The sequence below is a fragment of the Aotus nancymaae genome, unplaced genomic scaffold, assembly GCF_030222135.1.
Source record: "Aotus nancymaae isolate 86718 unplaced genomic scaffold, 86718_ANA_hifiasm-v0.15.2.pri h1tg000008l, whole genome shotgun sequence".
In the NCBI taxonomy this organism is placed as follows: domain Eukaryota; kingdom Metazoa; phylum Chordata; class Mammalia; order Primates; family Aotidae; genus Aotus; species Aotus nancymaae.
The window spans coordinates 610004-682092 of record NW_026988419.1 but is presented as its reverse complement, the minus strand read 5'-3'; the positions used below and the strand labels follow the sequence as shown (position 1 = coordinate 682092).

Below are 72089 nucleotides of genomic sequence, written 5' to 3'. Positions count from 1 at the left end.
TGCTGGGTTTTCATGGGGACGTGAGTGCTCAGCGTAGTTTTTAGCATATGAAAACCATCCAAGTGGTCGCATCGAAACTGGAAAATACTTTGGAAATTATTTATCTCAATTCTTTTTTGTCTCTTTGAGAACGTGACATCACCCCTAGTTGGCCCAGGACCTCCATCTGCCTAAGGGTGTGAGAATGGAGCAGAGATTAGAAGTATCTCAGAGTCACACAGGGAGGCCAAGGTAATTTTCAGTTTCTAATGTGCAAAATAGGATTAGGCAGCAGGAGGTTGGCCTTGAAATACAGAATGAGGTGAAATTACAAGTTTTTTATTTCCCTATCTTGAGTATTCTCTCACCAACACCTTCATGACAGTCTTCAGAAGAAAGATATAGGCAATTGAGTGCATCTGATGAGAAGAAGCAAGGCAGTCATCATTATTTACATCTAAGTGAGACAAATAAAAAGAGTTTAATGATTTCAGTCACTAAGGACTAGGGGCCTTGGTCAGAAGCCTGCAAGAAGATAGAGGTTTTGGACGCCAAGCCATGCCCCTCTCACCATATTTTTCAATAACACGTGTTTGGAAAATGACTGTTCTAAAAATGTATCTATCTTACCAGGTTGAAAATAACTTCATACTTCTTAGTAATTTTGGAGAGGTACAAAGCAATCCCAAGAATTTGAAATCATCACAGAAGCTTTTAGAGAAGTTTTCAGAGTGCCTTCAATGGCTGAGCCCACAAACATGTTCACTGATTTACATTTTAAAAATGAAAGTGTGTTGTTTTAAAATATTTGGATTCTGGTCACATAGTAATGCGGTTAGCACAGGATTAGACTTGGTTACTGGAAGTACCCAAATTTGCAAATTATCCTTCAAATGAAAGTTACTCAGTTCTTCAGGTTTTCTGCTTTTAAATGGTGCTAATTTGCTGGTTGTGAAACTGGAAACAGACACAGGATTTGCTCTAAGTCTGAGCATCTGGAGTTGATTGGAAGGGAAGCTGATAAGGCAACTCACTGCATTCTTCTCTTTTCTTCCTAGATGGATGACATGTAATATTGTGCATTTAAATCCTTGCTCTACTTCACTCCAAGAGCTGAAGTAAGCACTTAAAAGTCTTTTGCCTGTTTGTTTTTCTTTTCCTATTTCTAAATGATAGTCTTGTACTGCTTTTTTTGATTTTTGAGTATTTGTGACTTCCTATGGTGAAAGAATGAAGACTGAGTCATTTCATGCCCTGTTCCCAACCCCACCTTCATCCTCCTAAGAGAGTCATATTATGGTTATTGTTATTGTTCAGTGTTTGTATTATCATGACTGTAAGTATCATTCATAGCAACACCATATTTCCTTTTGTGGTTTTCATTAGTGGGCTGTGACAAGTATTTTGGTCTCAGCCTTTAAGGTACATAGCAGGACTTGCTTTCCTGATCTCTTTGAATTAGGTAAAGTCATATGACTAGGTCTAGCCAATGAGCTCCAGGCCAGAGCATTTAATTACTGCTGTGAAACTTTCCAGAGCTCTCTTTCCATCTGGCATTGCTAACTACCAATATTCAAGAAGAAGTTTATGAGTGATGCTAGCATAATAGTGGATTTGAAGATGCAGACGGCCCCTTTTACCCATGTACACACTGATTAAATAATAATGCGTGGGTAATTTCCTTTCTGAGAAATCCAGAAACAGATAAGAAGAAGTTCCTGCATCCAAGATGAGCATAAGACCAGCTGCATAAAAGTCAGCAGGAAAATTCAAGGCACTTTTTTATTTTTTGCCTTGTCCTTCCCTTTGGTACAGCACAAACAAATGAGTAAAAACCCCACAACTCCTGGCTTCTTCCTTAGGAGAGAAAGAAATGAAGCATGTGTCTAATGGTCCAGCTTTCTGAGTGGCTGCCTGAGGGACTGGTTTCTGTCTGTCTGAATATGAGCACTGGCAGGAAGAAGCTCCAGGCTGGTAGGACCACTGAAAACAAAGGCAACAGTTTGAACTAATACATACTCATTTACCATAGCCCCTCCTCCTGACTCAGCACAGAATGAGTGGGTTAAAAACTCTCAAACCATAATTTCTCCCGGGGGAAAGAAATTGTTGGAGCAAGGCATTTGGCAGAGCTGCCTGAAGTATTGATTTCTGTCTCATCCAATGCAGGGTGCTGATGGGACCTAACATATTCTAGACTCCTGGTGACTACTGAAAAAAATTCAAAAGCTGGGGCACATGCTGCTGCTACAGAGGACACACAGTACAGCAGGTAGACACCAGAGGAAGTAAGAGATTATGAATGTATGAAAATAGAAACAAGCAAATTTTTCTTATTAGAAATTTATACACACTTACAAAGAGAAAACACATCCATAGAAAAGGTTTGAGAGGCCCCCAGATTTTCTACCTGTGCTGATTGGCAAAGGTATTTCCCTGTATAAAGCCAGTCTGTGAAGACTGGGAAAGATGCTGTTCCTTCAAATTTGCAGACATCAACTTCAAGCTACAGAAACAGAAAGAAACTGGAAACTACAGCCTAATCAAAGAAACAGAATAAATCTACAGAGACTGACCCTAAATAAGTGAAGGTATACAAAACACCCAACAAAGAATTCTAAATAACCATCATGATAAATTCAGTAAGCTTAAGAAAATAGCGCCTGAATAAAATTTGGATTTCAACAAATAAATAAAAAATATAAAAATCAAAGAGAAATTTTGGAGTTGAAGAATACTAAGTGAACTAAAAAATTCATTAGAGAAGTTCAACAGACTTTATCAGCAGAAGAATCAGCTAACTCAAAGACAGATCATTTGAAATTACCCAATCAGAGGAGCAAGAAGAAAAAAGAATACAAAAGAGTAAAGAAAGTCTAAGGGACTTATGGAACACCATCAAGTAAATCAGGCTATGCATTATGTGAGTCTCAGAAAAGAAGGAAAATGAGCACAAGGCTTATTTAAGAAAATAATGGCAAGAACTTTTCAAAAATTGGGAAGGAAAATGCACATCCAGATTCAAGAAGCCCAATGGTCTCCAAATAGGATGAATCAAAAGAAGTCCATATGGAGGAACACAATAATCCAATGATCAAAAGTCAGAGACAAAGAGGGAATTCTGAAGGTATCAAGAGAAAAGCATAAAAGAAAACTCCAGGAAAGTGGACCCAAGATGGCTGAATAGGAACATCTCTGGAGTGCAGTTCCCAGAGAGAACAATGCAGAGGTTGAGTGATCATGGCTTTTCCAAATGAGTTATTACTGCCCACAAACCAGGAGATTCCAGGGCTGAAAAATACCACAAGTTTCCAGAACAGCTGTTTCAGCTGGCACAGTTGGTCTTTGCACAAAAACTCACACAAATCTGGGCAGCCATTTCAACTGGTGCCTGAAATGCCTGGGAGACAGAGCCACCCATTCAACTGAAAAAAAGGTAACCAGGCGATTTGGCTTGGCAGGTCCCACCCCTACAAAGACCTGCAATTTGAAATGCTCTAGATTGAGAGTTTCACAGCAAGCATAGCTGGACCTGGGACAGTCCAGCTCTGTGGGGGGAAGGGCTTCTGCCATTACCGAAGAAGTCCACCACTACTGAGGCAGTCTGCCATTACCAAGGCAGTTCACCACAATCAAGGCAGTCCACCATTACCGAGGCAGTCCACCATTACCGAGGCAGTCCACCATTACAGAGGTAGTCGCCATTACAATGGCAGACCACCATTACCAAGGCAGTTCTAACTACATGTATAAACTCTATAAACAAAACCATAAGCAAGTTCACACAACAGCTGGGCAGAGCCTCTAGCAGCTCAACAATGCCTCTGCTGGCAGACTGTGATGAGGCTACCTCCTAGCTGGGCAGGGCATCTCTGAAAAAAGGCAGCAGCACATCAGGAACTTATAAATAAAGCACCAACTTCCCAGGACAGAGCACCTGGGAAAAAATGCAGTTATGAGTTCCACTACGACAGACTTAAATGTACCTGCCCAGCAGCTCTGAATGAAACAATGGAGCTCACAGCTCAGCACTTGAGCTCCTATAAGGGTCAGGCTGTCTCCTCAAGTAGCTCCCTGATCCCCATATATCCAAAGAGACATCACATAAAGGAGAGCTCAGGCTGATATCTGGTGGGTATCTGTCTGGGACGAACATAACAGAAGAAGAAACTGGCAGAAACCCTTATTGTTCTGCAACCACCGCAGGTGATTCCCAGGCAAGCAGGGTCTTGAGTGGACCTCCAGCAGCCCTACAGCAGAAGGCCCTGTCAGAAGGAAAACTAAAAAACAGAAAGAAATAACTTCATCATCAACAAAAAGGACATCCACTCAGAGACCCCATCCAAAAGTCACTAACTACAAAGACCACAGGTAGATAAATCCAAAAAGATGGGAAGAAACCAGTGAAAAAAGAATGAAAACACCCAAAACCAGAACACCTCTCCTCCTCCAAGGGATCACAACTCCTCACCAGCAAGGGAACAAAGCTGGATGGAGAATTGGTCTGATGAATTGACAGAAATAGGCTTCAGAAGGTGGGTAATAACAAACTTCTCTGCACTACAAGAACATGTTCTAACCCAATACAAAGAAATTAAGAACCTTGAAAAAAGGTTTGATGATATGCTAATGAGAATAAACAGGTTAGAGAAGGATATAAATGAGCTGATGGAGCTAAAAAACGCAACAGGAGAACTTCGCAAAGCATACACAAGTTTCAGTAGCCAAATCGACCAAGGAGAACAAAGGATATAAGAGATTGAAGATCAACTCAATGAAATAAAACAAGAAGACAAGCTTAGAGAAAAAAGAGTGAAAAGAAATGAACAAAGCCTCCAGGAAATATGGGATAATGTGAAAAGACCTGATCTACATTTGATAGGTGTACCTGAATGTGACGGAGAGAATGAATCCAAGCTGGAAAATGCTCTTCAGGATATTATCCAGAACTTCCCCAACCTAGCAAGGCAGGCCAATATTCAAGTCCAGGAAATACAGAGAACACCACAAAGATATTCCTCAAGAAGAGCAACCCCAAGGTACATAATTTTCAGATTCCCCAGGGTTGAAATGAAGGAAAAAATGCTAAGGGCAGCCAGAGAGAAATGTCAGGTTACCCATAAAGGAAAGCCAATCAGACTCACAGTAGATCTCTTGGCAGAAACCCTACAAGCCAGAAGAGAGTGGGGGCAAATATCCAACATCTTCAAAGAAAAGAACTTTCAACCTAGAATTTCATATCCAGCCAAACTAAGCTTCATCAGTGAAGGAGAAATAAAATCCTTTACAAACAAGCAATTGCTGAGAGATTTTGTCACCACCAGGCCTGCCTTACAAGAGCTCCTGAAAGAAACACTAAACATAGAAAGGAACAACCAGTACCAGCCACTCCAAAAACATACCAAATGGTAAAGAGCATTGACACAATGAAGAAACTGCATCAACTAATGGGCAAAACAACCAGCTAGCATCAAAATGGCAGGATCAAATTCACACATAACATATGAGCCTTAAATGTAAATGAGCTAAATGTCCCAGTCAAAAGATACAGACTGGCAAGTTGGATAAAAAGTCAAACCCCATTGGTGTGCTGTATTCAGGAAACCCATCTCACATGCAAGGACACACACAGGCTCAAAATAAAGGGATGGAGGAAGATTTACCAAGCAAATGGAGAGCAAAAACAAACAGGAGTTGCAATCCTAGTCTCTGATAAAACAGACTTTAAACCAACAAAGATCAAAAGAGACAAAGAAGGGCATTACATGATGGTAAAAGGATCAATGCAACAAGAAGAGCTAACAATCCGAAATATATACATACCCAACACAGGAGCACCCTGATACATAAAGCAAGTTCCTAGTGACCTACAAAGAGACTTAGACTCCCACACAATAATAGTGGAAGACTTTAACACTCCACTGTCAATATTAGACAGATCAACAAGACAGGAAATTAACAAGGACATCCAGGACTTGAACTCTGATCTGGACCAAGCAAACCTAATAGACATCTAAAGAACTCTCCTCCTCAAATCCACAGAATATACATTCTTCTCAGCATCACATACTACTACTCTAAAATTGACCACATAATTGGAAGTAAATCACTCCTCAGCAAATGCAAAAGAATGGAAATCATATCAAACAGTCCCTCAGATGACAGTGCAATCAAATTAGAACTCAGGATTAAGAAACTCAGAACTGCACAACTTCATGGAAACTAAACAACTGGCTCTTGAAAGTTGACTGGATAAATAATGAAATGAAGGCAGAAATAAAGATGTTATTCAAAACCAACGAGAATGAAGACACAACATACCAGATTCTCTGGTACACATTTAAAGCAGTGTCTAGAGGAAAATTTATAGCAATAAATGCCCACATAAGAAGCAAGGAAAGATCTAAAATCGACACCCTATCATCAAAATTGAAAGAGCTAGAGGAGCAAGATGAAAAAAAACTCAAAAGCCAGCAGAAGACAAGAAATAACCAAGATCAAAGCATAAACGAAGGAGATAGAGACACAAAATACCCTTCAAAAAATCAATAAATCCAACAGTTGGTTTTTGAAAAGATCAACAAAATAGACAGACCACTAGCCAGATTAAAAAAAGAGAAAAGGAAAGAAACAGATGCACTAAAAAATGATAAAGGGGATATCACCACCGATTCCACAAAAATACAAGCTACAATCAGAGATTACTACAAACAACTCTATGCACATAAACCAGTAAACCTGGAAGAAATAGATAAATTCCTGGACACTTGCACCCTCCCAAGCCTAAACCAGGAAGAAGTTGAAACCCTGAATAGACCAATAACAAGGGCTAAAGTTGAGGCAGCAATTAATATCCTACCCACCAAAAAAAGCCCAGATGCAGATGGGTCACAGCTGAATTCTACCAGACATACAAAGAGGAGCTGGTACCACTCCTTCTGAAACTATTCCAAACAATCCAAAAAGAGGGACTCCTTCCCAAATCATTTTATGAGACCAACGTTATCCTGATACCAAAACCTGGCAGAGACTCAATGAGAAAAGAAAACTTCAGGCCAATATCCATTATGAACATAGAGGCAAAAATCTTCAATAAAATACTGGCAAACTGATTGCAACAGCACATCAAAAAGCTTATCCATCACGATCAAGTAGGCTTCATCCCGGGGATGCAAGACTGGTTCAACGTACACAAGTCTGTAAACATAATCCACCATATAAACAGAACCAAAGACAAAAACCACATGATTATCTCAATAGATGCAAAGAAAGCCTTCGACAAAATTCAACAGCCTTTATGCTAAAAACTCTCAATATTGATTTTTTGAAGGGTTTTTTTTGTGTCTCTATCTCCTTTAGTTCTGCTCTGATCTTAGTTATTTCTTGTCTTCTGCTAGGTTTTGAGTTTTCTTGATCTTGCCCCTCTAGCTCTTTCAATTTTGATGATAGGGTGTCAATTTTAGATCTCTCCTTGCTTCTCTTGTGGGCACTTATTGCTATATATTTTCCTCTAGAGACTGCTTTAAATGTGTCCCAGAGATTCTGGTATGTTGTGTCTTCGTTCTCATTGGTTTTGAAGAACATCTCTATTTCTGTCTTCATTTCATTGTTTATCCAGTCAACATTCAAGAGCCAGTTGTTCAGTTTCCATGAAGCTGTGCAGTTCTGAGTTAGTTTCTGAATTCTGAGTTCTAACTTGATTGCATTGTGGTCTGAGAGACTGTTTGTTATGATTTCCATTCTTTTGCATTTGCTGAGGAGTGATTTACTTCCAATTATGTGGTCAATTTTAGAGTAGGTGTGATGTGGTGCTGAGAAGAATATATATTCTGTGGATTTGGGGTGGAGAGTTCTGTAAATGTCTATTAGGTTTGCTTGTTCCAGGTCTGAGTTCAAGTCCTGGATATCCTTGTTAATTTTCTGTCTGGTTGATCTGTCTAATCTTGACAATGGGGTATACATGAGGCCAATAAACATATGAAAAAATGCTCATCATCACTGGTCATTAGAGAAATGCAAATCAAAACTACATTGAGATACCATCTCACGCCAGTTAGAATGGCGATCATTAAAAAATCTGGAGACAACAGATGCTGGAGAGGATGTGGAGAAATAGGAACATTTTTACACTGCTGGTGGGAGTGTAAATTAATTCAACCATTGTGGAAGACAGTGTGGCAATTCCTCAAGGACCTAGAAATAGAAATTCCATTTGACCCAGCAATCCCATTACTGGGTATATATCCAAAGGATTATAAATCGTTCTACTATAAGGACACATGCACACGAATGTTCATTGCAACACAGTTTACAATAGCAAAGACCTGGAACCAACCTAAAAGCCCATCGATCATAGACTGGACAGGGAAAATGTGGCACATATACACCATGGAATATTATGCAGCCATCAAAAATGATGAGTTCGTGTCCTTTGTAGGGACATGGATGAACCTGGAAACCATCATTCTCAGCAAACTGACACAAGAACAGAAAATCAAACACTGCATGTTCTCACTCATAGGCAGGTGTTGAACAATGAGAACACATGGACACAGGAAGGGGAGCACAACACACTGGGATCTGTTGGGGGGAATAGGGGAGGGGACAGCAGGGGGTGAGGAGTTGGGGAGAGATATCATGGGGAGAAATGCCAGATATAGGTGAAGGGGAGGAAGGCAGCAAATCACACTGCCACGTGTGTACCTATGCAACAATCTTGCATGTTCTTCACATGTACCCCAAAACCTAAAATACAATAAAAAAATAAAATCATTAAAAAAACTCTCAATAAACTATATATCGATGGAATGTATCTCAAAATAATAAAAGCTATTTATGACAAACCCACAGCCAATATCATACTGAATGGGCAAAAACTGGAAGCATTCCCTTTGAAATCTGGCACTAGACAAGGTTGCCCTCTCTCACCACTCCTATTCAATATAGTATTGGGAGTTCTAGCCAGAGCAATCAGGCAAGAAAAAGAAATAAAGCGTATTCAATTAGGAAAGGAGGAAGTCAAATAGTCTCTATTTGCAGACGACATAATTGTATGTTTAGAAGACCCCATTGTCTCAGCCCAAAATCTCCTGAAACTGATAAGCAACTTCAGCAAAGTATCAGGATACAAAATCAATGTGCAGAAATCACAAGCATTCCTATGAACCAATAACAGACTTAAAGAGAGCCAAATCAAGAATGAACTGCCATTCACAATTGCTACAAAGAGAATCAAATACCTGGGAATACAACTAACAAAGGATGTAGGAGAACTACAAATCACTGCTCAAGGAAATAAGAGAGGACACAAACAGATGGAAAAACATTCCATGTTCATGGTTAGGAAGAATAAATATCATGAAAATGGCAATACTGCCCAAAGTAATTTATAGATTCAATGCTATCGCCATCAAGCTACCTATGATCCTCTTCACAGAACTGGAAAAAACCATCTTAAACTTCATATGGAAACAGAAGAGAGCCCACATAGCCAAGACAATTCTAAGTAAAAAGAACAAAGCTGGAGGCATCATGCTACCTGACTTCAAACTGTACTACAAGGCTACAGTAATGAAAACAGCATGGTACAGTTATGAAAACAGAGATGTAGACCAATAGAACAGGACAGAGACCTCAGAGGCAATGCCACACATCTACACCCATCTGATCTTTGAAAACTTGACAAAAACAAGCAATGGGGAAAGGATTCCCTGTTTAATAAATGGTGTTGGGAAAACTGCCTAGCCATGTGCAGAAAGCAGAAACTGGACCCCTTCCTGACACCTTACACTAAAATTAACTCCAGATGGATTAAAGATTTAAACATAAGACCTAACACCATAAAACCCTAGAAGAAAACCTAGGCAAAACCATTCAGGACATAGGCATAGGCAAGGACTTCATGATCAAAATACCAAAAACATTGGCAACAAAAGCCAAAATAGACAAATGGGATCTAATTAAACTCCAGAGCTTCTGCATAGCAAAAGAAACAATCATAAGAGTGAACCGGCAACCAACAGAATGGGAAAAAGTTTTGCAATCCACCCATCTGACAAAGGGCTAATATCCAGAATCTACAAAGAACTAAAACAGATTTACAAGAAAAAACAAACAAACTCATTCAAAAGTGGGCGAAGGATATGAACAGACACTTTTCAAAAGAAGACATTTATGAGGCCAACAAACATATGAGAATATGCTCATCATCACTGGGTCATTGGAGATATGCAAATCAAAACCACATAGAGATACCATCTCATGCCAGTTAGAATAGCGATCATTAAAAAATCTGGAGACAACAGATGCTGGAGAGGATGTGGAGAAATAGGATCACTTTTACACTGTTGATGGGAGTGTAAATTAGTTCAACCATTATAGAAGACAGTGTTGCAATTTCTCAAGGACCTAGAAATAGAAATTCCATTTGACCCAGCAATCCCATTACTGGGTATATTTCCAAAGGATTACAAATCGTTCTGTTATAAAGACACATGCACATGTATGTTCATTGCAGCACTTTTTACAATAGCAAAGACCTGGAACCAACCCAAATGCCCATTGATGATAGACTGGACAAGGATAATGTGGTACATATACACCATGGAATACTATGCAACCATAAAAACCAATGAGTTTGTGTCCTTTGTAGGGACATGGATGAATCTGGAAACCATTATTCTCAGCAAACTGACACAAGAACAGAAAATCAAACACCACATGTTCTTACTCATAGGTGGATGTTGAACAATGAGAACACATGGACACAGGGAGGGGAGCATGACACACTAGGGTCTGTTGAGGGGGAATAGGAGAGGGCAGTAGCGGGTAGGGAGGTTGGGGAGGGATAACATGGGGAGAAATAGCAGATATAGGTGATGGGGGGATGGAGGCAGCAAACCACATTGCCATGTAGGTACCTATGCAACAATCCTGCATGATCTGCACATGTACCCCAGAACCTAAAGTGCAATAATATATATATATATATTTAAAAATAAAAGAAAACTACATAAACTATTGGGGGTTCAGGTGATATATTCAAAGTGCTGAAAGTAAAAACTTGCCAACTAAAAATACTGTATGTGGCTTAATGGTGCTTTGAAAATGAAGGAAAGGTAAGACTTTTCCAGATAAACAAAAGCTGAGGGAGGTCATCACAACTAGACTAGCCTTAGAGGAAATGATAAAGGGGTCCTTCAAATTAAAATAAAAGATTGCTGAATAGCAACACAAAAACATATGAAAGTATGAAGTTTGCTGATAAAATTGTATATACAGATAAATACAGAATAGTATAATACTGTAATGATTGTGCCTACATGATTTTAAATGCTGGTACAGAAGCTAAAACACAAAGTATTAAAAATAACATAAAAATATGTTAATGGATACAAGCTGGATATAAAGAAATGTTACATCATTAACACAGACTGTGAGGAGGACCTTCAAGATGGCCAACTAGTGGCATCAGACATTTGCCTCCTCCATGAAAAATCAAAATCGTAAGTAGATAATCACATTTTGATTAGAGAATCTGAGAGAATAAATAAAACTATATAGATTTGAACAGAAATAAAATAGAGGATAGAAAAGCAATAGAAAAATCAGCCAAACTAAGAGTTTATTTTTGGAAAAGATCAATAAAATTGACAACTTTTTAACTAGACTAAAGAGATTCAAACAAATAAAATAAGAAATAAAGGAGGAGGTATTACAACTAATGCCAAATAAATAAGCAGAATTCTAAGAGACTACTATGAACAATTACATGCCAATAATTTGGAAAATTCAGATTTTTCTGGTAAATAACACATAATGAGAGATCTTCTCTTTAAATTTTAAGTATACACACAACCCACAAAGACTGAATAATGAAGAAATAGAAAATCTGAACAGGTGTATAACTTGTAAGGAGATTAAATAGTAATCAAAAACTTCCCAATAGAGAAAAGCCCAGGACCAGATGGCTTCACTGGTGAATTCTACCAAACATTTAAAGAATTGATGCTAATCCCTAAACTCTTCAAAAATATTGGAAAGACGTGAACATTTTCAAACTCATTATATGAGACCAGAATTACCCAGAAATAGAAACTATAAGGAAAGAAAATCATGGGTTAATATCCCTGATGAATATAGGTGCAAACATCCTTAACAAAATACTAGCCAAATAAATTAAACAGCACATTAACAGAATTATACACCATGACCAAGTGGATTTATTTCTAGGATGCAAGAATGGTTGAACATACAGAAATTCATCAGTGTGATACAGCACATTAACAGAACAAAGTATAAGAATCACACAATTATCTAAATATATGCAGGAAAAGCATTTAAGAAAATTTGTCACCCTTTCATGATAAAAAACACTCAGCAAAGTAGGGAGAGAAGGAAATTACCTCAATATAATACAGTCCATATACATAAAGCCCATAGCTAACATCATACTGTTAGCTATACATCATACATCAATGGTGAAAAACTGAAAGCTTTTCCTCTAAGGTCACGAAGAAGGCAAGGATGTCCACATTCACCACTTCTACTCAGCATTGTACTGAAAGTCCTAGCCAGAGTAGTAGGCCAGTAAAAGAAATGACAGGCATCCAAACTGAGAAAGAAGAAGTAAAATTATCTCCGTTCACAGATGACATAATCTTATATGCAGAAAATCCTAAAGATTTCACAAAATCCTGTTAGAACTAATAAATGAATTCAGCAAAGCTACAGGATGCAAAATCAACACACAAAAGTCAGTTGCATTTCTATACACTAACAACAAACAATCCGAAGAAGAAATTAAGAAAACAATTTATTTACAACAACATCAAGATGAATTAAATACCTAGAAATAAATTTAACCAAAGACACAAAAGACTTGCACATTGAAAACTACAAAACATTAGGGAAAGAAGTCAAAGATGACACAGATAAATAAAAAGACAACCTATATTTTATGAATTGAAAGAAATAATAATGTTAAAATGTTCACCATGCTACCCAAAGAAATCTAAAGATTCAATGCAGTTTCTATAAAAATTCTAAGGGCATTTTAATAGAAATAGAAAAAAAGCAATTCTATAATTCATATGGAACCAAAAACGACCACAAATTAATCTTTAGAAAGAACAAAAATGGAGGTGTTATACTGTTTGATTTCAAAATATAGCTGTAGTAATCAAAACACTGTGCTTCTTACATAAAGACAGATAAACAGACAAGTAGAACAGAATAGAGAGCCCAGAAATTAATCCATGCAAAAAATGATCCATTGCTCTTTGCCAAGGGAGCCCAGAATAAACAGTGAGGAAGCATTAGTGTCTTCAACAAATATGGTATTGGAAAAACTGGATATCCATGTGTAAAAGAGATTGTATCCTAATCTTGCACCACACACAGAAATCAACTCAAAATGGATTAAAAAGTTAAACATAAGACTTAAAACTGTAAAACTCCTAGAAGAAAACATAAGGGAAAAGGTTCATGACATTGGTCTTGGCAATGATTTCTTGGACGTGACACCAAAAGCACAGGCAACTAAAACAAAAATAGACAAATAGAATTAATTAAACTAAAAGACTTCTGCAGAGTGAAATAAACAACCAACATTGTGAAAAGGAAACCTGAAAAATGGGAGAAAATATTTGCAAATTGTACATCTGATAAAAGACTAATGTCTGAAATATATAAGGAATTCCTACAACTCAGTGGCAAAAAACCCACAAGTAACCCAATGAAAACACGGGCAAAAGATGTGAATAGACATTTTTCCAAATAAGACATACAGATAGCCAACCAGGTACATGAAAAGATGCTCAACATTGCTAGTCATCAGAGAAACTCAAATCAAAACCATGAGAAGATGTCACCTTACACTTGTTAGAATGGTCATTATCCAAAAACCAGAAAATAACGAGTGTTGGTGAACATGCGTAGGAGTTGAAACTCTTGAACACTGTTTATGTGAATGTAAAATGGTGCAGCTGCTATAGATAACTGTATGGTGACTCTTCAAAATCTTAAAAATAATTACCTTATGAGTCATAATCCCACTTCTGGGAATTTATCCAAAATAACTGAAATCATGTTTTTGAAGAGATATTTACACTCCCATGTTTATTGTAGCATTGTCCACAAGGGCCCAGAGGTGGAAATACCCTGAATGTTCACTGATGGATGAATGGATAAGGCAAACGTGGTATGTACACAGGAATACTACTTAGCTATAAAAATAAGCCTATCACATGCTGTGACACGGATGAAATTATGCTAGGACATAACATTAAGTTAAATAAGTCAATCACAAAAGGATAAATATTGCATGATTCCGTTTATATGAGGTTTCTAAAGTAACCAAACTCATAGAAACAAAATATAATGCTGGTTGCTGGAGGATAGAGGTTGGGGGAAAGAGGAAAGAGAGTTGTTCAATGGGTGTAGAGTTTCAGTCATGCAAGATGTAAAGATGCAGGGGGTCTGCTGTGTGACCTTGTACATGTAGCTGATAATACTGCATTGTATACCTGAAGTTTGTAAAGACAGCAGATCTACTGCTATGTGTTATTTACAATAATAATAATAATAAAATAGATGGTTGCTTCATTACCTTGCATCCATTTGTGACTATGATGAACAGAAACCCCCTTTCAACCTGTGGTAGATATGTAGCATAAGCAAAAAATGAAACCTTATTATTTTCAGCTACTGCAACTTTGGAAATGTTTGTTACCACACTATAACCAAGACTTTCCCTTTATTTTTCCTGAAAATAACATTTCATTGAAAAAAAGTGCTTTGTTTTCTCAGTACCTACCAGAAATTAAACTCTAAAGCCTTCCATCAGAAATATAAATCTCTTCTGCATATTCTTTATCAACGACTCTATTAATTTTATCTTTTTTTTGAGACTTTCCAAGCAAGGATGGCCCTCTAGCCTCCCGCACAACTGTCTTCCTGGAGATGACCTTCACCTCTATACCACGCAGCATAAATTCCCTGGTTTCTGCAACTCAAGTTGGCAAAGTCTTGCTTGCTATTCCAACATTTATCCTCTCAGTTAGTGGATTACATTTCCTGCCATTCCTCACAGTAGGTTAACTCTGTAACTTATTTCTGGCCAATGAGATGCAGGCAGTAATGCCGTATGTGACCTTTGGGAGGTGTCCTTAAAGAGATGAGGCTCACTCTTCTTTGCCCTTTCCTACACCAGGGTTTTTCAACTATGGCACTACTCACATCTTGGACCAGATAATTCTTTCTTGTGGATATCTGTCCTGTGCATTATATTAATAATGTTCAGTAGTAGCTCCCACCTACTAGATGTCAGTAGAACCCTCTCCTCCAGTTGTGGCAATTGGTAGTGACTTCAGATATTGCCACATACTCCCTAATAGACAAAATCACTCCTGCTGAGAACTATTGCTCTGTACCAGTGAATCTCAGACTTGAGTGTAAGTCAGAATCACAGGGAAACCTGTTCATGCATAGATGGCTGGATCTTCTTCTGCAAGTTCCTGATTAAGCAGGTCTGGGATAGGGCTTGGTAATTTGCAGGTTCCTAGAAGGTGCTGAAGCTGCTGGTCTGGGGACTGCACTGTGAGAACTGCTGATCTATACTACTTTGCTTAAGAGATAAACCTGTGGCTCCTACCAAATAAATGTAACAATAGCATTGAACATGGAAGTGTTGCAAACTATAGACCATCAAGGTAAATCTTGAGAGTGGAGTTCAGAATTTTAGAAATCATGCTATTACATGAAATTGGAAGGCAGAACCAAAAACTGTAGTTTATGCATTAGATGAAGGTTTGGTTTACATTTGCTCTAAATGTGGTGATTTTTCTCAAACAATAGAGATGATCAAGATGAAAAGAATAATCTCAAAAGAAATGATAAAGATTATAGCAATGAATCTTATTAGTCTATAATGTGCATGCCCATCCATCTTTATTTGATAGGGTTCCAATTGCTCTTGTCAAGATTTCTGTGGTAAATTTTATATAAATTTCCAGAGGCTTTGTAAAAAAATAAAAAAAAAAGCTATTATACACAACTCTTTTCACTTAGTGCCACATAATTTTTAATAACTTACTAAATAATTTGTGTTGGAGCAGTAGAAAATTGGGGGGCATTAGTGCTGTACACATTTCTGCAGATGGGAGAAAGATGAGTAAATGAAATTATTATGGCCTGAAACTTAATAGATGGCTTGTATTTAATCTTCTAGGTTTACTAGACATGACAGAAGTCTGCGGAGGCATTTTTAGATCATCACGTTTTAGTACTAATCAGTGCCTGCCCTGCATGTCTGGTGCCAATGTTTAATTGTAGCCAAGAGAATCTGAGAAATGAAAGAATCTCTCCCCACACCAGCAAGCTACAAACAAAATCAATAGCCCTGTGCTGGCAACATTATTTTATTGTTGTCTCCTTAATCTCCTCTACTCTTTTGCAATTACTTTTATTACTACTGCTCATTTAATGAGACCATGGAGTTTGGTGCCAGATGGTGCCATTAGTTAAATCTGGAAGACTCTAATGGAATTGAGTTCAAAGCAGGTTAAAAGTAACAGAATTACAAATTTTAATGGTCATCACCTCATAGCACATTGCTCTGTGTACCTGTTACATACCAGAAATTAGTGCCGTCTTCAAACAGAAAGACTTGGATTAAAGTTCAGAGAGACCAAGTATGCTCATTCACTCACTCACTCATTCAACAAATACTTAATCGTATTCCTATCTGGGTGCTCAGGATACCATAAATAGACAGTCATGGTATCTGCCTCGTGGAGCTTAGAGTCTACCAGAGGAGAATGACAACATCAAGCAAACCAGCAAGATCATTATCCATTTGTGGTAAGTGCTAGGAACGGGGGAAGCAGGGAACTGGCATGGATGCGTAAAGGACAGAGTGGCTTAGGTCAGGGCTTGATCAAGGGAAGCTCTCTGAGGAGGTGCTCTTTAAGCTGAGACCTGAATGGTAGAGAGAAGCTGATTTGGGGACATGCAAGAGGAATGCCATTATTGTTTGATGCAGTGAATAGCATGTGGAAAGGCCTTTGGGTGGAAGTCATTTGGTGTCCCTAAGGAACTCAAGGACAACTAGTGAGGAAGGGAGGATGGCTGGAGAGTGGCCAGAAGCTGCTGGACCCAGAGTTGTGCATGAGTGAGATGAATGAGCATTTAGAACCTGAGATTATCCAGGGATTTTAAATACACCTTTGTGCCAAAGTGCTGATGAGTAAGACTTAAAGCAAGAATGTCTTTTGGGTCAGGGCAGTAAATACTCATGAGGGCATCATGACCTGGTCAGTATGTAAAGTCATCACAAGCACACTTTTGTCCCTTGGTGAAGAGGGCAGGCAAAACTGAGGCAATGCTTTGATTCATAAAGTTGCCTTATGTATTAGTAGCAGTAATTTAAACATTGCATCCCTGCCTTCCTAGAGGGCGCGTCTACTACGTTTAGGTCTCCTCCTCCTCCTGGTTGGTAACATTGCCTGGCCTGCTTTTTTTTTTTTTTTTTTTTTTTTGAGACGGAGTTTCGCTCTTGTTACCCAGGCTGGAGTGCAATGGCGCGATCTCGGCTCACCGCAACCTCCGCCTCCTGGGTTCAGGCAATTCTCCTGCCTCAGCCTCCTGAGTAGCTGGGATTACAGGCACGCGCCACCCTGCCCAGCTAATTTTTTGTATTTTTAGTAGAGATGGGGTTTCACCATGTTGACCAGGATGGTCTCAATCTCTTGACCTCGTGATCCACCCGCCTTGGCCTCCCAAAGTGCTGGGATTACAGGCGTGAGCCACCGTGCCCGGCTGGCCTGCTTTTAAAGAACATCCCTGCTCACTGCTACATCCCTTGGCAAATGACTGTAGTCCCCTTCCCAGTGTTGCCTTTTCTGGTCTTTTGCCCTGGGCTGGGGGTCCTTCTCTCCTGTTGAATGAGTTTTCATCCATCAAGGTCAAAGTCAAAGAGACACATGCTCTCCTGGGCACTGAACTTGAGAGAAGAACGCAAACCACCAATGTTTCCACCATCTCCAGGAAGTCTTTCTTCAGCTTCTCTCTGAATTCCTCCAGGGATTTGTACTTCCTGTGTTGGCACACACATTTGCATTGTTTATGAAGGACAGACTGGATTATCAGTTCATTTCAGATAGTCCCTGGACCTGTTGCCTTACACATAGCAGATACTAAAAGTATCTATTGAATTGAGTTCTTACTAGTGGTTACCATTTGTTGAGCAATTAATTGCCAAGCACTCTTCTGAGAGCTTGTTATTCAACCCGTATATGATGACTAATTTTATGTGTCAACTTGGCTAGGTCACGGTACTCAGACATTTTGTCAAACACCATTCTAGATGTTTCTGAGAAGGTATTTTTTAAAATGAGATAAACATAAAAATGAACAGACTTTGTATAAAGTAGATTACCCTCCAATATGTGGGTGGGCCTCATCCAATCAGTCGAAGCCCTGAATAGAAAAAGATTGACTTCCCTGGAGCAGGAAGACATTCTGCCACTCAATTGCCTTTGGCTGAAACAGCAAATCTTCACAAGGGCTCCAACCTCCCAGCTTACACCACACACTTTGGACTTGCCACCTTCCACAATTGCGTGAGCCAACTCCTCAAAATCTCTTTTTCTCTCTCCCTCTATCTTTTGGTTCTCCTTTCTGGAGAACCCTGACATCTCATCATTTAAGCCCATTTTATAGATGAGAAAAGTGAGGTTCAGAGGTGTTGAGTACCATGCCCAAGGGTATACAGCTGGTACATGGTAGAGCCAAGATCCCAGTCCAGGTCTTTCTGAGCCATAACAGCTTCTTATGCACTTTAATTCACAAGTAAGAACACAATGACCTACATACAACACAAACTGTACTTCTGATAAAGTAGCTCTCCTTTTTAATGATTCAAAAGCTACCTTGGGATCTTACAGTGCATGGGAATCATCAATATGTAAATACCTTATTATCCAGGTGACATGCAAAAGTGCCCAGTAGCACAGAAGGTTGGTTAACAGGATGGTGTGTTCCAACTTTTTACTGCAGATGTACTTGCTTGGAATATTTAGGACCCTATATAAAATTATAGTCTCCAAAGTCATAATTTCCAAGAAGATCTTGAAATACCCACACTATTTTTATAAGCAGTCAACTGCAAGGTCTTTAGAACCATGAGGGGAACTCAATGCACAACAATTAAAGATTAACCATTTTGTTGAATGTAAGATTATATCCCCTCCCCCAAAAGAATGAAATTAAAATAGAGGAAAATAAACAGCACACGTGGAATCCTGAGCCTCTTGATGCCTTTTGCCTTGGGCTAAAGTTCCCTGGTGAGGTGTCAACTTCAAAAGTGTCCTCAAACTGGAACCATTCCATAGGAAAAGTCAGCAGAAAATATTGACCCCAGGATCAATTGTTTCTGTTTAAGTTACAGATTGCTGCAGTCAAAATAAGCAGCCAGTGTTTGATAAAGACAGCTCCTCTTAGGAAGAATTGTCATCCCCAAACACATAGAGAGACATTCTCTCTGTCTCTCAATTAAAATCATTATTTCCAGAATGGAGAAGAAGGTGATGAAGATATTGATTATGTTTGCTCTTGGAATGAACTACTGGTCTTGCTCAGGTAAGGTATTCACCAACCTGGCCACCTGCTCTGGATGATGCAGAGCCACGCTGGCACCTGTGTCTTGTCTCACCTTGCCCCATGTGCTTGTGTGCCCAGGTTTCCCCGTGTACGACTACGATCCATCCTCCTTAAGGGACGCCCTCAGTGCCTCTGTGGCAAAAGTGAATTCCCAGTCACTGAGTCCGTATCTGTTTCGGGCATTCAGAAGCTCATTAAAAAGAGTAAGTGCACAATGAAGTCTTCTCTACTCCTTACAATGCTGTCTGCCTTTTGTCAGTTCATTGGATATACTTCTAGAAATTTTTTCCAGTTTAAAAATGAAAGTAGTTAGTCATCTCTTTCATACTGTCTCTTTTCTTTGACAGAGAAAGGATTTAATTACAATTTTTGTCATGAGGCTTTTCAAGCCACTTTTGATGACTGATTCTTCTGCTGTATTCTCTCTAACTTTGCCTTCTGTTTCCCTGCATCTTGCTTTTGTACTTGAAGTCCTCGTGGTTCTTTCTGAGGGGTTTTATTAAGAACTTCGCATTTACTGAAGTGAATCTCCTTTCAAATTCAGCAGTTCTGCTCCTAATACTTACTGAAAATAATCTGGCTTTTGAGCCAAAGCAATTCACCTTCCTGTATCAATTTGGTAATAGTCTGTTTCCTCTTGGCCTTGGGAGCTAGAGAAAGAGTAATCACTTGGGGTTCCAGTGACTAAGTCTGTGATATGCAAGGAAATAAATGTAAAAATATCCTTCAAAGGAAATGAGAAACATAAGCAGCAAGTCACCTCCCTTCTTCCTGTTCCTCAGGTAATTTCACTGCCTTGTTATCATCTTGATGGGGCTCATTAGGAAGTAGGAATGGATGCGTTTTCAAGCAAATTTAGGTTAAGGTGGGAGGTAGGGAGGTTCTATAAAGTTGCATGTCGTAGGAATGAAAGTTCTGTGCAGCCAGGCAGCATGAGAATGAGAATGAAGATATGACTGAAGGTCCAGGCAGCAGAGACCAGATGGGCATTGCTTTCTTTCTGCCTGCCTGCTCCCTTCTCTCATTCCTGCTGGACTCACTCTTAGCTTGTTCCCTCTGCTACTCTGTAGAGCACTTAGCTCATGGTTTCCTAGTTCTAGTCTCCAAATGCAACATATTCAGCTTGATCTTCTTCAGAACCTGACTCCCAGTTACTCTTTTCCAAATTTCAAGGAAATGAATCAAATGGTCCCAGTTTTCTTTTCTAGTTTGGTTATAGTTCATAAAAACTATGGGCTATGCTTTTGTTAGGTGCCATCCCAGGATCACGGTCAGAGTGAGGTCACTGGATCTGGATGTTGTGGTGTGGAGGCACTGGTCAGCTGCCACACCAAAGATTGAGCTGCTTCTGGATCAGAATGCAGAAGCCCCTTCCTTGTTTTTATTGTTTTTCAAATGCCAGTTTCCATGGGCCTTTAATGAAATCTACTTGTAGTGGTGTGGAATCGAGGTCTTGTTCCCAACCTTGCAGATGAACAGTTTAAATTTACTTTTGATTCAGCTATTGCTCACTACAGAAGAAAGTTAGTAGTCTATTAGATGAATCTGAGCATGAGGACAGATCCCAAGAGAACCAATTACTCATACCATGGAAATCTGGCCTGTGGGGATGAGCTATTGCGAGGCACAGCCACCAGAGCATGATCTGGCTCATGCACCATCTTGGTACAGTCACCCAGACTTAAGCCCAGACACACATGCACCTAAAAATAGATATACTTATACATGATGCATGTGACTCTTGATGGGCACATGAAGAAGGTTGCCTCTCCACCTCAAGTACACTGCTCCTTTACCTGGAGATCTGCCTATTCTTGCCTCTCCCTAGCCTTTTCTGATTATTCAAATTCCCTGGGCAAGCTACAGTCACCACACCCTCCCATTGAGAATTCTATTTCTTCTCCCACTGGAAGGGAGACTCTCTTCCTTTGATCTCTCCTGGTGATATATAGTTTATTGGGAGTGTTTCATATTTTGATTTATGATGTGTGTATTAACTATGTCTTCTACAAACACCCTATAGATGGCTCCAAATATACCAATTCTCTCTACCCTAGCAGACGTGAGGGATACACTAAGAGGGAAAACCCTCAGGAGAGAGTTGAGTGAATGGATTACTAACAGTGGGGTTACAAACAATTCACAAAAGAGGAAATACAAAAGACTAAGAGGGATTTGGAAAAGCATTCAACCTCTCTAATAGAAAGAAAAAATGCGGAATTAAAATAGCCATGTGACAAAGAATAATAACAAGGTAAAAGAATAACAAGGGAAAAAGAAACCACAACTACTGCTTGAGAGTTTGTAATTTTCTAAAGTTGTCCTTGAAAAGCTATTTGGAAATGTGTGTTAAGCATATTTACAAGCACATTAAACATTAAAATTAGTAAATCCTTAAACCTTTCAATTGCATAGTTTCACTTCTAAGAATATGTTCAAAGCAAAATACTCATGATGTGGTTTAGTCATGAGTATTTTGGGGTACAGTTCAATGGTTGTAGGGAAAAGGGTTGGGCCCTTCTACTTTGTCCCCAAGTTTGCTTATTAAGCCCAGTGATTCTCGACTCAGACTGCATATTATCATCACATGAGAGCTTTAAATATTTCTGATGTCCAGGAGGGATGGTCGACTCCTTAAATCCCAGTCTCTGAGGGTGGGGCTCATATTCTTAAATGTTCTCCTGCTCATTCTCGTGTGCAGTTTGGGTGAAGAACCACTGGGTATTACCAACAGAACCGGATCAAATATTCTTGTAATTGATTTCAAGCTGTTCATCTCTTGGGCTCCAAATTTGAAAAAGGATGAGAAAGGAAAAGAACCACATGACTTTAGCACTGATGGTTTTCTTGCCCCAACCTTGACATTAGGCTCACTTGGACTGTTCCCTCAGTGGACACAAGCAGAGAAAGGAAAGGTGGGCACTGGCCCTGTGCTGGGCAGAAGGAAGCAAAGAGAACAAGTCAGGCTGTAGTTTCACAGGGAGCAGTTTCTGTCAGGCAGAGGGAAGGGAGATGGGGAGGGAGAGGAAGGGGAAGATAGGGGAAGAAAAAGAGGACACAGTTAAGTAAACCAAATTCATTTCCGATAGTGGAGAGACCATAGCAGACGGTGAGCAGGTTGACATGATGGACCCAGTCTCGGGCAGCAGTCAGATGGGGCAAAAATCTCTACTGAGGCTGCATCTTTGAGTTAAGACTCACTCGAGTGACAAGAAGTTCCCACCATAGAAAGACCTTTTGAGGAAATATTGGGGTGAGCTGGCAGAGCCAGTGAGAGGGCCCTGAAGGACAAAAGGGCTTGAGAGGGAGGCTGGCTAGAGCCAAGCGAGTCTGGGAGAGAAAGGTGGGAGTGGAGAGGGGTCAAAGAGGTGGGCATGAATGGGACATGCCTGGGTCATGATTTTGAGGAGTTTCAGGTCTGTTTTTTTTGATGTTTTGTTTTGTTTTTGAGATGGAATTTTGCTTTTATTGCTCAGGGTGGAGTGCAATGGCATGATCTCGGCTCACAGCACAGTGCAACCTCTGCCTCCCGGGTTCAAGTGATTCTCCTGCCTCAGCCTCCCAAGTAGCTGAGATTACAGGCATGCACCACCATGCCCAACTAATTTTGTATTTTTAGTAGAGATGGGATTTCTCCATGTTGGTCAGGCTGGTTTTGAATTCCCAACCTCAGGTGATCCACCCACCTCGGCCTTCCAAAGTGCTGTGATTACAGACGTGAGCCATTGCTCCCGGCCTGGGGTCAGTTTTAAGGGCAATGGGTAGCCCCTGGGGACATTTGCATTTGCAAAACATCTCTGCTTAGTTTGGGCCGTGAACACATAACAAAATGGACTAGGTGGCGCATAATTTATTGTTTATGCAATTTATTTCTCAGAGTTCAGGAGGCTGAGATCCAAGATCAGGGTGCCAGCATGCTACTCTGGTCTGGTTCTGGTGAGGCCTCTCTTCTGGGCTGCAGGCTGCTGATTTCCTGTTGTATCCTCACATGGCAGAAAGAGAGCTAGCTAACTCTCCAGCCTCTTCTTATAAGGATGCTAATCCCACTTATGAGAGCTCTACCTTCAAGACCTAATAACCTCCCAAAGGCTCAACCTCCAAATACCACATCAGGGATTAGGGTTTCAGCATAGGGATTGGGGCCGGGGACAAACAGTCCATTGCAATCTCTCTAGCTGCCACGTGGAGTGGGGTGTGGGGTGGGAAGCTGAGCATGGTGAGATGCTGGTGTGGAGTCTTAAGTCAGGGCAGGGAGGATGGGGGGAGTAGATAGATTTGAGGCCCATTTGGAGGCAAAACCATGGAGGTTTGGGGTCCTTGAGGTCTCCATGCCTTTTTTGTATGTGTTCATTTTACCTTTCAACTTCTTTGCATTTTTTGGGTTTTGGTTTTCCAAGTTATTCTCAGCTAGCCATTTCTGATCTTTACTTTTTGTCCATTAGTAAGGGATTCATTTGAAAAACCCAAGTGATCAGTGACACTCTATTAGTAAGAGTTCTCCAGAGAAACAGAACCAATATGACATGTACACATGTATAAATGCATGCATATGAATATGAGAGAGAGAGAGATGAGAGAGAGAGAGAGAGAGAGAGAGAGAGAGAGAGAGAGAAAGAAAGAAAGATTTATTATAAGGAACTGCCTCATGCAATTTCAGAGGGTGACAAGTCCAAAAGGAAAAAAAAGTCTGATGAGGTGGGTCAGCAGGCTGGAGATTCAGGTGCAATTTATAGTTTGAATCCAAAAGCGGTCTGCTGGTAGAATTCCTTTCTGATGGGAAGATTTCTGTCTTTATTCTATTAAGGCCTTCAGCTGATTTGATGCACCCACCACACAAGGGAGGGTCATCTGCTTTACTCAGAGTCCACTGATTTAAATATTAATCTCATTCAAAGAATAGCTTCACAGAAACATTCAGAATAATGTTGACCAAATATCTAGGCACCATGGTTCAGTCAACTTGAGACATAAAATTAACCACTACAATTGTCAAATGGAATTGCTATGGGTCTTTTATTTTTACATATTTTTATTTCTTTTAAAAATAAAAACTAAAATATAGTCATTAGAAAAAGTCAGAAAACACAAGAAAGAGAAAATCAAAGAGAACATTCATTATTTATTTCTCTGAGAAACACTCACCATAAACCCATGAGAGGATATCCTTTTGGAGTTTTTTCTCCATATGAAGGTATAAAATATATTTTTAAAGAAAAATAGGACCATACTGCAGCACTGATCGTAAATTACCATACCATATTTCAGCAGTAATGCTGGGTTTTTAATTTTCTCCAGTCGATTTCTTATTGTTGAGCATTTAGGCTGTCCCACATTTTTTGAATAACACAGCATAGAAATTTACTGGCAGAAAGTGAGTTCAAATGAAATAGCAAAAATGTTAGGTGTTTCTCCCTATTCTTGTAAGAACCCTTAAAGATGCAAAGGAGTTTGCAAAATCACCTCACAGCTCAATAAAATGATCTGTACCCCCCGAAAAAAGCCCACATTTTCATCTTTTCAACGAAGCTTTCGTGTTGCCAGTTTGCTTTCATCAGATTGCATTAAGGTGAATTGCTGAAGCATGCTCTGCAGTGGAGGGTCCCACACAATAGACTTCAGTTGATGGGAGAGGTTTTCATTTTTTAATGAGATTCAGATTTAACATCCAATATATTAAAATTATAAATATATGAGGTAGTAATTGATGGTAAGGTTAAGTCTTTATTTCTACTTGTTTTCAGAAAATTCTACTTTTATCAGCACTCATTATGCATCCTATGTCAGGAGACTTAAAGATTCCCATCCTAAGCTTGGAGTTTGCCACTTTTTTACAAAACAAAGTGTTCTGCATGTGCCTATTATCCCGTACTTGTAAGTAGTTCCTGGTCTCACAGAAAGATTGCTGCCTCCATCTCTCTCCCGCAAGGCAGTAGGTTCAATGTGTTGCTCACTTCAGTTTGCTGCCAGGTGGGTTCAGAAACTAAGAGGGAAGAAGTGACTTGGATCCTGGGGGTGTTAGGTGATCGACATGGCAGGCTCCCCACTGGCTTCCTGCTGCCCCCTTGTTCCGGCCCCAATCTGTTTACCTTGCAGCAGCCACGGTGATTCAGGTGCAGCTCTTAAAACCCTCTGATAGCATCTTGCTGCAGTGAGAATGAAATCTAAACACCTTCCCAAGGGCTCCAAGGCCATACCTTGTCTGATGCTCCCCGTCTCTCCAAAGTTACAGTGTATGGTTCCCGCCTTGGTCAGGTTGCTCCAGCCACAAGAGTTGGACTTCTCCCTGCCCCAGGACATTGGCTCTGCTTTTTCTTCCCATCCTTCAAGGCTCAGTTTAAATTTGCCTTCTTCGGGAGGATTTTTCTGGCATTTTCTCTAAAGCAGCTGCTTCCTTCCCTCACCCCCATTGTCTTGTTTTTCTTGATAGTCCCATAACTATCTGGGATGATGATCTTGTGCAGTTTTCTTTGATGCATCTACTGTGTGGCACCTTCTCTGGAATTTAAGCCACATGGCATCTTCCCCGCTCTGCCTCTGGTGCTGAACTCACAGTGAGCACTCAGCAAGTCACTGGACTTCATGACGTCAGAACTCCCCAGATTTGTCAAGAAGTTCAGGCAACTATTCTTTGTGGAAAGGAGTATAAAATCATTTAAACTTGGCCGGGCGCGGTGGCTCAAGCCTGTAATCCCAGCACTTTGGGAGGTCGAGGCGGGTGGATCACGAGGTCAAGAGATCGAGACCATCCTGGTCAACAAAGGTGAAACCCCGTCTCTACTAATACAAAAAACTAGCTGGGCATGGTGGCGCGTGCCTGTAATCCCAGCTACTCAGGAGGCTGAGGCAGGAGAATTGCCTGAACCCAGGAGGCGGAGGTTGCAGTGAGCCGAGATCGCGCCATTGCACTCCAGCATGGGTAACGAGCGAAACTCCGTCTCAAAAAAAAAAAAAAAAAAAAAAAAAATCATTTAAACTCATTCACAGATTAAAACTGCTCAAGCAGGAAGCTAGGGCTGGAGAATAGTCTGTACTGCATAGATGCATTTGTTGCTTAATTATTTCTTTCAGGAATTATTAAGAAATTATGGAGCAGTCTTTTAGGAAAATGACAGAAATATGTACAGTTGATTCTTGTTATTTGTCGTAGTTATGTTGTATAAAATCATCATGAACACTGAATTAGCAAACATGGAATCATTGCTCCTACAGGAAATAAAAGGTTCAGTTTCTGTGAGCCTTAGGTCACATTTTTGTCAATCCATCAATGGGTTTTTGTGTGTGTGTGTGTGTGTGTGTGTGTGTGTGTGTGAGTTCCTGCTTAAAGATACTTAATTTAATATATGTTGTTGATTCATTAACATTGAACTCATGGTCATCAGCACTGTGACTCCTGCCTGAACAAAGCTTACCTTATTCACATATTTTCCATGTCAGAGGCATCACAGCCTTGTGCTTGGGAACTCTAGTGGGTTCTTCCACACCAGGCTTGGAGGCCATCTTAAACACTGAAGTTACCAACAAAAAGAACAAAAATTCAAAAAAAAAAAGTCACTATAATAGACCATACAAAAGCACACTTGTTTTCAGTGTCAGAGCTGAAACAAGAAGGCAGAATGACTCCTTGGTCCGCTTCTGTTGGTGACGTGCACGCTGGGTGACTCAAGTGTTTTGTCATTCTGCACTTGTCCATAGATGGTTGCCAAAGTAAGTGCTACTAGTATTGATTTTGGGGTTACAAATAAGTTTTAGTGAGTAGGTGAGTTCACCAGTGTGGAATCCACAAATAACGAGGATCGGTTGTCACTGTTAAAGTGTAAGAAGCAATACTGGCCTTGCAGTTAGAGCACCTACATTCTGATTTCATTTTTGTCACTAAACTATGTACAACTTTGGTAAGTCACTTTTCCTCTCTGGTCTGCAGAAGGAAGGCATGGAAGTCAATGATTGCTAAGATAATTTATTGCTTTCATGGTGGACAATTCTGTAATATTTTTCTCATGGGGCAGAAAGAATGGTTTATAGCATCATAAACTTCAGAAATGCATTGATCACACTCTGATACTTTATTTTTGTGAAGGTTGAGGTCCTGGATGGGAACAACTTGGTCATGAGTTTAGAGTTCAGCATCCGGGAGACTACGTGCAGGAGGGATTCTGGAGAAGATCCCTCTACGTGTGCCTTCCAGAGGGACTACTATGTGGTAAGCATGGTGGAAGGAGACCAGACCCAGAAACTAACGAAAGGAAGAGCCTCACTTCTATGACCTGGAGTCACACGAAGAACTTGGCCCCTGCCTGGCTGGCATTTGGCTACACCACTAACTGTGTGGACACGGTATCCCCTAGTGGGGGAAGTGTCACACAGTGGCTGAGCATTGAGCTGTGGAGTCTGAGATCCTGAGAGATCCTGACAAATTACTTAATCCCTGGTGCCTCAGTTTCCTGCTCTTTAGCATGAGGATGAATTTGTATCAGGTAAAGTGAATACAAAGAAGCCAACGGCAAAGACAAACCCCAGACATACTTAAGATTCTCTTACAAAGGAAAATGAAACACTGACTGTGTTCCCGGCACATGTCATGTTCTTTTGCAGTTGACTGTTGAATAGCATCTGTCTTCCCCACTATTTCAGGCTCAGTGAGATCAGGAACATGGCGTGCTTGTTTTTGTGTCTCTCCTGACCGGAACAGGTACTGTTCCACAGTGAGCAGGCCCATACAAACCTAACAGCAAACGCCAAGGGAGCTGAGAGGCTGAAGAAAGAGGCTGCCAAATCCAGTTTCTCAGGAAACAAACAAACCAAACGAACAAACAAGAACAATTCACAGGGACTTACAAACAGAACCCATGTCTTGGGTGGAGGCGAGACCGTGGATCCCCATGCCATTACCTCTCAGACCCAGGGTTTATGTACTGTAGGGGATTTGACCTAAGGCCAGGATTTACTGTATGTATGTGAAAGTAGAACTCTTAGAGGGATTCCCAGAAATGGGTTAATGAGAAGTCAACACGGTGGATTGGCATCCAAGGCGGAATACCTTTGTTCTCCACAGACACTTAATCAACACCCATGAGCATTAATCCCATCTGAACAGGGCAATGCCTGCAGTCCAAAATTTGCTTTCTGAAGTGTTTGCAATCTGAGGTTCAAGCTTGTGGGTTTTGTTATTTAAAAGAGGATTGTTTAATTTGTTATTTGTTTCATGAAACTATTCACTGTGACTCTGTTTTACAAAGAATTCTTACCAAAATGCCACAAGCTTCTATTTCTAATGAAATCTGAAGGCAAAGGAGAAGAGAGTGAAGTCCTGCGGGGTTCTTCATCATTTCTTTTTGTCTGAATAAGAATTGACCTAGGGCAGCCCACCCAGCACCCATGGGGAAATGTTTGCTTTTCCTAGAGACTTGTAAGAAGTCAAACACCAAAGAGATATTTAAGTATTCCATTTGTTTCTGCTTCAGTCTTGAGGAATTTTCATTTTGGAAAAACAAAATGCTTCTGTGAAGTTTTTCTTTCTTCATCATTTCATCAAACCTGACAGTATTGCTTGATTTACTGGATGGAGGCTAACCCTTTCCATGAGCAGCTAAAGAGCGAACTCACCGCTTTGTCTTTTCCAGCCCACAGCTGTTTGCAGAAGCACCGTGAAGGTATCTGGCCAGCAGGCGCAGGGCGTGCGTGCTCGCTGCAGCTGGTCCTCTTCCACGTCCGAGTCTCACAGCAGCGAAGAGGTATGACTGGGGCCCTGTCTCTTCCCAGAACGCATCTCTTAGGTTCTGTGTGGGTTTGTGAAAAGCAGAGTGGTTTGCTGGGTGGCTGGATCATCACCCAGGCTTGGGGACGCAGAACTCTGCTGACTCTGTGGGATTCTCTCTTGGACACCTACAGCCTCCTTGTCCACATCCCCTACTTCTCCCAGACTATTCTTTTGCTCTTACACTTTCTCTCTCTCTGTCTCTGTCTCTCTCTGTCTCTCTCTCTCTCTCTCACACACACACACTCTCTCTCTGTCTCTCTCTCTCACTCTCTCTCTCTCTCTCTCTCTCTCTCTCTGGGAAATGGCCTTAAAGTAACAATGAGCAAACCTTTGAAGTTTCAGATCTAAGTATGTGGCTCCCTGACACTGTGGTTTAGTGCAATCAAGAAGGACATATTTGTAGGACTAGTGTTCAAAACTATCTCTCAGCTCTGCAGTCCAGGTCAGGATACTTGATCCTCATTTAATCCTCATGATCCACAGCTTCTTCATCTGTTAAATGCCAGCAATAATAAAGACCACCTGATAGGTTGTTAAGAGAATTTGGTAAGTTGATGGTCATGAAGGGTCTGGCCTGGCACTGGGAGGCTCAGTGGGTGGCAGGAACCTTATTTTTCCTCAACTGCATTAAAAGTGGTTTGCAATAATACTGTAAGATTAGTAATGTATACATTTTTGCCTTGAAATTTTGGGAATCCAAGGTGGGTGGATCATGAGATCAAGAGATCGAGACCATCCTGGCCAACATGGTGAAACCCTGTCTCTACTAAAAATACAATAATTAGCTGGGCATGGTGGCATGCCTGTAGTCCCAGCTACTCAGGAGGCTGAGGCAGGAGAATGGCTTGAACCCAGGAAGCGGAGGTTGCGGTGAGCCGAGATCAGGCCACTGCACTCCAGCCTGGCGACAGAGTGAGACTCGACTCAAACAAACAAACAAAGAAAAAACATGGGGAGAGAGGCGGAAGGTGGAGCTGTAGGAGCATGAGCAGTCAAGATGGACTTCGAGGGTCTTGTTGAGGATGCCTGGCTTTATCCTAATGACACGGGGGCTATGAAAGGGATTTAAGTGTGTGCATGTTGGGAGTGGAGAATGGTGACAGAATCAGATGATGAATAGATTGGAACTGGGTAAGAAAACATATGGAGTAAATATGAAGTGAATAAGAGGTGAGAGAGAATGCTAACTGGGTCTAGGGCTTAGTAGTGAATGTTGAGAGAAATAGATTCTGGTTCATTTTATGACCTTTAACACAAAATCAATTTACTAAACGATTAGCTAAGTTAACCCCTCTTCCACCTCTGATTTGGAAAATGGGTTCTAATTGTTTGGAAAGCCCACAAATCTGTTGCAACTTTCAAATTGCATAGTGAAGACCACGCTCTTTTCTTCCAATTCCAAGTTTTCTAAGAAGACTCAGATATTAAGTTAGACCTTGGAACAAACTAGATTTTAAAATAAACTTCCAGTTTGCTTATCCTGAAAGATTAGGTGATCATAAAAAATTTTAAGTAAATGTATTTAAAAAATTCTCAAATTAAAAAATTCTACAACTCAAAAGAAAAAGAAGAAAGCAGATAGAGACTTAAGTAATTCTTGGAAATTCCAAAATGAATTTCTTACATGAAACAGAGAAGAAGAGAAGAAAGGAGAGAAGAGCTGGTAATCATTTTAAGTGAAAAAAGTGATAATATTATAAATATGAAGATGATAGACTATGATAAATTTCGTCAGAACAAATAAACTACTGTTGGAAGGAAGAAATAGAAGAAATAAAACTCAAAAAAACCTCCCAGAGCAATACAAATAAAGATCACATGAAAAACATACAGAGAATGTAGAAGAATTTTCAGAGTGAGAAACATAAGGTGAAGAAAAATGGAAGCCATGGCAAATAAGCCCCAAAATCCAAATTATGACTAATAAGGACTTACAGTAAGTCTGGTAAGGACATAATGAGAGACCTGAATATAAAATGTTTGGACTTTCCATGACATAATTTTAACAGGTATAGTAACCATAAAAAATTGAGAAAATAAATTTCTAAATTTGGAAATATTCTCTTGTCCTTAACCAAATAGATATGTGAATTATTGGTAGTTTTTATTATTTCTTTTTCAATCCTGAAAGAGAAATACGTAGAGGAGAAAGCTTTCCATATGGTGCATAAGCCCTCACCCAACCTCATCATGGTGCAGGCGCCGTCAGGAGTACAATGCTGAGATGGTACAGTTCAGTATAATTGCAGGTCGGTGCCCTCTCTTTCCTTCTTCAGTTTCTAATGAGTGAGCTTGACTTGAGACAAATCCTTCTGATTTGGAGTGGATAGGATAAAGTCAGCTAGGGTTTCAGACAAGAGACCCAAAATAGTCCAAGAGAAAGAAACTGAGGAAGAATAATGACAGGAATTCTGAGCTCAAGGGAGGGGTGACAGGCATTTAATTTATTTACTGCCTTTCATTTAAAAAGATAGATATTCAACTAGAAGTAGTCTAAGCCAAAAAGAGATAATTCCCTGGATCACATTCCCAGAAAGGAAGAAGTTGGCCTCATGGACAACTCGACTGAGTGTCCTTCCGTCCTGTATGTGCCGCATTCTTCTCCTTCCTCTTCTCTCCCCGTCTCCCCATCCTCTCTCCCTCCCTCCTCCTCCTCCTCTTCCTCATTCCCGTCTCTCTCCCTCTCTTCTTCCCTTCCCTCTTCTCTCTCCCTCTCCTTCTTCCTTCTCTGCCTCCTCAGTCTTATCCTCCTTCCTCTCTCTCTGTCTCTCTCTCTTTCTTTCTCTCTGTCACTGTGCCTCCCTGACTCCACGCCCACCTTTACTGCAGAGAGGCTTTTTCCTTGCAGTAGGAAGTAGAACCTCAAGCTACTCCAGACTTATGTCCTCTGTACTTAGAGGGAAAAGGAGGCATTTCTCTCTATTGCCAGTGAGGGAAACCTCTTGGCATTCCTCCTATTGGCCTGGCTTCGGTGTCCCCTCTTTTTTTTTTTTATACATTTATAACTTTATTATCAATTTATCTTAAATTTTATATATTTACTGTGTACAATGTGATGTTTTGATATCCCCCTTTTAAAATACATTTTGGTGGAGAGACAATTTACATACCATAGAATTTGCCCTTCTAATGTGTATAGTTCAATTGTTTTTACTATATTCACAAATGCCACCATCATTTAAATCCAGAACACTTTCATCATGCTGAAAAGAGACCCCAATAACAGTCGTTCTCTATTCCTCATTCCTCCCAATGCCTGGAAACCACTAATCCACTTTGTGTGTCTATGGATTTGTCCATTCTGATCATTTCACACAAATGGGATCATACAGCCTGTGTTCTTTTGTGACTGACTTGTTTCACTTAGCATCGTGTTTTGGATATTTATCTGTGTTGTAGCATACATCAGTGCTGTATTCATTCTTATTGTTGCATTCTATGGAGCCACATTGGATTGATCCATTCATTAGTTGATCGATGTTTGGTTTATTTCTCCCTCTTTGGCTATTATAGATAATGATGCTAGAAGCATCCATGTGCAAGTTTTTGTGTACACATGTTAATTCTCTTGGGAACAGAATTCCTGGATCATATAGTAACTCTATGTTTAATAACCATATAGTGACTTTGTGTTTAACTTTTTGAGGAACTGACACACTCTTTTCCATAGTAGCTGTATCATTTTACATTCCTACCAGTAATGTATGAGGATTTCTGTTTCTATACATCCTTGTCAATGCCTGTTGGTGCCTGTCTTTTTTATTTTAGCCATTCTAGTGAGTGTGACATGGTATCTCATTGCAGGGATTTTTTTTTTTTAATACAGTCTCACTTTCTCACTCAGTCTGGAGTGTAGTGGTACAGTGTTGGCTCACTATAACCTCTGTCTCCTGGGTTCAAGTAATTGTAGTGCCTCAGCCTCCCAAGAAGCTGAAACTACACGTGTGTGCCACCACACACAGCTAATTTTTGTATTTTTAGTAGAGACAGTGTTTTGCCATGTTGGCCTGGCTGGTCTCCAACTCCTGGCTTCAGGTGATCTGCCTGCCTCAGCCTCCCAAAGTGTTAGGATTATAGGCGTGAGCCACTGTGCCTGGCTCTCATTGTGGTTTAATTTACATTTTTCTAATGACTAATGATTGGCCATTGTACATCTTCTTTGGAGAAATGTCCATTCAAATCCTTGCTTATGATTTAATTGCACTATTTGTCTTTTTATTGAGTTGTTTTGAAATATTTTTCCCCCTCTCTGGGTTGTCCTTTATTTTCTTGATGATGTCCTTTGAAGAGCAAAATTAAATTTTGATGAAGTCTAATTTACCTATTTTTTATTTTGTTGCTTCTGTAGTCTTACATTGGGTCTATGATCCATGTTGATTTGATTTTTGCATATGATGCGAGGAAGGGGTCTGACTTCATTCTTTTGCATGTGCATATCCAGTTGTATCAGCACTATTTGTTGAAAAGAGTATTATTTCTCTCTTAAATTGCCTTGCTATGTGTTCCTGGTCCAATCACTGTGATGGAGGCCAAGAGACTACGTGTGACTGTTCAGGATGGAGAGGGCAGCCTGCCAAGACTCTTGGTAGGAAGACTGTGAGCCACGCAGGCACTTCACTTTGTGATGATCGCATGGACTTTCAGTGGTTTCATAAAAACTTCTTGTGGACAACTTTTCCTACTGAACATATTATGGTGACTTTGTAGAGAGAAAACTCTAAAATTTGACCTAAACTTAGTCTTTGTGCAAGTCCGTGTAACAGGGTTTTGCCTTTCTGGGGTTTGGCAATGTTTGGGAGATGTAAACTTAGTCTTTGTGCAAGTCCGTGTAACAGGGTTTTGCCTTTCTGGGGGTCGGCAATGTTTGGGAGATGTAAACTTAGTCTTTGTGCAAGTCTGTGTAACAGAGTTTTGCCTTTCTGGGGGTCGGCAATGTTTGGGAGTACATTCTCAGTCTAGGGGAAAGATCGGTGGGCAATTTAAACTTCATGTAGGTTGCTCTTCCCCTTGTGTTTTTTAGACTTATGTGTTTGACACCATATAAAGTTATTTAATATAATGTATTGCCTATTTCATTAAAAATGGATTATATAACCTATATCACAGGCTTCCAGGTGACATTTACATTTTTCAGTGTCTTTCCTTTTTCTTTCTTTCATGTGCTGACACATCCTGATGCCTACATTTCTTTAGATGATTTTTGGGGACGTGTTGGGATCTCATAAATGGAGAAACAATTATCCATTTGGTAAGTTAAGATATATTTTATTTAAGTTTTTTGCTTAAAATAACTTCGTATTGCAGCTTTTTGTTAATGAGTCACTTAAAACTAGAAATATATATGTATATAACCCTTGAACAATTACGGTCATAGAAAATTAACATTTTGTTTTGCTTTTGCTCCTTTCTTATCACTAGGTAATAATGATACAATTATTCATTTATATATTCTGTTGTATGCACAACAGAGCTTTTCCAATCCTATTTCCATTTGATGGCACCAACATCTCTGCCAAGTGAGCAGAGCTGGTGTTGGTTTTCCCCTTAAGAATGTGTAGCTGGGAGGATCAGGACTAAACAGGGTTAATTCTATCATCTTTCAGCCATACAACTAGAGCTGATCATCTCTTTGAATGTCTTGGTTCAGGGAGAAAGGGCTCTCCTTCTTCCTTTACTTGTGTGGCCTTTCATACAAAGTGGGTTGGGTTAATGTTTTATGACTTAGGAGGTGTTTTTCCTATTAGTGCTGATGGCAACAAAATAAAAATTTCTCGCTGCATCTTTGCTTAAGAAGCATATTTGTGGCATTAATAATAAAGTCATAGAACATTCTGGAGTAGTCAGAGGAGTCTTGTCTTATGATTATTACTGTGTTACAGGTCTCGTTCCAGATGAGTCCATAAGTGAACAGTTGTATGATCGATCACTTGGTAAGTTTCCTCTTCCCTGCTGTGCCACCAGATCCTTTGCTGATCAATCTGGACTCCTGAGAAATCCTATTTCATAGCTGTTTCCTGTTCCATAGGAGTTAAATCTCTGAAATACAAAATATTTTAAGTAAAAATGAAAAGAGTATTAATGTATAAACTTGCTTTGCAAATCATTTAAAAGGTAACCTTGAGGCACTAACTGACTTAAAGTTACCAGGAATCAAAATATCAAATCTGGCTCAGGAAATAAGCATTGACTTTTTTTTTTTTTTTCTCCTGACGTGCTCTGGAGCATTAAAAAAAAATAGCATGAACTCTAATAATCTTCTTTTTTTAATTAAAAATATTTTTAGTTTTTATGGGTATATAAGAGGTATATATATATTTATGGGGTATACGAGATATTTTGATACAGGCATACAATGTGCCTAATGATCTTCTTTTTGCCATATTCAACCAAACTTCTAATCAAATGGTTGAAACTAAGTTATTTTGTCCCTCTCCTATACAGGTCAGTTTTCTCATTTGGTCCTTGTGATAGCCCTGTAAACCAGGTGTGTTACCTGCTTATGTAGATGAAGAAAGCAATAAGAACTCATGGTATTAATTGGCATATGCAAATTACCTACCCTGTACTAATTGTAACATAATTTTCTCCTTCTGTGGGGTAGGACTATGTTCGTTCCCATTTGTAGGTGTGCTAATTGAGGCTTAGTGAGTTTCTGCACTTTGCCTGTGGCTACATTGCCAATGTAGGACTTTAATCAGATTTGTCAGAATCTAAAACCTGTACCTATTTCATGCTGCTTCCCAGAAGAGCTGCAAAATCCACCTGGTGTTCAGCATTTCCCATTAAAATGAATAACACAGATATTAACATTTCAATGAGCGCAAAGTCTGACCTTCATTAGGCATACTCCAGTTTATTTGAAGTGGTAAGGCTTATAACTTGATGCTTGATTTTGTTTTAATGCCTGTTTTATACCTCATCCAAGTTGTCACTTTGGGAGAATATACAGTTATTATAATGGCATGACCACTGCTGAAATGTTTTTACGAGCTTTTCTTTAGGAATTGTCTTCAGAATCCATGAGTTTTTTTGTTTTTTGTTTTTAGTTTTTTTTTTTTACTTTGAATCTCGATACTGGTGGCAAACATCTGCCCTTGGATTTGATGTTGGAAATATCTAAAAGACATTTGGAAATAAATCTGATGACTCAGATTAATAATCAACTTGGGCATGTTGGTTATCTATTGCTATATATCAAATTACCCAAAAATTTGACAGCTTAAAACAACACACATTTAGGATCTCACAGTTTCTGAGGGTCAGAGACCCAGGAGAAACTTAGCTGGGTGGTTCTGGCTCAGGGTCTATCAAAAGGTTTCAGACAAGATGTTGATTGGGCTGTGATCTTATCTGAAGCTTGACTGGGACTGAAGGAGCCACTTTCAAGCTCACTCACATGTTGTTGGGAAGCCTCAGTTCTTGACAGGGTAGTAGATAAAGGGCTTCTCACCATATGACCTTTCCATAAGACTTCTGAATATCCTCAAAACATGACAGCTGGATCCCCCAGAGATGATGATTTGAGAGAAAGAGAGAGAGAGGGAGAAAGAGAGAGAGAGGAGAAAGGAGAGAGAGAGAGAGAGAGAGAGAGAGACAGAGAGAGAATGAGCAAGCAAGAGCACCCAAGACAAAATCACAGTGTTTTATAACCTAATTTTGGAAGTGATATATCATCACTTTGCATAGTTTATTATTAAACACACAAGCCAATCCTGCCCCACTGTGGGAAGTGATTGCCCAGGAGTGTGAATACCAGGAAGCCATCTTGGAAACTGATTACTGTATTGGACAAATGCCATTTAAGACTAAAAATATTATATGGATATAAATCAATGTGACCAATTCTTTTATATGTCACAGAAGAGATTTCTAAGTCAAAATCTAAAAACACATTGGGCCTGGGGGAGCATCATTGACACAGAAGTACAGCTGTCTTAGAGACTGCTTTGAACATGATGATTTAATTTAATTCGACAAATGTGTGTGACAAGCACTGGGCAGATCCCATGGAGGAACGAAAGATAAATGTGGCAGTTCCTGCCCTCAAGGGCTTCCGTGGTGGTTGAGACATCACATGTAGTAATACAGAGTGGGGAGAAATGAGTGCTGGACCCAGCTGTAACACAACACAGGGGAGAAGGAGAGAGAGTGGAATAAAGAAGATGAAGTTATTGCGTCCTCAGGTGTTCTCGTGGCAGATGGGTTCGGGTTATGCTTGTCACAATCCTTCTCATTAATTTGTAGTCACATAGTCCCGCCATCTCAGGTCTTCGTGTGACTGACACAGCCTATGCTTCCTTTTTCTATGTTTAGAGATCATGAGAAGGGCTTTTCCTCCCGGAAATAGAAGGTACCCAAATTACCGGCACAGAGCAAGAATAAATACTGACTTTGAGTAACAGCCTTGAGGTAAGAAAACACAGGTGAACACATGTGTATTTAGAAATAGAAGCCACGTGGAGTGAATGCCTTAAAACTGCCGACCTCCAAATATCTGCAATGTGCTATTCAAATCTTCGCCTTTCGGCTTCTCTGACTTCCTCCCCAAGACTTCTCCTCAGTTACCTCTTCAATCTCATGCACCCTCAGTCTTTTTCCCATGACATTTGTCTCTGTTGCCACTGATGTGATTAAGTCTGTCCACTTGAAGAGCAAGCAAACTGCAAGGGCACAGCTCCTTCCTTTGGCCCATCTCATCCATCCAAGCAACTGCCTTCTCTCCATCCTTCCTTCCCTGCTAAGCTTTTTGACACAACTGTGGTCTCTGGCTGCTTCCTCAACCTCCTCACCTCATCTGTGAAATCTGATCTAGCTTCTTTTTATTGATGTGTACTTTATTTATTTGTTTATTTTTCAAGTGGGAGTTTTGCTCTTGTCGCCCTCACTGGAGTGCAATGGCGTGATCTTGGCTTACTGCAACCTCTGCCTCCTGGGTTCAAGAGATTCTCCCACCTCAGCCTTCCTAGTAGTTGGGATTATGGGCACCCACTGCCACGCCCAGCTAATATTTGTATTTTTAGTAGAAACAAGGTTTCGCCATGTAGCCAGGCTGGTCTCAAATTCCTGACCTCAGGTGATCCACCTGCCTTAGCCTCCCAAAGTCCTGGGATGCCCAGCCAATGTATACTTTAACTACTGGTGAGCATTTGTGTGATCTCTTTAGTTTAATCATTTCCCAATTCTGTAGATTACTCTTTTTTTTTTTTTTAATGGAGACAGGGTTTCACCATGTTGGCCAGGCTGGTCTCGAACTCTTGACCTCATGATCTGCCTGCCTTGGTCTCCCAAAGTTCTGGGATTATAGATGTGAGCCCCTGCGTCCAGCTGATTACTCCTTTATCTCTTCCTCTTGCTTGACTTTAACTATCAATGATGCATAATTATTTCCAAACACGTCTCTTACTACACACTATGTCCGGAACCAGGCCTTTATGTCAACTGCCTATTGAATGCAGTTGCCATTGGGTATCCTGAGAGTCCCTGAAACTCAACTAGCTTCCTACCAAGCTCCCTTTCTTAATTGATGGCATCACCATTCACCTAATTTGCTCAAGCTAAAGATCTTGAGGGCATCACTGACTCCCCTTCATCCTTCATCTTCTTGTAACATACACAGGGGTCCAGTCTTATTCGTTTCCCCCACATGTTTTCTCTGGCATTGGCCCATCACTTCACTACCATCACCAGTGAACTGTTGATTATATTCTTGCCTTAGGTTCTGATCCCACACTGTCTACCTTGCTTGCTGTCTTCAGGCTTATCATGAACATGGAGAAGACTCTGATCCTTGCCCCGTGTAAACTCTCTAACGGTTGCTTCAGTTGTGGGACTGAGCAGAGCTGGGCAGCAACCAGACACTGAACAGCCTATCTGCCCCAGTTCTGTAGAAAGCTAGAGATGGAGGCCTGGTTTATCACACTGACACTGAGCTTCATAGAGTCCCACATGTGTATCAATTCCCTGTTACTAGCGATGGGATTGGAGCAAATGTAGTTATCGTGAAGGGCACACGTAAGAAGAATCTCAAGATGGAATGATAGATGTTGATTCCATGCATAGGTATTTTACATGTACACACATGCGGTAATAATGAAGCTGGGGTGTTCACGGGCTTTACAGTCTGCGTAATGCTGCATGCTTGCAGGATAAAGTCCAAACTCCCAGTGTAGCTCACAATGGCCTTCATGACCTGGCTCTGTCCACATGGCCAGGGGCCATGACCTGGCTCCTGGCCCCTCCACTCCTGTAGCACTGAGGTGCTTGCAGCTTCTTCGGCTGCTGCCTCTACCGGGACCATCCACCTGAGTGGTTCTGCCTCAGCGTTCAGGTCCCAGTTCAGTTGTCACTTCCCTTTGGAGGTCCGCGCTGACACCACAAACCACCATCGCTGAATCGGAGACGATGTCCCTGATTGGACCTCTGTAAGGTCCTCATCACAGGACCTGCAATTGGCTGTTTCCTGTCACCCATCTGACTACCAGACTCCCCAAGAGCAGGTCTCAAGAAACTTCAGCTGCCGCTGTCCCCGGAGTCCTTCACGCAGCCCAGCACACCCAATAAATCACACTCAGTACATATTCTTTAAGTGAATGACATCCTTCCTTTTGAGTTCTTGAAATTCTTTTTTCAAATAATCAGTTAAGCATAGTATAATTAATTTTTAACCATGGAATCTGAAAGAAGTCAACTGACATTTTAATAAAATAGAAGGGAAAATTTATCAGTGAGGACTTCTTGGATGAAAGACACAAACGGTAGGTTTTCTTTTTAATCTGTGGTGCAACTCTAAAAATAAAAGCCAGCTCCATGCTGAGATCAAGAAACCACTCATTATGAAGAAACAGACACATCATATTCCCTTTTTATAAATGTAAATGGTATCTTTTTTTCTTACAGAACATCATGGGTCGGGGGCAGGGAGGATAGAGTTCTCGATGGATTGGATTTTTTGTTTATTAGTAATATGATAACGTTGGGTGTGTATACATATGTTTATTGCAATATAAATCCATCATCTGATTTTTATGAAGAGATTAGTCACTCAGAGCATTTATTTTTAAAGACAGCACTGACTAAAGAGCTGTGCTGCAGCCCTGACCTGAACACAGGATTTGACTGAAGTCCCAGTCATGTCTCTGCCCTCCCATCACCTTTAGCAGGGCAGGTTTCTACACTGTGCTGGGTTCCCCGAAATCACAGAGTGAAGCTGGTGAGGCCAGCACAGTGGGTCTAATGAGGAGGCCAATCCGATGGGATCTAGAATCCACGGTCCTGGTTCTGAGCCTGCTCTCCCATCTGCGAATTCCTTAACCTCTCAGGGTGCAATTCCTTCAAGAGTTTATTATTACTTTTTCCTTATTTTTGTCCATACTAGACCATAAACTAACTTACTTACTTTCCTTCCTTCCTTCCTTCCTTCCTTTCTTTCTTTCTTTCTTTCTTTCTTTCTTTCTTTCTTTCTTTCTTTCTTTCTTTCTTTCTTTCTTTCTTTCTTTCTTTCTTTTTCTTTTTTGCAATGGAGTCTTGCTCTGCTGCCTAGGCTAAAGTGCAGTGGCACAGTCTCCGCTCACTGACACCTCCGCCTCCCAGGTTCAAGCAATTCTCCTGCCTCAGCCTCCCGAGCAGCTGGGATTGCAAGCGTGCACCACCACACCCAGCTAATTTTTGTATTTTTAGTAGAGATGGGGTTTCACCATGTTGGTCAGGCTGGTCTCAAACTCCTGACCTCAAGTGATCCACCTGCCGTGGCCTCCCAAAGTGCTGGGATTACAGGCGTGAGCCACCACCACCATAAACTTCTTGAGGATGCATTCTCCTTCTTAATTATTTCAATTTTATAACAAGTAAAAATATTATTAATGATATATCTACATGAAATTATTAAAAATATCCTTTGTCAATTTCATATCGCTAAGAACAGTGTATAGAATATAATCTATCAGGCTGGGAGGAAATAATGAATGAATACATGACCAGAAACAAAATTACTATTTTCAAATTGTGAGTAACATTTTTCCACTGGGGAATTCCTTGAAGGTAGAGACTTTGGCTTATTTCTTATGGAATCCCCAGAGCCCTAAACACTGTTCTAGGATTCTTCAATGTTGCCAGAAAACGATTAATGTATGAGTGGATAGTAAAATGTAATATTTAAATTAAATGCTGCAATTTTTTTTCTTATTTATTACTCTAAGGTAGGCAATGCAGAAAATCAGGTCCCACCTCTCATGTTGAAAAAAATCTATTTGAGAATCTTAGACTTTCTTATCTTTGTGGCTGGAATAGTTCAGTTCTGCCTTTTCAATTATGTAGTAGCCAGAAGACTCTCAGCACCCAAACCACAGCCATGTGAGCGATGCGTTTTTCTTTATGTCACAATCTTGATTAATAGTGTAGAGTTCTTACACTATGCTGAAAAGCAGCAAAGGGGGCAGTTCTTGTTGAGGCCTTTTGTCAATAAGGGCATAGTAAAAAGAATCAGTGTCATGATCCACTTGTTCAACAAATGTTCATTAAATGCCCCTTTGTGCCTGGCCTCTGTGCCCATGAAGATCACAGCGCTCAGGTGTGCCTGGGTCTGTGTTTGGACCCATCTCATACATTGCCTTGCATAAATCTTGCAGCAATCAAGTGAAATTTTATTCGTATTGCTATCTCTGTTTCATAGAGAAGGAAGCAGAAGGAGAGGCATCTAGAGGCCCCTGCTCTCAGAGATAGTGCTGGGATTGGGATTTAACTCTTGATGTCTGTCTGTTTCCAAAGCCTCTTCCCTTTTCCTTCCTGTGATTCTCATATCTCTGTATTTAAAAAATAGCATGAGAGGGAAAAATGTGAAGGCTTGTTTAAGAATCATTTGTCATGTGTTGGGTGAAACTAGAAATGTAGTCACCAACTAGATGGCAAAGACTTTAATTGACTGGAAGTGTTAGGATGATATCTGCTTATCATCAACTATGTGGGAGAACTGGTCCCTAAAACCTACACCACGTCCACTGGCTTTCTGAGTGATTTCCACGTTCAGTTATCAGACTCATTCGTGACAACGTCCTATCATGGTCTCCCATGACAGCCCACCTATTGAAGAGAGCCAGAGACCCCACAGAAGACAGAAAAGACCCAACCGAGACTCCAGAGGCAGAGACATGGCTATGTGCAGTTGTATTCATTTACACTTTGTCTGATTCACATTCACAGGACACTCTATTAATTATTGCACCAAGTAGAGTTGGTTCTTTTTATTTGAGGCAGCTATGGTCCATAAAGTTGCTTTGAACATTGAATTAGTAAATATGAAATCATTGCTGGTATAGGAAATACAGGGTTAGAGTTCTTTGAGCCTCTGTTCCCAACATTTTCCTCAACGGATTGGCATATAACTTTGTTTTATGTGTGTTTCTGTTTAGATGCTGTATTTAATAGATACTGTTGATTCATTAACAGTGAACTCATGGCCAACAGCGCTATCACTCATGCCTGAATGAAGCTTCTCTAACACACATATTTTCTCTGTAAGGCACATCACAGCCTTTTTGCACTTAGAAATACTTGACGGCACTATACTTGGGGGCTATTTTAAACAGTGACATCATCAGTAAAAAGCACAAAAATGCAAAAAGTGGGGCACTAAACAGACTGCGAAAAGGACACTTGACAGCAGGAGAGTTGAGACATGGAGGCAGAGCATTGCCTTGCTTGACCTCAGCTGAGAAGGTGTGGGTAGGATGACTCCAATTGTTTGTTGCTCCGAGACTGTCTGAGAATGAATGAGAAAGCACCACGAGTACTGATTTCGGGGTTTCAAGTAACTGTTAGTGAGCGGTGAGTAGGGGAATTCACAAATACGGCACCTGTGACTAATGAGGACTGGCTGCAGAGTGGATTCCCGACCCCTAGTTTATCCCTAGCTTGTCATTACCCTCCCTTGATCTCTTCTCATCCTGTCATTTTAAAAACGCCATCTAGATTTGTTCCCCAGGGCTTCACGCAGTCTCTCCTCCTGCACCTGACACCGCCCTGCTCCGTAGCCACCTCTTCGCTGCTGTCCTATCCCCACATCCACCCCTTTTCCTCCTGGACCTCACAGCCATTTTGGATGTGGATGAGCACTCCTTCTTTCCTGAAACCCTCTGACCTCTGAGATTTGGTCCCCTCTCAGACCAAGACATCTTATTCTTCACAGACCGGCATCTTCCTGCTGCCCCTGAAACCATGATGTTCCCCAGGGTTCCATCCTTGGTTCTCCTTCTGCTCACAGCCCTCCCTCTGCTGGGTGATGCCAAGCACCCCCAGGGCTTTGACACCTAGCTGTTTAGGGGTTCTTCCCCATCTCCTCCACACTGTCCCTCCAGCCTGGACTCCAGGCATGAGTCAACAGCAGCCTGCCAGACACCTCTGTCTGGGTATTCGACCACGTTCAAAATGCAATTCTTCTCTCAGATTCACTTTTCTCCTGTCTCCAACTCATCTTCCCAGTTCTGCCAGGCCTGAAGCGGATGCATCTCAGACCTCCTTCCCACCTCACCCAGTTGGTCACAGAGGCCTGTTAATCCTCCCTCCGAAATGTTTCCCAGCTCTGTCCTCTCGGTGCTGCTGGCGTCAGTTCAGCTGCATCTGTAGCCTGCTATGTTCAGCATTTTTCTGGTGGCCGTGTCTTGTTCTCCTTGAAGGCACCTGTGCACTGTCACCAGAGCCGTCTTAACATAAGTCTGGGGACTTGCTCTGCTGGAGGATGGGGTATGAGCTCCGTCAGAGTGTGCGCCTCAGCAGTCCTCTCACACCCACTTGGTAGTGTGCTCCCTGCCTGTGTCTCCTGCCTCAACTGCTGCTTCTGCCTCCCGAGTCACGTGGGAGAGCCTTACCCAGATGACTGTTCCCCTGGGGCCCCAGTCTGGGTCTCGCCTCCACTTCCAGGCCCCCTCTGCTGGGATACAGTATCCCCGCCCCATCTTATCCTCCGAGTTCAGCTTGCACGTCCTCTCCAGGAACCCCTTCCCTCCGGGTTTCCCACACATGGGCATCTCTGGAATTGCATTTGCCAAGCTGTACTCTAACTTCTTCCATCCTCTTCACTAGGTTGTGGGAGGTTTTTGAGATCAAAACTTGCCTCGTTGATCCTTGGAACCCCCAGCAAATGCTCAGTGCATACATGCTTACTGAACAGATGAACTGATAAATAGATGAATGGATGGATGGAGTATCCTGATCTCCAGCCCCACTTCTGCACACAATGGCAGCTGTGGTCAGCCCACTCCTTTGCTTTTGCTTGGTTTCTTCCTTCCTGACCTCACACCACAAACACCTTCATAGGCCAGCCTGGGGCCCAACACCTGACAGCAGCCTCTGCTTGGGGTCTCTTTGATTCTTCCCTTTATGAGACTTGAGCTTCTTTTCTGGGGCTGTGTCTGCTCCCCAAACCCAGTTACCTCTTCTTCTTCCTGTAGGTGTCTCTCGCCCCTTTGGTTTGTTCAAGGAGCTGCTGCTTTGCATAGCTGCTCTAGTGTCTGGTACCATCGGATCTGGTTTTGAATAATGCCCAGGACTCTGGGGTCCCAGACCTCCAAAGCAGGAATGTGAATGCATGCCACAGTGGTCTGACCCTCACGCTCCTTTCAAAATGCATTGGAAGGAAGAGAAGTTCCAACAGAGAATGATTTTATGAATTCTGTAATTTTTCTTCTGATCAGTTTCAATCTGTAATAAATGTCTTGTTTTTCCTGTAAGACTTTTTCTTTCATTGCCAGTTTTTTTTTTTTTTTTTTTTTTAAGTAACATTAGCTAGGAAATTTTTTGATGAGAAATTAACGGGCTGAGAAGATTGGTATTAGCTAAGGATTTTAGGAGCTGAGGACTCACGAAGTGATGGTGTTTGGCATGTTTTAGGTCCGTTCACAATGGTTGTAAATTCTTTGTTATTAGAAAGACAAGCAGCTCAGTGTCAGAAGAGCTCTGTCGTTCTCTTTATGTCTGATTTTAATTTTGAAAAATCATTCATGGAGCTCAGGGGACTTTCAGGACAGTGAAACTCTTCTGTATGATACTGAAATGGGAGATGCATGACATTATGCGCTGTGAAAACCCATAGAATGCACAACACTGAGCGCACATCCTAACGTGCCACACTCACGAGAGATGTTAATGGTTGTTGGAAACAGGTTTATAACATCGGGAAAAATCCACACTGAGACAACGGATCACTCAGCAAGGCTAGTTTACTTCCTGCAGGTTCTGAGGGACAGCACTGGGTCTCACTGACAGTCTTGCCACAAGGGCACACCTGAACAAAGGAGACAGGGACATTTATAACTTTCATATCCTGACACAATCACCTTACTGCTGTGTCCAGTTTCCATCAGCTGGAACGGGATCTCACATTCTATGCTTGACCCAGTTGGCTAAAAACTTGGAAATTTCCTGAATATATAAGGAGAAAGAAGATGAGGAAGAAGAGGAAGCCAGTCAGGAGAGTGTCCAAATAAGGAATGGCAGGCACCAGGGTTTGGAGCTTGCCTACTTCTGTTCAGAAATGCCGGAGTGAGTCAAGGTAGCTGATTTAGGATGTAGCTGATTTAGAGAATATATATATATATATATACACACACACACACACACACACACACACACATACATACACACATGGGTATAGGTTTATGCTAATAGTGGATAATGGCCATAAAACAAGAGATTGTAACTCCTTATAATGTAGTCTAAGATATAAACTTTGAAGAACTTTCCCATCTCTCACAATGGTGGAGGAAATTGTGTGGGGTGAGGTTTAGGGTGGGGAATGGGGGGTATCTGAGAACTCACTGTATTTTCTGTTCAACTTCTTAAGAAACCTAACACTGGTCTAAAAAATAAAGTTGATTAATAAAAAAATTATGTGGTCGGTAAGGAGTAAGAGGTATCACATTGTCTCCGTGAAAATACGCTTGTTGCTTCTTTTCCTCCAGGTTTCTCAGTCTAGGGAATCAGCAGCAAAGTGAGCTTTCTGTCAAAGCAGGTGTCACCAGGAAGAGACCCAGAAGACTGGGGCTTTTGTTCTCGAAGCCACTTACTTAGAAATGTGCTCCCAAAGGTTCTGTTCCTGGAGCCAGGCCTGCTTTGGGGCTGACTGAGCAGTGAAAGAATTTGAGGATGTGAGAATCCCCCAAACCAATCACAGTCTCCTGCCAGGACTGAAACACACACGAGTTACCATGGCAGTGGCTGAAGACGTCATGAACCCTTGAACACTATTTTCTGGATGAATGATACACTGAGTCATTATCAGTCATTTGTGCCTGGGTGTAGATGTGACTGTTTAATTCTGCTCCATGGCAAACTACTTTACCTATTACAGCTTTTAAATGTCTGATAAGGCCAGTCCCTATCTCACCCCAACTCTTCTATATTTTTTCCAGAACTTTCCTATTTTCATCTGCTTATTTTATTTCAACTGTAAGATCGGCTTGTCAGGTTATGAAGAAAACTCTGTTAGCATTTCAAATCAAATTGATTATATCAAATTTACAAATTAAGCTAGAAAAACATGACATCCTTAGATTTTTGAGTTTTGCTCCGTAAGACTAAGATATACATTTCCATGTACTGAAGTCTTCTCTTATGCTCCTTGAGTTTAAGAATTTCCTCATATGTGTTCCACATATTTCCTCTGAGATTTATTTATTGCTATAATTTTTTTATTGTTATTATAAATGGGATATTTTGCCATTATATTTTGTAATATGAAATTGACTAATATAAGATTTTGGCCTCTCTTCCTGCTGACTTTTCATATTGTTACTAACAGGTTTTCAGCTGACACTCTTGGATATTCCATGTATTACAACCATACCTTTCTCAAATAATATTAATTTTGCCTTCTTTTCATTTTTTAAGTATTACTTCTTTCTTTTTCCTATTTTCTTTGATGAGTCTATTCCAACAGCACTGAATTACAGGGTGATAATAGACTCCTCTGTGTCCTGTGCCTTACCTTGACAGCATTCTAAGACGCATTTTAGTGTTTCTTCATGGACAATGCTGACTTCTGTGTTGGTGTAAGAGGGTCTATATTTTTAAGCACATTAAAGTTGAATCTGTTCTTCGGCTATTAAGAGCTTACAACATAGATGTATACTGAACTTTAACAAATGTCTTGAAATTATCTCATTTTTTTCTTCTTTGATGACAAAAAGTAAATTGTTAACGAATCACCTTATTGAACTGTCTTTGCTTTCTTGGGACAACCCCACTTGGTCCTGGTTTGCTACTCTGTAAATACACCACTGTCTTGCTTAGGTGGTTTGTATTAAGCTCCCGGAGTGAGAACCAACTCTAGTTTGTTTCTGTGCTATCGGTTTGGTTTTGGTGTCTGGGTTGTGACGTCCCTTCCATCTCTGCAGTCTCTCCACAGCATCGCCTCCTGCCCCACCAACCTCCAACACTCTGCTCTAGTAAAGGATCTATCTTTAAATATCCATGGAGGGCAGGTGTGATTTTTCCTTATGGTCTGAATGGAATATTAACTGCATAAAAAGTAATATGTATTAATTTACATAATTTTTGTGATCTGCCAATCTTTGAATTCAGCAACCTTTTCCAAGCCTTCTTCTTCCACTTTCTTCTGGAAAGTTGGCAAAAATAGTCTTCATTCTTCTTCCCCTTTCTTCTAGAGAGAAAGAATAGTAGCAAACAAATACTTGTCTTGGAATGTTAGATCCTTGCTTAGCAATGGTCATTGGCCCAGGAGAGTGCTGGGGTGCATAAGGGATGCTGGCATCAGGACTGTCTCGTGCGTTCTATAAATATGTCCTTTGGGATTGTGGAAGCCAATTCCATCATTAGCCTGGCTGCCAGGCCCCAGCTCAGCCCATGCCTTATCAGAGCGCTGCCTTTCCTTGGGCATTAGCAGACCAGCTGGAATAGAAACACAGGTAGTGGGGAACATGGTTGCTGGCCGCAACAGAGGCGTCGTGAAAGATTCAGACAGAGGCTGTGGGACCCACATACTCTGCACCCTCAGCTGAGCCTGTTTTGGAAAACAAACATGGTCTAATTCCTTCAGGCCAGAATCCAGGTGTGTAATTGATTTTCTGTTAAACAGAGAACTCTGGCTTTTTTTGAGTGGAGCACACCTGTCCCCACTTGTGGGGTTGCGGAATGTGGTCACCGTCAGGATTCCCTTTCAGCTCTAACCTCTGTAGAAATCACGGCACAAGGCAAACAGTGGAAAGCCCCTCTATTAAAATGTCAGTGTGCCACTGTGAGGCTTGCAGTGGAACAATTTTGGCCTCTCTCCAGAGGCAGGTGTGACCGGAGGCAACTTGTCTGTAGTGACTTTTTTACTGTGAAACCATCAGCCGCATGGACGAGCAAAACAGTGTTGCATTATTTGGAGCCCCTGGGAATGTGCACACCCTTTATAGAAGGACTGTGTTTACCCTCCTGTCCCTTCACAGCTGGGATTAAAAATGGCCAGAGTTCAAATATTTAATGTTGTTTCTTGTTTTCTATCCTTGGAATGTCTCAATGTCGCCAGACTTGCTGCCAACGCGCACACCACGTTATTCCTCACTTGCCCAGGTTACTGCGTGTATGAGAAGCTGGTTGGTGGGTTCTTGTCACCTTTGGGGATGTGTCAGCCTGAAAATCAGCTGGTGTCCTCCTCAAGTTTGGAGGCAGCTTCCTAGGGCGATTCTGTTCCATGTTATTTTTCTTTCCTGATTGCAACAAGAGATTTGATTTTGATTATGAGAATAATTTTATATTGCATTTCACAATATGTTGTCTCATTTCTTCAGTGATTTGGGGATGTTAGGGGTCACAAAGAATGCATGTAAGAGAAGTGGGAAAGGGGCAAGTTATGAATTACTCCATAGAATGTTCTGTACTGCAAAGGTGACAAGTTCTATCTTTCTTGCTTGCTCCATTTTTCTCTACTCAAGACCCCTGTCACATCAGACTGCTTGGCAAGAGGAAGAATTTGAGTGAGAAAATGGTGCTCCCAGATATTTAGCAGACCAGGCTGAGGTCTGATGTCAAGACACAGGCTGCAAGTGGTGTTGCACAGTCAGGGGCCCAGCTACAGTTGCTATGGTAATGGCTGCGGCCACTGGTTCAAGGAACACATGAAGTCTCTGACTGGGGTGAGCTGTAGGGAGCTTCCAGGATCACATAGGGACAAGGAAACAATGGCAGTATCTTAGTCTGCTTGGGCTGCCGTCACCAGATACTATAGACTCGATGCTCAAACAGACATTTATGGCTCATAGTTCTAGAGGCCAAGAAATCTAGCATCAAGGTGCCAGCAGATTTGGTTCCTGGTGACTGCCCCCTTTCTGGCTGGTGGCTGACTTCTCACAGTGTGTTCACACAGTGGAGACAGAAGGAGCTCTGACCCCTCTTCCTCTTCTGATAAGGATACCCGCCAATCCCATCATGGAGCCGCACCCTCAGGACTTCATCTAAACCTAATCACCCCCACAAAGGCCTCATCTCCAAATACCATCACACTGGGGATTAGAGCGTCAACGTATGAATCTTGAAGGGGAGATGAATATTCAGTTCATAACAGTCACGAAGCATTAGACACACCAGAGCAGTGACACATTCCACTGACTACGGGAGCTTTGAGAGCTAGGGTCATGTATTTAGTTGCTGACCAACTTCACCCTCACTTTCCCTACCCAGTGCTAGCCCATGCTCCAGATCAGCAGGAATGTGTCTGCTCCCTCTCTAGACTCTCACAGGTGCTGCAGTTTCAATTCAGCACCCCCAGATCGCCCTGCCAAATGAATGGACTCCCCAGGGTAAGAACCAGTCTTCCTGGAGGTACCAATGGGCAGAGAAAGAGAAACCACATCGACCTGCTCATTCTTATTGATTTTCCAACCACATTTATTTCCATGGAACAGCAATAGGTTAGTGACAAAAGCCACAGTCTGAGACCCCTAGATTTCTCAGACGCACATGTTTGAGTTTGCAGATGTTCCCCCAAACCACACATTTTCTTGTTCCCTCTTTTGATTCCACCTTCATCTGTGCCCTCCACCTCACCAGGATATTCGTTACCACTCCTGGGTGGGGCCCCAGGGCTGACTTCTTCCTTGCCCAGCTCAAGGTTGTACATCTCCCTCCTGGTATTTTTGTGCCCTTATAATGTAGGACATGGTTTTGGTCCCAAATGTCTGTGACTGATTCCCCTGCTTTCCTTCCTTGGTAGTAGATTGCTTTGGCTATTATTCTTCTATGATACAAGTTATGCAAAGTATCAAGCATTTATTTTCTATCATATCTTAAGTTAGTAATAAAATGAGCTGAATATTTCCCTTCACTGTCCACTATTGTTTTGTGCTGTTTGTTGTGCAGACCTCTTTTATTTCAAATGCTGTCTACTCACTTCTAAAGTTCTATTTGAATGTGACTATATTAATATAATTAATGGTCAGTTTCTCAATCAATATTTTACTTGCTAATAAGTTCACCCTGACCGAACCCTTGGACTATTGACTGGGAGGAAATCCCTTTCATAAAAATTAAAATCTTGGATTTTCTGATCCATCATGTAAGATGCTTAAAAGTCTCCACTCTGTCTCAACAAAAACTGAAACTGAAAAATCAAGATTTTTAGATTCTTAGATTTGTCAGAGAAGTTAGGTCACGGGACAAACTGCTGATCTTAAAGTTGGAGAGAGAGACGGGTGGATACAGAGAGTCACAACTTTCCAGAGCAGAAATCAGCAAGCATAAACCTCTGGGGAAACCATGCCAGGGTAGAGAAAGCTGAGCTGTAATTGATGAGTTGCTGAAGGCTCAGGATGGACAAGTCTGAGGGTTAAATCAGGAACTGACCCAAAGGAAGTCTCCACACATTTGTGTTTCACCATGAGACTCTCTTGGGTCCTCGCAGTGAACACTGGAGAAAAATACCCCCCGGAATCATATTTACCTTTTAATTAAAAATTTCAAAACATACTAACAGGGAAAAAAAACCCTACAGTTAGAAGAGACTAAACAAATGTCAGAACCAGAGTCAGATATGGCAGGAATTTTGGAATTTTCGGTACAGGAATAATTTTTTTAAAAAACCCAAACTATGATCAATATGCTAAGGGCTTTAATGAAAAAAATAGATGACACACAAGAGCAGAAGGATAATGTGAGCAGAGAGATGGATATTCTAAGACAAAATTGAAAAGAAAGGCTAGAGATACAAAATATTGAAAGAGAAATGAAGAATGCTCTTGATAGGCTCATTAGTAGACTGAACACAGACAAGGAAAGAATCTCCAAGCTTGAGAATATTTCGATAGAAATTTCCCAAACTGGAAAGCGAAAAAAAAAAAAAAAACCAGACCCATTTCCTCCAGCTCCTGCCCCAACCCCCTCAAAAAGAGAATATATTCAAGAACTGTGAGATGTGAGATGACTACAAAAAAGCATAACATATGCTTAATGGGGATACCAGAAGACAAAGAAAGAGAGAAAGAAGTAAAGCAATATTTGAAGCAACAAGGACTGATGGTTTCCCCAAACTAATGTCAGACACTCAAACTACAGATCCAGGAAGCCCAGAGAACATCAACCAGGATAAATACCCAAAAGAAATATACATAGGCCAGGCATATCGTATTCAAACTTCAGAAAAATCAAAGATCAAGAAAATATCTTGAAAGAAGCCAGAAGAAAACACTTTACTTACAGAAAGGCAAAGATAAATTACATGTGACGTTTTCTGAGAAACCACGAAAGCAAGGAAGGAGTGATGTAAAATACTGAAACGTTGAGAGAAGAAACTCGCTTCTCTAGTCTGCACGTAATTATCCTGCTTAGATAAAGAAGAAATAAGGACATTCTTAGGCAAAAATTGAGAATTTGTTGCCAGTAGGCCTGCCTTTGAAAGAAATGTTGAGAAGTTGTTTGATGAGAAGGAAAGTGTTATAGGTCAGAAACTTCTATCTACATTAAGAAATGGAGAGCACTGGAGAAGGAAAAAGTGAAGGTAAAGCAGAACTTGTATTGTTCTTATTCTTATTTGATCTAACAGATAATAATTTGTTCAGAATAATAGTAGCCACATTTTGTTCATATATATATATAAATATATAATATGCTTATGTATAAATGAAATAAATGGTAACAATAACACAAGGAACAAGAGGGAGAAATTAGGAATATTTTGTTATCAGTGTTAAAGAGGGTAATAATATAATGTTAAAAGGGTCAATACTCCAAGAAAACAACCATCCTTAATGTGTATGTGCCTAACAAAAGAGCATCAAAATAAGTGAGACAAAGATCAATAGAACTGCTTGGAGAAATAGATGAATCCACTCTTATGATGGGAGTTTTTAACATTTTTCTGTCAGCGATGGACTGATCCAGCAGGCAGAAAATCAGGAAGGACATAGTTGAACTCAACAGCACCATCAATCAGCTGAATATAATTGACATCTACAGACAACTTCATCCAACAGCAGCATATTACACGTTCTTCTCAAGCTCACATGGAATATTCACCAAGATGGACAACATTCTGGGCCATAAAACACATCTTAACAAATTTAAAAGATAGAAGTCATACAATATCTGCTTTCATACCACAGTGGAATTAAATTAGAAATTTGTACAGAAAGATAGCTGAAAAATTCCCCAATACTTGGAGATTAAACAAAATACTTTTAAATCACAAATGGGAAACAACAGAGAAAAGTGAATAAAATCAACAGCTGGTTCTTTGAAAAGATTAATAATATTTATCAGCTCTAGCCAGGCTAACAAAGAAAAGGGAAGAGGAGAGGAGAGGAGAGGAGAGGAGAGGAGAGAAGGAAAGGAAAGCAAAGAAAAGAGAACATAAATTACTAATATCAGAATAAAAGAAGAAGAATCGCTACAGATCCCATGGACATTAAAAGAACAATAAAGGAATGCTATAAATAAATCTAAGCCCAGAAATTTGATAACCTAGATGAAACAAACCAATTCCTTAAAGAATACAATTTGCCGAAACTTACACATGAAAAAATAAACAATTGGAATAAGACTATACTGATTAAAGAAATAGAATCGGTAATGAATAACCTTCCAAATAGAATGCACAAAGCCCAGATGGGTTTACCGGGGAGTTCTACTAAACATTTAAGGAAGACATTATATCAATTCTCTACAGTCTCTTCTAGAAGATGGAAGCAAAGGAAATGTTTCCTAATTCTATGAGGCCAACATTAATCTAAAACCAAAACCAAACAAAGAGGTTACAAGAAAAGAAAAAACATATAAACCAATATCACTCTTGAACATAGATGCAAAAATTCTTGACAAAATACTAATGAGTCAAATAGAATAATGTATAAAGTTCAAAACAATCCCAACAAAGATCCCAGGAAGGTATTTTGTGATATCAATACTGGTTCTAAAATGTATATAAAGATGCTGAAAACACCAAATACAGAAATCAAGAACAACAAGAAAGCCAGAGGATTGATACCACTCAACTTTAAAATGTAAGTAGAACCCTTCAAAGAAGGTAAACAAATGACAAACGTGCATACGAAAAAGATGCTAAACATCATATGCCATTAAGAAACTGCAGATTAAAACAACAATACAATACCACTGCACACCTACTAGAAAGGCCAGGATCCAAAACACAGACAATTCCAAATGCTCCTGAGGATGTGTAGCACCAAGGACACTCAGTCACTGCCGTGGGAATGCAAAAAGGTACAGCCACTTTGGAAGACAGTTTTGCAGTTTCTTACAAAGCTGAATCTTGTACCCTAAGATCCAGTAATCATGCTCCATGGTGTTTACCCAGATGATCTGAAAGCTTACACTTGGATATTTACAGCAGCTTTATTTGTAATTGCCAAAACCTGTAAGCAACCAAGAGATCCTTCAGTAGATAAATGGATCAATAAACTGTGGCATATCCAGACAATGGAGTATTATTCAGTGCTAAAAAGAAATGAACTATTAAGTCATGAAGACATGGAAAAATCTTAAATGTCTATGACTAAGTGAAAGAAGCTAATCTGAAAAGACTACGTGCTGTACAATTCCAACTATATGACATTCTGGAAAATGCAAAGCGAGGAGACAGTCAAAAGATTGGTGGTTGTCAGGGGTTGGGGAGACGAAGTGATGAATAGTTGGAGCACTGGGAATTTTTAGGGCAGTGAAACTATTTTTTATGATACTACAACGGTGGAAAAATGTCATTATACATTTGTCCAAACCCACAAAATGTACAACATTAAGAGTAAACCCTAATGAAACTATGGATGTGTCAATGCATGTTCATCAATTGTAACAAATGCACCACTGTGGCGTGGAATGTTGATCATGAGAGAGACTGAGCATGCGTGGTAGCGGGGAGTATATGGGAACTCTGTCCTTTCTACTCAGTTTGACCAAGAACCTAAAATTTCTCTGAAAATTAAAGTTTGTTAATTTTTGAAGAAGGAGCCTGACCCAATGTCATGATTCATGTGACACATTTGGGGGATTTTGGTTTTTATACTTGTATTAGTTTCCTATTGCTGCTAAAGAAACTGCCACAAACTTAGCAGATTAAAACAATCCAAACTTATTGTCTTGCAGTCTTGGAAGACAGACATCTGAAATGGGTCTCATTGGGCTAAAATGAAGGTGTTGGTAGGGCTGGTTGCTGTGGAGGCTCCACGGGAGAATGTTTCCACATTGTTTCCAGCTTCTAGAGACCACCAGCATTCCTTGGCTCCTGGTCCCTTCCTCTGTCTTCCCCATGTGAAACTCCAGCCATGGCTTCCATCATCATATGGCCGGCTTTCTCTCGGACTCTGACTCTCTTCTCTCCTTCTTAGAAGAACCCTTGTGGTTACATTGGGTTCGCCTGGATAATCCAGAATAATCTCCTCATCTCAAGATCCTTAACCTAATCACACCTTTGCCTTTTACCATGTAAGGGAACTGTTATAGACTGAATTGTGTCTCCCAAAATCTGTATGTTGTAGTCCTAATCTCCAGCTTCTTAGAATGTGACTGTATTTGGAGAGACAGCCTTTGAAGAGGAAATTAAAATAAAATGATTCATACAGGTGGGTCAACATAAGTAGTGTCCTTATAAGAAGAGGTGATTAGGACACAGACACACAGAGGAAATGCGATGCGAAGATACAGGGCGAAGACCGCCCCCCAAAAGCCAGGGAGAAGGGCCTCAGGAGAATCCACACCTCACGACACTTTGATCTTAGACTTCCAGTCTCCAGAACTGCAAGGAAATACTTTTCTGCTGCGTAAGTCACCCAGCCTGTGTATTTTGTTATGGCAGCCCTAACAAGAATGAGAGTTGCACATTCACAGATTCTGGGGATGAGGATGTGAACACCTTTGTGGGTGGGAGGGCATTTTTTAACCTACCACAACCACCACAAACTATCCAAGTGGCTGCCATGTATTGAATGTTGCAGGCCAGGCAGGAACCTTACATGCATTATATTAGTTAGTTCTTAAAATAACCCTATTGGGTAGCTACCATCACTATCCCAATTTTACCAATAAGGAAAAGATGGCTTAGGGAAAACTTGTTGCATTGCTAGTAAGAGGCCAAATCAAGACTTACATTTTAGCTCTCTGGTTTCTGTCTTCTCTTTTCTATTAAAAGAAAAAAAAAATCAATGGAGTTGCAGTTCTCTGGATAGAAGTGAAGCAAAGGGGATGATAGCCACGCTGCTGGCCTGATGTACCTCTCTGGCTATCAGATTTTGCCAGTGTTCACTTCTTACAGAATAATTGCAAGCCCCCCTTGCAGTCCTGCCTGCCTTTCTGAAAAATAGGTATTGAGTAGCTTCCTAAGGAAATCCAGAAGTCTTGGTTCTCTGAGTCTGATGCAGCTACAGAAACTGCACATGGGGGTGTGGAATTATTTTACACTAAAGGACCCTGTTAAACACTCACACTTTTGCCTAAACCCTAGACCAAAGGTCTGAAGTTTTCAGCTCATGAAATTAGACAAGGAGCTGGGGTTCATTCCAAGTTTCCCTTTGCCCGTGACCCTGGCATTCTTTCTTTTGACATCCAAATAGACACTCCCTTGGCTTCCACTCAACAGAAAATTGGCATCCTGAAAAGCCAAATAAAACCTGCCTCAAAAGGAAAAAGAAAATTAATGAACAGATAGGAAATCTGAGACTTATTTTTCTCTGAAGTAGAATGTGGGGGAGGTAAAGGCTTTGTGAATAAACTGGAGGAGGAGGGAGAGCGAAACAAAGCTGGGTTTCCAAGGTTGGTTCCCCACCTGCTCCGGGCATTTTGTTAGAGGGCACTCAGTGGCAGAGTTTGCTAAGCGCTGCAGCGCTGCAGGCTCCCAGGGCCCTGGGCTCGTGGCAATGAGAGCAGGCTTGGTCTTTTCTCCAGGCTCCAGTCAATGATCACAGTTAAATTGGAAAATGCATGTCCTTCTGTGGATAGGCGTGCAGGAGCCGCTGCAGCTTCTTCCAAAATAGAGCTCTCCCAGCTGCTGGGGCTGCTGACGTCTCCCTGCCTCTCTCAGCCTGCTCTTCCCCTCCTTTCTTCCTGCCATGACATCTCCCCTCTCCTGCTTCTCCTTGCTGGGACCGGGGCTTGCTGGGACATCACCCAGTCTACCACCCTGCTATCTCAGAGGGCGGGTGAGGTCACTGCTTTCTGTCCCAAACCACACGTGGCGTTAGGAACATTCCATTCTCAACTCTTCACAGGTTTGCTTCTGCGGCAGCAAAACTCAGATTTTTTGAAAAAAATGCATTGCATTGTAAAAGGATCCTTCAGATTCAAAAAAATCAAAATTCACCAAGAATCCCACCACATACATTTTGTGTCTCTTGTGCTCCCTTTAAAATCTATTGTGGTTGTAATCCCAGCACTTTGGGAGGCTGAGGTGGGCAGACAACGAGGTCAGAAGTTCAAGATTAGCCCGGCCAATATGGTAAAACCCCGTCTCTACTACTACTAATAAAAAAAATTAGCCAGGCGTGGTGGCATGCGCCTGTAGTCCCAGCTGCTCAGGAGGCTGAGGGAGGAGAATTGCTTGGACTCGGGAGGTGGAGGTTGCAGTGAGCCAAGATCGTGTCACTGCACTCCAGCCTGGGTGACAGAGTGAGACTCTGTCTCAGAAAAATTAAAAAAAAAATAGATTGTGGAAATCCTCCCCTGACCAAGAATGGGAATTCTGGCTGACTGTGGCTTATCTCAAATAATTAAAAGCTCTGTGGTCAATTCCAGTGCTAAAAGAGACTCACATCTTTAGGATGATGTCAGGTTGCAGGATACTTGGGCATAGTGCATATCAATACATATATATTAGCATATGTCCACGATACAGTCAACACTCTAGCCAAGTATCACCATTTCTTGCCTCTTCCTTTCAGTTGCATTTGTAGCTGAGCCTGTGAAGGGGAAAAGGAGGTGCTTCTGTTCTCCACCCTCGCCCTGCAAGCACAGGCTGGGGACTGGACAGTTTGCAGGGGACTGGATAGCTTGTACTGGCCCTGGTAGATGGTAATCTGGTTCTTCCACTCAGGGTGCCTAAGAAATGACCTGCGTTCCCTTCTCCCTGGTGTTCTTTTCCCCTGGGCCCAGAGTGGACCCAGCTCCATTCCAAATATTACCCGCAGCTCCTTGCTCAGCCCCACGCCAACATGCAGCACGCCCTCCTTCCCTGAGTGTGTCACCCCTCCACACTTCCATGTGAACCCACTCAGGATGACCCCATCTCATCCTGGGTTAAATAGTGTCACCTCCAAATTCATGTCCATGCAGAACATCAGAAAGTGACATTATTTGGTAATAGGATCTTTGCAGATGTAATTAGTTAAGTTTAAATTGGTTAAATTCGTTTAAGATGCAGTCATACCAGATTAGAGTGGTTTCTAACCCAATGATGGGTGTCCTTATAAGCAGAGAAAACAGAGATGCTGAGGCAGAGGAAGGAAGGCCATGTGCTGAGGGAGGCAGGATGGGAGGTGCACGCCCACAAGTCACAAAGCGCCACGTGGTGTTGGAGCCTCCAGGAGCTAGGAGGGAGGCATGGAACAGATTGTCCCTCAGAACTTCCAAAGGAAATGGCACTGTCAACAACCAGACTTCAGACTTTTGACCTCTAGAACTGTGAAAAAATTATTATGTGTTGGTATAAACCCCTTCATTTGAGAGAATTTGTTAAGGGAGCCCCAGGAAGTGAATATACCGATTTGCTCCCTGCTTGCCCACAGGTAGTCCCAGGAAGCACCCACGCATTGTTTGTCCTGATAAACCCTGGAGGGCAGGCTTGTCCTTCCAACGCAGCCCTCTCTTGGTCCTTCCTCCAAAGCCCTGGCACAGCTCTGCTCTGGTCCCTCAATCTCCTGGTGGCAGCTGGATCCCAGTTCTCTGTCCAATTTCTCCATCTCAGTTTTGGATTGGACAGCAGGTGTCACTAACTTCAAATGGTCCCCTTGAAGCTCCCTCCCAGGCTATGGCTTAGCACTGTCATCCCCTTCCTTTTCCTCAAGGGTGGGCTTCAACAGCAAGAAAACTCTTCTCTCCAGAGATCTCTTCACAGTCTATTCTCCAAAGCCTCCCTCCCTCTGACCTCTTTGCAAATCTGTGGTTCTGCCATGAGGTCCATGCCATGAACCATAAGGTCTCCTTTATTCCCTTTGAAATTTCTGAATATGGGGGTGGCAGCAGCATCTTTTTGGCCATTTTGGTTCTCCAGGCCCATCCTAGCATCCTGTTACATTTCTATGTTCTTCCACTATGGAGGGAGGGCCACTTGTAGTTACATCTCCTGCCTTTCTGACTTGCTGTAGTGAGTTGGCTTGTGGTCCCCTCAGCCCCTCTCCCCTAAAAACATGTCCAAACAGAGCCTGTGAATGTGACCTCATATGGAAAAGGATCATTGCAGATATAATTCAATCAAGGGTCTTGAGATGAGATCATCCTGGGTTTAGGATAGGCCCTAACCCAGAGACAGGTGTCCTTATAAGAAGAGAGGAAGACACAGAGACACAGAGAGAAGAAGGCAACATGACCACAAAAACAAATGTAGGAGTAATGCTACCACAAGCCGAGGAACACCTGGTGACACTAGAAGCTGGGGGAGACATGGGAGCATCCTCCCTTAAGAGTCTTGGGAGGGAGCATGGCCCTATCAACGCCTTGATTTTGAACTTCTGGCCTTCGTAAGTGTGAGAGAATACATTTCTATTGTTTTTAAGCCACCTAGTTCATAGTGCTTTGTTATGGCAGCCACAGAAAACTAATACCCAAAAATAATATAAACATTGCTCCCTAATGGCAGAACAGTATTCTGTAGTGTGAGGAAGCCAACCTATTCTTTATCGTAAAATATTTAATATTTGAAAATTGAACTACAATGACTGATGAGAAATTAACGACACCTGAACATACATTTTGAGTATCCGACAATTTCCTTAGGAAATCTTCCTGGAGATGGAATTACTGGGCCAAGGGGTACACCCTCAGCATTGACGCCGTATGTGCCTCTCTTGCCTGAAGCCTATTGCTTAGAGCCTATAATTTCCATAAGTATTATTTTCTACTAGTTGGTACAAGACATGTAATAACTGTGATTCATTTATATAACAATGATTTCAAATGAGTCCTTGTGAGCATGAAAAACAACCTTCTGAAAACCAGGCACAACCCAACACTTAGGCTGGCTGGGTTACCCATTCAATATATTTTAGTCACGATTAGCTCACATCCCTCAAATTTTGTGTCAGATGTGTATTTAAAAATGTGCTTCTTTGTGGCTTTTCTTTTATTGGTCTCAACTCTAAAAGCAGATTCTAAAATATAGCAAACTATTCTTAAGTACCACGAACAAAAGTGGTTTGGGTCAGCTCCCTCCTCCCTCTTCAATGCCTAATGAAATAAATGCACCAGCTGTGGCAGTAAAGTTAGCTCAAGAAGGCTTTGAGCATCTTAGTTTTGAAGAAGTTGGCCTAGAAGAGCTGCTGAAAACTACGTTCATCTAGAGTCAAAGGATCTGGGATTCCACTTGTATTTTGCTAACTTACAATTATTTTTTCCTTGGGAATGTTTGTGAGTGTCACTTAAACTTGGTGACATATTCTGGGCAACAAGGATGGTGGGCTAAGTAAAGTCTAAGACCTCCAAGATTTGATCCTCCTGCTAACATTTATATGGCGCATGTGAAGGCCACTTGCATATCCATTTCCAAGTGTTGAGGCAAATGTGTCTGAACCACATCATCTGGACAAGTCATTCTGTGTGCTCTGCTCAAAGACAGTATTCATAAGTTAAGACCTTGCCAAAATAACAACCATAAAGGTCATAATTATATTAAACAGATGCAATTGTACCAGGAGATGAGCTCATTTTTTTCAGTTGAATAAAACATTCGATTGTTATATAAACACCTATCTTGACACTCAAGGTTATAATTATAAACAATATAATAAATCACGAAATTATTACCCAACTAGCCATTGTGTTGAGGCACAAATACTAATTGCAAGTTTATAGGTACCCTATGGCTTCTCATAAGCTTATAAAAAAAAAGTTCTGTGTAATTTTAACTCCAGGTCAAATGTCACTTTTAAAAGTGACATTAAAAATTTAGTCTAGAAAGAAGTTGATTAATATAATTAAATAAGAAAAACATTATTACTTTGGCCAATAACTATTAAGTAACACTCTTTGATTCTAAAGAAGAAACACAAGCAGACATGCACCCATTCATACACACACGTACATGCACGTGCATATGAACACCTGCACACACGTGCACACACACACAAAGTCCAAAGCAGATGCACGCTAACTCTCCACCTTCCTCTTTGCAGCACCTTTTTCCCAGTGTCTCTTCTTTAGGAAGAGTTAACACCACCATATAGCATGAAGAGAGGCTGACTTAGTAAAATTGTCATGAGCAGGATATTTCACATATAACATCCCTTTTGAAGTATATGAAAGGCTAACAGACATTGGTCCTTAAGTTGCACACAGTATCACTAGAAGACCCAGGGACAATTTTGCTAAATTATTTGGAATTGTGTTTCTTGAATAGTATTCCTCTAGTTTGCTTTCCTTGACTTTCCTAAGTTTCAATTTTTTAAAATTGTTTTACAAAACTTGTTGACTTTTTAGAGTTAGATGAAACTTTAGAGACCTTCTGCGGTAGAAGTACAAAGTCTCATTCAACATTCTTTCTGTCTCTTTCATAGTTTGGGCCAATGTGGTCTCAGCCAGTGGTAGGAACACCAGCTCCTTCCAGTGACTAGTTCAGAAATGGGCCCATGAGTCCATCCAGGCTGGGATGGGCAAGAACGAATTTGCTGGAGCCTGCTGGGTACATTTTCCTGCTTTACGGGTCTCTCCTTCCTCTACTTGGCTGAAGATGAAGTTGCTGCAAGGAGGAGGGCAGAGATGAGAGAATCAGAGAGCCGCAGAGTTCAATTAAGCCTCAAACCCATCCTGCACTTCCAGAGCCAATGCATTCTTTACTGTTTAAGTCATTTTGGGGCTGCCTGTTACTGCTAAAGTGTCGTAAGCGTGATATACTATCATATTCAGTGCATCTCATTTTATGCAAGAAACCAGAGTCCAACAGGTCAAGGCTAAAGGACTTGTCCAAGATCATTGGTTATTGAGAGCAGGATCAGAAGCCAGGATCCAGTCTCCTGACAACAGTCTCCAGTTCTTCCCACCTCGCAGTTCATCTTCCTCGTGGCTTTCTAAACATGCTGTGCATTGGTGGATCAATGGGCTTCTCTGAGAGATCTTTAATGTTAAAAGAGAGTGGATAAAGTCAGTGAAGCAGCATTTGTTCGGGACATCATATCTTCATAGCCCAACTTTTGAGGTTTTCTAGTTTGTTTGTTTTTGAGACAGGGTGCCAGGGCACTGTGGTGCGATCACAGTTCACCACAGCCTGGAACTAACTCCTGGGTTCAAGCAGTCTTCCCATCTTAAACTCCAGAGTAGCTGAAATTACAGGTGCCTGCCACCATGCCCATCTAATTTTGTGTAGAGATAGGGTCTTGCTACATTGCCCAGGCTAGTCTCAAACCCCTGGCTTCGAGTGATCCTCCTTTTCTTTGCCTCCCAAACCACTGGGATTACAGGCTTGAGCCCCCTCGCCCAGCCCGTGGTCTTTCTTGAGGCTTGCAGAAGCACTAAGGTGCCTGCCTGGCCAATAACATTTTAGCATTTTGATAAGGGCAGACATGCTAATTGAGAATCTGGCTCTCCAATTAGTTCTTGTTTTTGATGGGAATGTTTCTGCCTGTTGCTGTTGGAATGCTCAGAAAGAGCCTTGGCCTCCTGAGGACATCTTCCTCACACTCCTGCTCTAGCCTGTGCCTCCTCAGGGAGAAGGAGAGGACCCGGGAAGCCTGTGGACATCCCTCCCTCCCATAGGCTGGGACCATTTTCAGAGTGGGCGAATCCACTCTCTTCCCTCTCTCTCCTCTTTGTGACTCACATTATTCTTCCCCAGACTCCTTCCCTCCTTAATACACCTTTTTGTTGTTGTTGTTCCAGGCAATATACTGAAAACAAAGGTTACTAGACAGCAAATCAGACAATCTGCTTTAACATCTGGAAATAACTCTGAACAGAGTAACCTAAGGTCTCCAGGCTCTGCCCACCCATCTGAATATGAAGATAACACCTGCCCAGCACATTTCTCATCTGAGCTGCTCTGCACCCCAACCTTGTTGTGGTGATCAGTTCTCCAACATGTTTTGGGTAACCCCCATGTAAAAGGCACATTGCAAGGGAAGAAATATCAACGTAAATTGTGAGCATTATCTAAATGTAAGGTCTTGTTACCATTAATAAAACACTCATCTGGAAACTATATAAAACATTTTATTTCTTCTTCAAGTACGTGTTCTCGTCCACCTCCATAAACTTCCCAGCTCTTCTGTTACTCACATTAGAGAGAAAAACAAAATGCCATCTTTTTCATGCTCTGTCACCTTCCTCCACTGAGCAATAACCATGTCGACCGGCAAGATGAGAAAGGTCATCCGGTGAAGCGTTTACTCGGCAGTCGTGCACCATTGGGTTTTGAGAGTGCTGGCTAAATATTTTAAGTGATGGATGTCCCTGCCACTTCTCACTTTTCGTTTTTTATTTAATCAGCCTCATATGGATCAGGAAAAACACAAACCTTTACTCTCTGTGAAAACATTGCAGTCAAAACAGATTAAGCTTGTTTAACTCAGACTGTAGGTAGCATGCTAGTCAAAAGCATCCTTGGTACAGGCTATGAGTTGAAATTTTCACTGCCTCCCACTGCCCCCCTGAAAAAAGAGACATGTAAGGTTCTAACCCTTAGTACTTGGGTCATCGCAGATGTGACTGGTTATTTATTTTATTTTATTGTTATTATTGTTTTTGAGATGGAGTCACTCTCTGTCGCCCAGGGTGGAATGCAGTGGTGTGATCTCAGCTCATTGCAACCTCCGCCTCCCGGGTTCAAGCAATTCTCCTGCCTCAGCCTCCCGAGTAGCTGGGACTAAAGGCAGGCACCCACGCCACCTGGCTAAGTTTTTGTATTTTTGGCGGAGATGTGGTTTCACCATGTTAGCTAAGATGGTCTCGATCTCCTGACCTCATGATCAGCCCACCTCGGCTGAAGTGCTGGGATTATAGGCGTGAGCCACCGCACCCAGGCGATGTGACTGGTTAAATTGAGATTAGGTCATTCTGCACTAAGGCAGGCCCCTAATTCAATATGACTGGTGTCTTTATGGAAAGAGGGTCTATGAAGACAGAGACACACAGGGAGAAACCATGTGACAACAGGGGCGGGATTAGAGTTAATGCAGCTGTAACCCAGGAAATGCCAAGGGTTGAAGCAACCACAAAAAAGGGAAGTATTTTTCTCTGTTTCAGAGGAAGCATGGCCCTGCCAACACATTTATTTCACGTTTCTAGCTTCCAAAACTGTGAGACAATCAATCTCTGCTGTTTTAAGCCACCCAGTTTGTGGCACAGTCATCCCTCAGTATCCCTGGGGGTTCCAGGACCCCGTGTGGATGCCAACATCCACAAATGTTCAAGTCTTTTATGTAAAGTAATGTAATATTTGCATATGACCTAGGCACATCTTCTCATATACTTTAAATTGTCTCCAGACTACTTGTAGTAGTACCTAATACAATGAAAAAGCTATGTAAAGAGTGGTTCTACCGTATTGCCCAGGGAATAATGACAAGAAAAACCTCCGTACATGCTTCAGCACAGATGCAGGCATTAGTTCTTTTCTTTCAAATGCTTTTGATCCATAGTTGGTCAGATCCATAGATGCAGAACCCACAGATAAGGAGGGCTGGGGAAACTTTGTTATAGAAGCTCCGTGAGACTATACAGTATATAAGAAGTTTGAGAAAAGGAGGTGTTCCAAATGGTGCTGTATTTAGCTATCTATTGCTATGCAACAAATCACTACAAACTTAGTCACTTAACATCCATTTCACAGTTTCTATGGGTCAGGAACCTGGGCATCATTTACATCTTCTGCTTCGGAGTCTCACACAGGCTGTGGTCAATGTTGGCCAGGGCTGGTGTCTCATCTGAAGAATCAATTGGGATAGAGTCCATCATAAACTGGTGGTGGGGCCTGGTCCCAGCTGTAGTTAGTGTGCAGGTGACAAAGGAGGCCTGGGGTAGGCTCCTAAAATCAGCAATGGAAGCTCATCTATCTTCAGATACTAAGAGAAAAGATAGTTTATCTTAATCTAATTGTTAAAATCCGTAGGAACAGCTGGAAATTTTGGGAGGCCGAGGTAGGCGAATCACCTGAGGTCAGGAGTTCAAGACCAGCCTGGCCAACATGGTGAAGCCCCATCTCTACTAAAAATACAAAAATTAGCCGGGCATGGTGGTGAGTGCTTGTCATCTCAGCTACTAGGGAGCCTGAGACAGGGAGAATTGCTTGAATCCTGGAGGCAGAGGTTGCAGTGAGCCAAGATCGGGCCACTGCACTCCAGCCTGGGTGACAAAGTGAGACTCTGTCTCAAAAAAAAAAAAACTTTAGGGACAAAAGCAGAATATATTTAGTGTAAGGAAACTGTTGCTTAAACTGACTACATGTTTGGTTATCTTTTGTGTAGTTTATATATTTTTGGAAATGTAATATTTTTAACTATGTCAAAATAGGATAGATTGATGATTTAAAAATGAAGGCTTCTTATCATTTCCTTTTGTGACATTTTAGGGAAATCTGCGGTAAGGGCTCAGTCCTCTGAAATGTTGTGACATAGATGAAAGCAAAAACAACAGCAGCACAGCTGACATTTAACACAAAATTGTGTGCCCAATACTTGTATTTGCACACTAAGTTACTTTTCTAGAACACAATGTTAATACATAGATCTACCATTTTACATATATTTTAGCCTGCAGTATATGCCAGGGACTATGCTTGGCACTGGAGATATGGCAGATCACAAGACAAGTATTGTGGTTAAGGTTTAAAGGGATAAGTAATTAAATCCCTTGTCATCAGAGTTCTAAACTGTGATGGTTAGAAACATAAGTATCGGCCAGATGCAGTGGCTCATGCCTGCAATCCCAGCACTTTGGGAGGCTGAGGTGGGTGGATCACAAGGTCAGGAGTTTGAGACCAGCCTGACCAATATGGTGAAACTCTGTCTCTACTAAAAACACACAAAAAAATTAGCCAGGCATCGTGGTGCCTGCCTGTAATCCCAGTTACTCAGGAGGCTGAGGCAGGAGAATTGCTTGAACTTGGGAAGCAGAGATTACAGTGAGTTGAGATCACGCCACTATGCTCCCAGCCTGGGTGACAGAGCGAGACTCCATTTAAAAAAAAAAAAAAAAAAAGAAACATAAGTATCAACTACAAATAAAAACTGCTTTGTGGCTGATGGATTAGAAACTATAGTTTGATCCAAAGTCCAAAATTGACTTCCTACTTGTCCATGGAAGTATGGTGGAGACCCCGGTGAATGCTCTGTCCATGGCAAAGTGGAGGGGAATACCTTTGTGGTCTGTGGGTGGGGAGAGGGTGATGAGAGATGGAGAGACAGAGACAGAGAGACAGGCAGACAGAAAGATAAAGGGACAGAGACAGAGTGAGACAGAGGGAAACAGAGAGACAGAAGAAGAGAGAAAGGCAAACTGACACACATACACATAGAGTCCTGTACAGTCTCTTCCCTTTTATCCTCCAGAGAGCAGGCATGGTGGGCATGGCCAACATTGGGGTCTGGTTAGCAATCTGGCTCCTTGTTAACACCTTATCAGAGATATGGCTCTCTGTGAGACATTTTTGAGGAGAGGGTCTTCTGCTTGTTTCTCCTACAGGGCCACTTGTTAGCCGGCTCTGGGGCAAAGAGTGTGGGCTAGGGAGATTGAGAGTTCAAAGTAGTTTTGCTGTTTAAGGGTCTTTTGACTTCAGGTGTGTTATTTATCCTCACTGAACCTCAGGTTGCCTATCTGTAGGACGGGATGCTACTAACATAGTGGGTTGGGAAGAGTAAGAATGAACATGCGCCAACCATGACATGTGATACGTAGTCGGTGTTCGGCAAATTTTGGCTTCCTCTTCTCCCCCTTCAAGGCTTGTTTTTCCATCCCCTTTCCACTCTTATTGTTTCCTTCTAATAGTCCTTCCATTCTGCGAAAGAGTAAGCTCAAATTTCTTTTGAAGTTTTGCAAAGGTTTGGTGGAGGTAGGGGAAAGAGTGAGAGGTTCTTTTAGCACCAAGTTTATTGCACTTTGGAGCTTTCCATGACTTGTCAAAGGATAGGATGAGAAGAGAGAATGAGACCCTAGTCTTGGAGATATCAGGGTCAGAGGTCACACAGAGGTTGGAAGATGGAGGCAGGAGATCCCAAATGCCCTGCACAGGTCTTTGTCATCCTGCAGACTCCAGCAGGGAGAAGCAGGTTGGGCAAGTTCTGTGCACACCAAACCACTGGACTACAGAGACCCCTTTGTATGAAAGAGAGTATTACAGGTGGTTGCTTCCTGTCAGCCACCTTTGATGTGAAGTGGCGGAGTTCCTGGGACAGACCTTGTGTGCAGTCAGGCATACACTTACATTACAGTTCAGCTACTTTTTAGCTGAATTTCTCTGAGCAAAAATTTGACTTACCTGAGCCTTTATTACCTCATAGCATTTTTGAGAGAGTCACACGGGAGAATTTCCAAAAATGTGCTCCATAATAGCGCTATTTTGATTTTGGCGTCTGTGCAGCAGCAGCGTCAGCTCTCCCTCTTGCTGTCCAGAGTTACCTTCTTGCCCTTTAAGTTAGTCCCATCTGCAGGGGCCCTTGGCCATATAAGTACACATTCGTAGTGCAGGGCTGGGGAGGTATTATTCTATCAACCAAAATATAAGTAAGAAACAAGAGCCTCATTGCCCTTCCTGGGACAAGGACTGGCAGCAAATGCTTTCCCAGGTCTCCCTGCCTCTCTCAGCAGGGACCTGGGCCACTGCTTCCTCTCTTGCCAGTTTCCTCCTGGAGCTCTGGTAGAAAGAAGGCTACACTTCACTTTCCTGCCTCTTTCCTGAATTTTCCCAGTAAACTAGTAACTTCAGGATCTATCTATCTATCTATCTATCTATCTATCTATCTATCTATCTATCATCTATCTGTCTGTCCATCTACCCATCTTCCTACCTGTAGGGTTTGGCAAACTGTTCCGAATAGCAGAAAGGAATTACAGGGTAGAAAGAAAAAAAAAAAAAGTCAGTCAAGTATAACTCTTCTCATAGTCCCATGGAAAAGAATAATAAATGAACTAACTCATTTACAGAGAAAATGCACCAATCCTGACTTTATCCCTGGTTTTGAGGATAGTTTTCCTATCCTCACTCCATCCACACTTCCTTCTTAAATCAATAATAGGCAAAATTCCAAACTTCTGTTTGGAAATGTGGAAAGGGATATGCAGGGAAGCAACATGATCTCTAAAGCCAGTCTGGAGCCGAAGGACTGAGAGAGGCCCTCGTAGGCATGTGGTGTGTGCAGAAATCAGTCTACGTGTGTGTCCAGGTGTGTTCAAAGACTGAAGGGAGTTCTCTTCTGCAACTTCTGATCTCTCTTGACTAAGGAAATTGGAAACCTAAACCTAAAATGAAACAAAAAACTCACGCATATAAACTTGTGTCTTGAGTAAGTTCACTGGACACCAGGAAAAAGTCCCATGGGCTGGGAGAAGGCTCCGGTCCATAGGCTCCAGAAGCCTCTCCCTGTAGTTTGTCCAGGAGCTTAGCTCACTAACAAATGAGTCTGAATAAAGAAGGAATCAGCACAGAATCTATACAACAGCAGTATATAAAAAATTAGAAAAGAAAAAGGAAACATATACAGCAGATAAGCAGGCCTCATAGGAAAAACGTTACATTGGATCAGATGAACATTGTGATTAAACTCATTGCTGAGAGTTTTCTAAAATCTTAGTGAAGAAATAGAGAGTTTTTAGAAAAATAAGCCAGGCACAGTGACTCACACCTATAATCCCAGCACTTTGGGAGGCTGAGGTGGGCAGATTGCTTGAGCCCAGGAGTTCAAGACTAGCCTGGGCAACACGGAAAAATGCGCCTGTAGTCCTAGCTACTTGGGAGGCTGAGGCAGGAGGATCGCTTGAGTCCAGGAGGTCAAGGCTGCAGTGAGCCATGATTGAGCCACTGCACTCCAGCCTGGGCAACAGAGCAAGATCTTGCCTTAATTTTTTTAAAAAAGAATTATTTAGAAAACCAGAGCCCAAAGATAAGCACTCAGGGATGACATGGTCAGATAAGAGAATGAGATAAAGCATGAATTGGGAGAGGTCTCGAAAGGGGTGGATGAGAAAAAACACAATTATAGAGTGGAAAGCCAGATGGGAAGCAGTGCAGGAGGGAAGAGCCGATGTTGAACATGCCAAAGGTAACAGATGATAAGATGCAGAAAGATGAGAAAAATAAAATTAATACGAGCCAAGAGTTATAAGAGGATTGCAGAGAAAGTGACAAATAAGCAAGACAGACAAAGGAGTTCAAACACACCCATAATAGATGCCGCCAAAGAAAACAGCCAAATAGGTTATCACATATTTTAAGAAGGTTGGGGGTAGAAGCTGGGGAGATGTTGTTCAAAGGATACAGAATTCTGGTTCATTAGAGGAGTAATTCAAGAGATCTACTGTATTAAACAACACGATGACTATATATTTTGTATTCTTGAAAAATGCTGAGAGTGAAAGTCAAGTGTTCTCACCACAAACATGATAAAACGATGTGAGGTAATGCATAGATTCATTAGCTAGAGTTCACCACTCCACAATGTGTACATGCTTCAACCATATGTCATACAGAGTAAATATGCACAATTTTACCTGTCATTAAAAAATAAATTCAACTTTCCTACTGAAACGTAAAAGGTAAAGATGTAATTCCAGTACAATCACTAAAATTAAGAAAGACTTGGCTCTTCAACTTGAAAGAGCATAACAGTATGTCTTAGAGGGAAATATTTACAGAACCATTGATATGGAGCCTCATCTGAGTGAAGTTACTGAACGTCAGAGAGAAAGAAAGAATCTTTTGGACAGGTAGATCAAGAGATCAAATTATCTCTTAACGGGAAAATATCAGCCTGGCTTAAAGCACTTCACAGCCTCAGTTGACCCTTGAAGTTGGCAGAGCAAAGTCTACAAAGTCCTAAAGAGAAAACGTGTACACGAGAATTTTATAGCCGCCTGTACCATGCATCATAAATAAGACAGCAGAAAAGCATCTTTGAATTTGCAAGCACTTAGGGAGTATGGTTCCCATGAGTTGCTTTCGAAGAAACTACTAGAGGATGATGTTCAACCAATTTTTTACTAGAAAAAAAATATGGTAAAAAGACCACCAGGGAGAGCTGACTGACTCCATTAAGGTGTAGGATTAAGACCAAAGCGCTCTGGTTATTGGCATGTAGAAATTATGCAGCTGATGGAAACCAGGAGACAAGGAAACTGTGTAGTGGAGAAGGTAAAGGAGGGAGATGTTTTCTCTTATTTAATATTTGCTATTTCCTGAATTTTGACCCAGAGACACTTACTGTTTATTCAAGAAATAAATAATGTATTTAAAAATAACATGAAAAGGATGAGCCAATAGTTTAAGCTTCACTGTCCGTCAGCAAGAAACCAGAAGATGTGGGCCGGGCATGGTGGCTCACGCCTGTAATCACAGCACTCTGGGAGGCTGAGGCGGGTGGATCACGAGGTCAGGAGATCGAGACCATCCTGGCCAACATGGTGAAACATGTCTCTAAAAAATACAAAAAATTAGCTGGGCATGGTGCTGGGCGCCTGTAGTCCCAGCTACTCAGGAGGCTGAGGCAGAAGAATCGCTTGAACCTGGGAGGCAGAGGTTGCAGTGAGCTGAGATCGCGCCACTGCACTCCAGCCTGGGCGATAAAGTGAGATTCTGTCTCAAAAAAAAAAAAAAAAAGAAAGAAAGAAACCAAAAGATGTGCACAGTTTTGTATTATCTCAGCCACAACCAATGGGGGTAGAGAGGAGTTGTTCCCTCCCATAGTCAGAAAAAAAGGATGAGAAGAAAAAGGACAGGAAAGGAGCATTCTCTCTTAGGGTTGCTATTTTTCCTACAACAAACATTCGAGTGATCCTTCTACAAGGACATCTTGTTATGTTGGTGTGCATTTGTGAAAGGAGGAGGTTCTTGGGATGACTTTTCGTATCCAATGATGTCCATGGGGAGCCTGTGGCTTTTCATCCCCGTGAGCCTCCCTAGATCCCCATGGCTTCCTTCCGCTTGGCGGTTCTGCCCTAACGCTGGTTCCAGAGTGGTTCAGATGGCATCTGAGCCTCGACAGCTGACCTGTGGTTGTTCAGTCCTGGATGCCTTCTCATCTTCAGAGCTACCCATTTCCCACATTGTAGCCTCGTTGGTCTCTCTGGGCCTCAGTTTCCTGACCTGAGCTTCTGCTTTGCTTTGTTTGGCCTTCTCCTGCTACTCCCAACTTCTCCCCCAGGAAAATGTGGACTTTTTCTTGAATCCCAGCCCAGTAACAAGACCCTCCCTTACTTTAGAAAGCTCTGTTGGACAATGATAGACTGACCCCTTTACTCATTGTGTCAAAGCCTCAGGAGTGGGACCCTTCCACCTTCTTTTGCAATGTCCAGTTCTATTTTTACATTAGGCTTGTTGTTATTGTTGAGTGGTGTTTGGCCACCTGAATTCCCACTGTGGACCAAGTTAACTTCATGACCTTTGACTTGAATGGGTAGGTTTCATGCCAAGCTCTAACATCCCTCCCCTTCTGTTGGAACACAGAATCACCAATTCTTTTGCCTGATTATTTAAAACAATTATCCATAAGAGCACACCTCAAATTTTAATGTTCCCATGAATGATCTGTGTTTTTACTAAAATGTAAATTCTAGTTCATTAGAGTTGGGGATAGTCTACACATCTAACGAGCTCCCAGATCATGATATCAGGCACTCCTGGATATATAGACCACACTTTGAGTAACAAGGAATCTCTCATATCACTTTAATTGAAGAAAGACTTTTTTTTTTTTTTTTGAGATGGAGTCTTATTCAGTCAACAGGCTGGAGTTCAGTGGCACAATCTCAGCTCACTGCAACCTCCACATCCCAGGTTCAAGCAATTCTCCTGCCTCAGCCTCCCAAGTAGCTGGGACTACAGGCACACGCCACCACAGTCAGCTAATTTTTTGTATTT

At 41.3% G+C, this 72089-nt stretch overlaps 1 protein-coding gene across 5 annotated transcripts; it reads left to right on the top strand.

Moving 5' to 3' along the window:
• The first annotated feature begins 19444 nt into the window (after positions 1-19444).
• SPP2 (secreted phosphoprotein 2) lies at positions 19445-63215 on the top strand. Of its 5 annotated transcripts, none has more exons than XM_012434217.2 (8): positions 19445-19617; positions 19717-19841; positions 27716-27838; positions 29259-29369; positions 34589-34643; positions 35275-35325; positions 37709-37804; positions 62906-63215. In XM_012434217.2, the coding sequence occupies exons 1-7, from the start codon at positions 19551-19553 to the stop codon at positions 37792-37794; spliced, it is 618 nt and encodes a 205-aa protein (XP_012289640.2). In that variant the 5' UTR covers positions 19445-19550; the 3' UTR covers positions 37795-37804; positions 62906-63215. The 5 variants fall into 5 exon arrangements, with proteins under 5 accessions (XP_012289640.2, XP_012289643.2, XP_012289639.2 ...); XM_012434220.3 differs by lacking the exon at positions 62906-63215 and adding an exon at positions 46345-47795; XM_012434216.2 differs by lacking the exon at positions 62906-63215 and adding an exon at positions 44836-45114.
• The last annotated feature ends 8874 nt before the right edge of the window (positions 63216-72089 follow it).

Excerpts from the sequence above, each read along its gene's own strand:
- SPP2 (XM_012434217.2), top strand. The coding sequence starts at position 19,551 with ATGGAGAAGAAGGTGATGAAGATATTGATTATGTTTGCTCTTGGAATG. Across the intron at positions 27,839-29,258 it reads TCCAGAGGGACTACTATGTG|CCCACAGCTGTTTGCAGAAG; the intron begins GTAAGCATGGTG and ends TGTCTTTTCCAG. Across the intron at positions 34,644-35,274 it reads GAGAAACAATTATCCATTTG|GTCTCGTTCCAGATGAGTCC; the intron begins GTAAGTTAAGAT and ends ACTGTGTTACAG.